This window comes from Schistocerca cancellata, chromosome 7 (assembly GCF_023864275.1).
Source record: "Schistocerca cancellata isolate TAMUIC-IGC-003103 chromosome 7, iqSchCanc2.1, whole genome shotgun sequence".
Taxonomy (NCBI): domain Eukaryota; kingdom Metazoa; phylum Arthropoda; class Insecta; order Orthoptera; family Acrididae; genus Schistocerca; species Schistocerca cancellata.
The window spans coordinates 309,881,497-309,942,444 of NC_064632.1; the positions used below are offsets into that span (position 1 = coordinate 309,881,497).

Consider the following 60,948-nt stretch of genomic DNA (forward strand, 5'->3'; position numbering starts at 1 on the left):
ACTCGGAATTTGACCTCGAGCTCTTGAAGGTACTGGAAGGTTGTCGGAATGCTGCACTGGCATTCTCGCTGAAGGCAGATCTGGGTAAACAATGTGCCTCTTCAACTTTTTGTTTGTGAAACCCTGAAGTTTTGTTAGACAGAAATAACAATCAATAACATGGTCCTTAGGCTCCCTCCACACCATGGGAACAGCAAACAATGCCACATTCTCTTTACCTTTCCACCACTGAATTAGTTTGCAGTAATATGTAGCACAATAGAAATGTGGTGCCCATTCTTTATCTTGGTCTCCTACCTCTACTCCAAAGTATTGTTTGTATGCTTTCTTTATGACTGAAGAAATTTTCTTCCTATTTCTGGCAAAAGTGAACTTCCCACAGATGTAGCAGAAGTTGTCCGGCTTATATCGACATCCACGACGACGTGGCATTTCTGCAAATTTAAAAATACCACTTAGGTAATACATCTGTATTAAATTAATAGTAGGGAACTAGAGGAACGCTGATGTGTAAAAACAAGCAGTCGTTTTACCTTCAGCACCAGGCTCGATCAGTTTACACACAGGAACTAAAAAAGTCAACCGTGCTCGGAAATATGACATACAGTTACTTGTCAGCCAAAACACCTACTCGTTAAGACTGACACGAATTGCGGCTAACACCACTGTTGTAAACTCGATGCACCTGTCCCTAGGAGGCGTGAAGCTTTACTGCCGAGGCAGCAACCGGCTGTCGCCGTTCGAGTTAATGAGATGTTTCAGGTGGTCTTAATGACATAGGTGTGGCGGGGGATAACCTAATGATGTCTGATTCTTCCCACCTGCTGTTGCACAAGATATTATCACGTTCTATCACTACTGGATGCGGCAACATACCCGTATTTCTCTATAACGTCTCTGTGTTTGCCAAGAACTGTGAATATATATATATTACATAAAAAGTATCTTTGACAACGATATTTTGTTTACATATTTGAATTTCCCACGGTAAAATGGTCTAGAAGCACATACTTTAATATCAGAAATAGAACATATGTCGAACACTGTTATTCATCGATCATGTGACAGAATTGTTCCTTTTTTTCTCGATTAATTCAAACTTTGATATCAAAATGGATGATACAGATGATTGCATAGATCAAGCTATCCCTCACCATGGCACTCTACAGAGGCAGCTGACAGACAGGCGTTTGTCCTGAGAGAGTATGACACTTTATTAGAAAAAAGTAGAGCCAACTGCAGAGGACAGAATTACAGAACTAGTGGACTTCACAGCCAGCCAGTGTTTACGACACAAGAAAGTGATTTCAGTGCTACTCAGTGCATTAAAAAACCTGCCACGGAATGTAAAGAACAGGTCGACAGGAAGGCCACATTATGACGATACGAAATAGGTCAGGAGGTCTTGATCAACTAACACAGATCATCAAGAAAAAAAAAAAAGGCTCTGCGTCACAATTATTATGGTAAATAAGTAAATGTCGTGTGACTAGGGCCTCTCATCGGGTAGACTGTTCGCCAGGTGCAAGTCGTTCGATTTGACCCCACTTTGGCGACTTGCACGTCGATGGGGATGAAATGATGACGATTAGGACAACACAACACCCAGTTCCTGAGCGGAGAAAATCTCAGACCTGGGCCCTTAGGATTGACATTCTGTCGCACTGACCACTCAGCTACCGGCAGCGGACAATTATTGTGGTACACTCTACATACAGGGTGTTTCAAAAATGACCGGTATATTTGAAACGGCAATAAAAACTAAACGAGCAGCGATAGAAATACACCGTTTGTTGCAATATGCTTGGGACAACAGTACATTTTCAGGCAGACAAACTTTCGAAATTACAGTAGTTACAATTTTCAACAACAGATGGCGCTGCGGTCTGGGAAACTCTACAGTATGATATTTTCCACATATCCACCATGCGTAGCAATAATATGGCGTAGTCTCTGAATGAAATTACCCGAAACCTTTGACAACGTGTCTGGCGGAATGGCTTCACATGCAGATGAGATGTACTGCTTCAGCTGTTCAATTGTTTCTGGAGTCTGGCGGTACACCTGGTCTTTCAAGTGTCCCCACAGAAAGAAGTCACAGGGGTTCATGTCTGGCGAATAGGGAGGCCAATCCACGCCGCCTCCTGTATGTTTCGGATAGCCCAAAGCAATCACACGATCATCGAAATATTCATTCAAGAAATTAAAGACGTCGGCCATGCGATGTGGCCGGGCACCATCTAGCATAAACCACGAGGTGTTCGCAGTGTGGTCTAAGGCAGTTTGTACCGCCACAGATTCACGAAGAATGTCCAGATAGCGTGATGCAGTAATCGTTTCGGATCTGAAAAATGGGCCAATGATTCCTTTGGAAGAAATGGCGGCCCAGACCAGTACTTTTTGAGGATGCAGGGACGATGGGACTGCAACATGGGGCTTTTCGGTTCCCCATATGCGCCAGTTCTGTTTATTGACGAAGCCGTCCAGGTAAAAATAAGCTTCGTCAGTAAACCAAATGCTGCCCACATGCATATCGCCGTCATCAATCCTGTGCACTATATCGTTAGTGAATGTCTCTCGTGCAGCAATGGTAGCGGCACTGAGGGGTTGCCGCGTTTGAATTTTGTATGGATAGAGGTGTAAACTCTGGCGCATGAGACGATACGTGGACGTTGGCGTCATTTGGACCGCAGCTGCAACACAGCGAACGGAAACCCGAGGCCGCTGTTGGATCACATGCTGCACTAGCTGCGTGTTGCCCTCTGTGGTTGCCGTACGCGGTCGCCCTACCTTTCCAGCGCGTTCATCCGTCACGTTCCCAGTCCATTGACATTTTTCAAACAGATCCTTTATTGTATCGCTTTTCGGTCCTTTGGTTACATTAAACCTCCGTTGAAAACTTCGTCTTGTTGCAACAACACTGTGTTCTAGGCGGTGGAATTCCAACACCAGAAAAATCCTCTGTTCTAAGGAATAAACCATGTTGTCTACAGCACACTTGCACGTTGTGAACAGCACACGCTTACAGCAGAAAGACGACGTACAGAATGGCGCACCCACAGACTGCATTGTCTTCTATATCTTTCATATCACTTGCAGCGCCATCTGTTGTTGAAAATTGTAACTACTGTAATTCCGAAAGTTTGTCCGCCTGAAAATGTACTGTTGTCCCAAGCATATTGCAACAAACGGTGTATTTCTATCGCTGCTCGTTTAGTTTTTATTGCCGTTTCAAATATACCGGTCATTTTTGAAACACCCTGTAGATTACTCAGTCTACTATTTATGTAATAAACTGGGAGCAAGTACGTAAAATGCGTGAAATAAATACTTCAAAGTGTCACCAGTAAGAAAAATCGTGCTTTAGGTCGCAAAAACGAGAAAATAAATACGCAGAAATAGCAGGAAAGAAAGGACGAATTAGCAGGGATATAATCGCTAATGTGTGGCAAATTCGGTGTTTTTTGGGCACTTGCGAAAGGACTAGCGTACTGTCAAGCTGTTTTGCAATTCAATGACTGCAAAAATGTACGTCAGGCTCTGTAATACTATAAAGTGCCGTATCAAACCGAAAACTACCAAAAATCGAGTCCATCTGAACTGTGACACCTATCGCAAAGAAGCAGAATGTAGTATCATTTGCCCTTAAAAGTTACGTAGCTGGTTTATTTCCGGTACTAGGGACGTAGTGACATTCTAAATATACTGGGCGCTAGACGGACAAACACACGACGTCCCGAGAACATGTGACCAGTCGGCAATGCATGTTGACAACACAAAATCTTTTCTGCGCATGTGAATGCTCACTCCAGAGATATTTACTCTATGGTTCGTTAGATTGTTATGTACACTTGTTTCCATTTAAGTAAGTATAATAATGTTGTCTGGAAGAGTTCCATTCTCCTTTTGTTTGTTTAGACAGTATAAATGGTGGAGTACACATTGCAAGGAAGTAAACAGAATAGATGAAGTTGTGATCATGGCAGATCCATGCCAGACAAGAATTCATGACGTAGAGAATCTCACAGATGATGTCCGGTTCTTTGTAGGGTGTTACAGGAGCATGTGGTGAAAGAACGAGTGGAAAGATAAAACACCGGTCTGATAATTATGGGTAAGAGACTAGTTTTCGTTGCGCAGTGGAGTTTTGGTTATATTATTTTGTTTTGTGATGTCTGTAATTGTAGAGAAGGAGAGACTGTATTAGGGAGAGTTATGAGATATTTAATATCCACGCCAAGTCAGCGTTTGGAACTTTGGATGATGAGTATAATGTCGAACGTCGAGAGTACCTGTGGACACTGTTTTGAGAGTGATGATCTTTTTATCGACAGGTCGAAGAAGCACATGGAAATGAAATCGTGAAACAAGTTCCTTTCCTTGCACATTAGTAGATGGAGATCACAGACAAGAGGATAGTCCACTGGAACGAATGAATGAAGCGACCAGCTGCAGAAACGGAACATAAGTGAGTAGCCTTCAGTCTGTACTGGCTTAATAAAGATGTTTGGTGTTTCATTTTGTTGGGCAGATCGTGGAGAGTATCACCATACTAAGGAAAGAAAAACCACAAAGCTTGGATGAAAGTGAAGTACCATGAGAGAGAGCAAGTCCTACTACGTTCAAAAATTAACAGAAATGTATATATCAGAGGTAATGACAAATAAAATAAGAAGAAGAGACGAATTAAAGATGGTAATCAACGAAGATGTGGTTGAATAAAGTTAATTGTGCCCATAACTTGTTGTCATAGGTTCATGCGTTTTGTGAGGTTTTTTGATTGAAATTTAGCGGAAGAGGTGTAATGAACATTATTAAAATTAAATATTGTTTTGTTGCTTGTCTTATTTAATTGTTTGTCATTTTGCATTGATGTATTTAATGCTTCTGAATGTTCAGAATTACGTGGGATTTAAGTGGATCCATTAACTAGAAACATATAAAATTAGCTACATTTGTGGATTATTCCACATTTCTCAATTTTGCACTCAAGGCTAAATTTTCATCTGTATAAATAATTCTCTCAGCTTAAAAATTATGATTATTTTTCCTATATGCTAAACATCGAAAAATTAAGGATTTATGACGTGTTATGTCATATGTGGTACTGTATTATGTAATCTGAGTGTGAAGCGATGTTTCCCATTACACAGAGGACGAATCACCTAAGACTTACACCGCAAATATTGCGCAAATGGAAAGTGCTATTGGTATGTAGTTTTCACGGAACGGGTTGGTAGTCGGGAGCTAATATTTTTTTGTGAAAACATGCACTTTTTAAACATAACAATGCCTATTGACATTAACAGACTAAAAGTGGGGTAAATTAGAATGTCAGTGATGTTTGTTGCAGGGTTCTAATGTGAGTCGTGTACGAGATATCGCATTTCGAAAAGTTTCTGCACAAACACTTATTTGTGCCATTCAGCCTGTGTAGTTGCTTGGTAAAATTTTGTTATGTTTGCTCACAGTGTGCTTGTGCGTTCCTTGAGTGATTGCGACTTGCTAGTCAGTTAATGTGTGGTAGTACAAGCAGTAGGCCTTGATTGGGTGTAGTATTCACCAGTTCATGGTGTATGAAGAGTGTAGAAATGGGGATACGCGGCAATATATCCCAATAGACGTCAACCATCTCGGTAATTATTTATCAACCTCTTCAACCAGTTACGTGAAAGTGGTAGTGAAACAACTAGATAATGCAGCAGAAGGAAACAAGTGACGACAGAACAGGGAAAAATTAATGTTCCTGCTGCTGTTATAGTTGATCCGCACGTTAGCTCCCGCGCAATCACATAAGGAAGTGGCATGCGTCAGACAAGTATCCTATGCATTCTTATCGAAATACGTTCCATCCCTGTCATATCTCTCTCCATCAAGACCTGTATGGAAACAATTGTGAGAATCGTGTTAACTTCTGTGCATAGGTATTAAAACAGGATACTCCGGATTCATCACATACAATATTTAGTTATGAAGCCACATTTACCAATCATGGGCAAGTAAACCACTGAAACATGCTCTAATGGTCTGTTGACAGTCACCATTGGCTTCGTCAGGTGGACTGTCAGTGTCCATGGAGTGTAAACGTGTGGTGTGAAATAGTGAACCATCAGCTCATAGGCCAGTTTTTTATAGACAGAACACTGTATTGCAGCCTCCTAACAGACCATCTTCCACAGATGCTAGAAGATGATCTTCTACAGACTAGGAGGAACGTGTGGTACCAACATGATGCTATCCAGCCCATAGTGCACGAAGTATTACAGCATGTCTTCACAGATTCTTTCCAAATCATTTGACGGGGTACAGAGGACCTGTACCTTCGCTGGCCCTGGGGCCCTGGATTTGACACCTGTGGTGAAAACTGAAAAACACCATCTACAAGGACATACCAACTACACCCAATGATATGTAACGACATATTACTGTAGCCTACTCGGATATCTCCTGTGAATGTTAGCATGTCTGCAGCAGTCGTTTTATACCAGACTGGAAGTGTGTATTGCCGCCGCCTGTGATCATTTTGAACACAACCTATGAGGGCCATTTGTCTCTTTACTGGTCGGAATCCACATAAGTAGTTTATGCACTTGTGTTGTTCTTTAGTGTGTGCTACCACAGGTATTGTACAAGTGTCAGTGTGAGAACTTTTCAAAATACAATATCTTGAAAACGACATGCGGTAGAATCCTGCAACAAACACCACTGACATTCTGATTTACCCAACTTTTAATTTATTAATGTCAATAGGTGTTGTTCCATTTACAAAAGTGTATGACTGGCTAACAATATGACACCCTGATTACCAGTCCATTCTGTGAAAACTGCATATCAATAGCACTTTCCATTTCTGCATTATTTGTGTTGCAAGTTTTAGGTGATTCACACTGTATATTCTTTTGTGATGCAACTAAGGATGAATGAATTAAGAAATGAATATATTTGCTGATTGTTGCTTTTCAGTTGCCTTTCAAATTCAAGAAAATTTGTTTAATACCTATTTTACAGACTATAACACGCTGCAGACTATTAGACACACCTTAATTTTTAAGCAGTCCCTTTTAAAATAACATTTTTACTATTTTTGTTACTAGATGGCAAAGCCAGAGTAAAAAAATCTTAGTTTATAAAATCGAATTAAGTGGCTTATGTGAGGGTATAATACTTCCCAGATTTTTGTTGGAGCTAAAGTTCTTGGAAATAAATCATTTCCTTGATTATGGAAGATATCTCATACCAATTTCCAATATAAATGAACAAGCTTTATTAGCAGAAGATCTGTTCATTTATTTATCCATATAAAATTGTCCATAACTTAAAATTTTAATTGTTGTGTAAGAGTATTTATAAAGGGGCAAATCTTGTTTTGCATGTGTTATTATTTTTGTCTGAGATATTCTACATGTGCTCTGTGCCATCCCAACAATGATAAAGCTGTACTTGGCATCTGGACATGCAAAGTAATTGGAAGCAGTGAAGAATGTTTTGCTCAAACTATGGGGTCAAGGAATATCAATGTCCAGAAGATTGTAATAATAATGTAAATACAGATGTCCTGATACTCTTGTTTTTCTTCTGAAGTTCAGAGTTTGCTAAAAGCAAAACTACCTAGATGATTAATCTTTGATCATATTTTGTAATTAAATGCATAGTAAAAGCCTTCCTAAAAATCAGAGTTGGTGAGTCCTGGTTTTGGTATAAGCTGAGTTTTTCTACAGATATAAGAAGAATTATCAGTGAGTCAACAGCCCATGAACTTCTCAAAGCTGAAGACCAGCAACAAGGTAATTTATAAATTAAGTGAACTCTCTCAATTACCAGTGAGTTGATGAGTAGATGAGTGTTTGTGACACATAAGGCTGAACATTTGTAGCTTCACTGGCTTGAGAGCTATTTACGATAGGGAAATTTGTAAGTGAATTTTTCTTATATCAGTCAATGAGGCATGAGCTGGTTTTGTATTTTGACATTTGTGCAGAAAAAATAAAGTTATTATCTCCGGCTTGCATGAGTGTGGTACCTCCAGATTAGTGTGAATGGGTATTGCTGAAATGCGAACAAAGAAATAAGCTGACTCAGCAAAAACAACTATTCCTATTTCCCTTCTCATTCTCCCTTTTTAATTGATGGTAGGAGATTTAAATTACAAAATTTGTTTGATGATTGCCACACTAATGCTGTCTAAGTGTGACATTATCTGCACAAGTTCTACCCTGAACTGTAAATGCATCCAGCTGGTGCCAGAATATCGTTTCACTCTAATTATCATTAATTAATCATCAAACAAGTGACATATTCTTCCCTTTTTTTTCTCGATTAATTCAAATTTTGATATGAAAATGGATTATACAGATGATTTCACAGATCAATCCATTCCTCTATAAAGTAAATCTGATTAACTTTGAGTATTTATTCTGCATGTGGTACTGAGGTAGAGAATTTGGCTGTCTTGGGGAGCCATCCAGCTGGGTACCACTTCTAGCCAGGGGCTGGGAAGACACTTCAGATAACCACTAAACCTCAGATCTAAAGGCTGTCCCCACACATTCCAGGGTGATGCTCCATAGTGACCAGTCATGTAGGAAGGCAGTCGCCAGGCTAATGTTATTGTGTATTCACTACCAAACGCTACAGCATGCTGGCTTTTTGGGCAAACTGCTGAAATAGCTGGAGCACATTTGTCGTCGAATAGCCCTCAGCACAGAACAGTAAAGAGAAATTTAGGATTGTGCAGGATGTGGAGCTTGTTGGTGATGAGTTGGGTGTTGGTCGTAAAAGAATAGTACGAGGATGATTGTAAAGGTAGATAAGATCTTATTTGGCTCATGAGAGGGCAAAACTCGTGTTTGGGAATGAAATGTCGGCTACACTTGGTACCCAGCAGGTGTGCCATCACTCTGTTACTAGGCTACAGAGTTTGTTGATCTGAGCACAGCAGAAAATATTTATTTATTTGCTATTTTCTGTTAGTCTGTTACCTACATAAAAGAACAGACCAAATGTTGCACATGAATTTGATTGAATATGGGACATAATATTTTAACATAATTTCAAATGTGCTAGTAATAACTAAGTATTATGCTATTAAAGAGGAAAAAATCTACACAGAATATCTACATAAAAAGAAAAATCATAATAATAACTAAAAAATTAAAAATTAAAAACAAATGTCTCCATACAACCATTTGGTCATCTGATGCAGAAATATCTGTTCTTCAGGAATTCATAAGGCGCATCTCTTTATCATGGCATATGGCCTCTTCTTCGTTGTGTCTCAGCAAAGTAGGCTTGCAGTCATAAGCTGATATTTTAGTTGTCAGCGAGTTCAGCTTAGGCCACAGTTCCTCATTCCCTATTATATTATAGACTGTTGTATTTCCAAATGCATTCCGAGTTTAGTCTGTTACATCTTGTCTAATGGCATGTTGCCAGACGATGTAATCCAGGGTGCCAATTGCTTGACATTCACAAGTGTCTGTTGTGCACTGTCGTATTTTCAGTAAGTTACCGTATACAGACCGTGTCCCAACAGGTAATGTTTAGCTCCCGTGGTCGGAAGGAAGTATGTCATTCTTTTTCTTTTTTTATATTAGAAAGGAACTGGAAGATTCTGCTCCCTTCTCTGCCCTGTCCCAGATCCTTGCCATTTTAAATCAATACAAGCTATTATTTCCTTTTTCGATACGGCTCCTGTGGACACTATCTCCTTTGCCTTAACATATTCGAGCTTTATGAGCCTCTCCTTCTTGCTGCTACGTCTAGAAGTAGCAAGCCTAATATCACGAGCAGCGTCTCAGTCAGTGTCGTTCTATATGTGCCTGTCAGTCACAGAAGTATGCTTATCTGTGATCGCCGTAGAGCCTGTGCTGTCCTCCTTACCTTTCTGGTTCTGTGAACCCAAACGCTCATCCCATAACACACTAGGCAATAATACAGCATTATGGCAAGTTCTTACTGCACTTGGTGACAGCTGAAAATATCTTTACATCTGTTGCAGCTATTTTATTTAGGCTTTTAATGCCTCTGTGGCAGACGATTTCCACATGAGCATGAAATATTTGCTTAATTCCAAGGTCCCTATATACGTCTTTTCTTTTCACAGGTTGCTCATTTATTCAGATTGTGGGATTTCTCGTTCTTGATAATGTTCCTTTTAGTAACATATAAACTTTTTTGTATGCTGCTCTCGTGAAATTGTTTTCTACGCAATCGTTGCTTAATCTATCAACAACTAACCTATTGTTTTCCTCTAATTTAGCCTCTGGGTTATCAGATACTATAATTAGCAAATCGTAAGCGTAGGCGACGCCGCCTCTAATGTTTGCTGTACTTTGAAACTGGTTCAGTAATGGCTCTATGCTAACATCTCAGAATTCTCTACCACAAACAAGAGCCCTGTCGGCAGCCTTCGGTAAGGTGTTTCACAATTTTTTCCAGGAAATTCTAATTTCACATGCCTGTTTGTGCAACAACCTCGAGGACTGTTGTAGAGACACCTGGGACAGTCTGTATGTTTCAGTCTTTTGAACAGAGCAGGCCACCATAAATTATCAAACGCCCCAGCCACATCAATCATTATTCCTATAACATACTTGTCGTCTGAGGTGTTCACAATATTCGTTGCGTGATTTGTCGCATCCTCAGTGGATTTTCCTTTCCTGTAACTGTACAGCAGGAGGTACTGCAGATGGCTCATGCCAACTGCTTTCCAGTTGTCACTCAGGCAACATCACAGAAGCTTCCCTGTTCTTTGGCTAGAGCATTCACCAAACAAATCGGCCTGTGAGACAGAAAATTGCAGGAAGGACGATGAATTGACAGTGCAAAAGAGAGGGGCATAAGTGATGAATATAACGCCATTTTCCAGTAAAAAAAAAAAAAAAGACAACCCAGCTGCTGCAGGCAAGTTTTGTTACAAGGTTTTGTACTCAAAGAATAGCTACCAAACTTTTTAATGTAACAAGGGTGTGTTTTGGTGAGATTTCCGTGAAGAACTGGGAACAGAGAGGGTTTTGTAGATACTTGGATTTTAGGCTGGCAGTCTATCGGTTGACAGGCACACTTCAATTTTAGGTATGCCATTGGACGGACATAGACAGGGGCGCTACATTTCGAAGCACTGAGATGAGGGAGAGGGGCAAATTCGGAGACTGTAATCTTCAGAAGGGGCTCACGTCCATCACCTAAAACGCAGGTGTAACTGTCAAGACAGCGTATGCAGCATACTTTGCATCATAGAGGAAATATGGTAAGAGCTTGCTGCCGAAGTGAATGGGAGATGAAAGCAGTTAGGATGTAGGCACGTTTCTGTAACTTAACGGATTCCTGTTTCGGAACTGCACTAAGTAATTGGTGGCACGCTAATAACACAGGCGTTTTGGGGGTTTTACATGCCATATGCTTTACGTGGTGGCAAATCGAAGCAATCATCATGCCCTCACCAGAATCGAGTATTTTTTGGCTCGTTCGATGAATTACGAAATAATAATCTCATCTGTTCCCTTATCCAATCCCTGTGGGCTTTGTCGTACTACAGTTGCATCTCACTGAACCTGTTTGAAGTTTTTATATTTTAATTATCTTTATTTACAATCTTTCAGACTTAATGCTATGTTGTTATCAAATCGTGTTTTTGTCCTTGAGTAGAATTATGATTATAATAAACTTATGGTGATCTGGACAACTGTTTAACTTCAGCAGCTAGATGAAAACCCTATACACTCTTTTTACTAGTGATTTTTGTAGGAACCACACCAAGGACTCATTTGTTAGTGCCATGAATTTTCTAACATTTCCACTGTGTGACCACTTTTCATTTCACATCTGAGCCAGTGAGGACCTATCTACACCTCAATAGGTTTCAGTTAATTGTGGTCAGAGTGGCAGTTACTATCAGGCCATGAGCTCAGTTGGCACTTTACAAAGGGGCCTACAGACTGTTACAAGAGAAGTATTATAGAATAACAATTCAAACCATAAGAACTTTCAGTAGCAGGTGACAAAGGAAATTTTTGTCCGCTTCCGCTTGTTTCTTGTCAGTTTGTCACTACAACTGCAGAATTTTCGCAGTTATGCTCTGTAGTATGCCATAATATGACAGTTTCCTGCATCTTAACAAGCATTTGTCGTCTGAACCTCGGAGTATTACTGACCATTGTTCACTCTTTGTAGTCAGAATTCTCTCAAAAATAAAAGCTCATCTCGGTTTGATGGTGTTGACAACAGAGTACTAAAGACTTGTTACTATGTAATAAGCCCCGTCTTTCTGGAAATACGTAATACATCACTCATGTAGGGCTTTTTTCCAGTGAGACTGAAATATACCACTGATAGATATCTCCATAAGAAAGGTGACAGGAGAGGTGTCAATAACTAATAAACATTTCACTACTGACACCAGTTCTCAAAATTTTTCGGGAGGTAATTCTAGGACAGTATCCCACATGAACAACAATAATATCCTCCGTAAACCACAGTTTGGAATTATGAAGATTTGGTCAACTAAGAAAGTCATTTACTCATTCATTCACCAAATTTTACAAGCATTTTATAACCAAATAATGCCTGTGCATATTTTCTGTGACATATCTAAGGCATTTGACTGTGTGAATCATAATATTCTCGTAGATAAACTGAGATGTTATACAACTGATGGTATAGCCAGTCAACGTATTACATCTTATCAAAGCGAAAGACTATAGAAACTTGCACTTAGCAATTCAACCAATGTAGTCAGGGGAGACTCTTCTGGCTGGGGCAAAATCACTTATGGTGTTCCACAACACTCAGTCTTAGGTTCACTATTGTTTCTCAGTAATGTAAACAATCTTCTGCCTAATATTCAACAAGTAGAATTAGTTCTTTTTGCAGACGACTAACACTGTAATCAATCCAAACATATATACCGCAACACCAAAAATGATAAATAATGGTCTCAAAAGTATTATTGGGTGGTTTTCTGTGAATGACCTTAATCTCCATTTCAAAAACACACAACATAATCATTTCTGCCCATGAAGAGGTACTACACCAATGATAATTGTAATAGATGAGACAGAAATAATAACTAGGGTGCAAACATCAAAATTTTAGATGTCCATATCAATAACTATTTAAACTGGAAAACATTTTGGAGCTCCCAAAACAATTTAATTCAGCCACATTTGCATTAGAATCATCGTAAAGCTTGGGAAGAGACAAATCAGCAAGGTGACATAATTGCATATTTTCAATCTGGTTATCTGCCATGAGGAATGTGGGTGCACCCAGCGACTGTCGTATGATTAGCAAATGCTAGAGCAGAACAATCAGTCGTATGGCTCACAATTTTAGACGAACAGTTGGTAACAGGTAGGTTTTTTAAATTAAAATACAGAACATTGGTACGTTTGAACATTTTATTTCGGTTGTTCCAATGTGATACGTGTACCTTTGTAAACTTATCATTTCTGAGAACGCATGCTGTTACAGCGTGATTACCTGCAAATACCACATTAATACAATAAATGCTCAAAATGATGTCTGTCAATCTCAATGCTTTTGGCAATACGTGTAACGACATTCCTCTCAACAGCGAGTAGTTCACCTTCCGTAATGTTTGCACATGCATTGACAATGCACTGACGCATGTTGTCAGACGTTGTCGGTGGATCACGATAGAAAATATCATTCAACTTTCCTCACAGAAAGAAATCCGGGGACGTCAGATCCGGTGAACGTGCGGGCCATGGTATGGTTCTTCGACGACCAATCCACCTGTCATGAAATATGCTATTCAATATCGCTTCAATCACTTGCGAACTATGTGCCGGACATCCACCGTGTTGGAAGTACATCGCCATTCTGTCATGCAGTGAAACATCTTATAGTAACATCGGTAGAACATTACATAGGAAATAAGCATACATTGCACCATTTAGATTGCCATCGATAAAATGGTGGCCAATTATCCTTCCTCCCATAATGTCGCACAATACATTAACCCACCAAGGTCGCTGATGTTCCACTTGTCACAGACATCGTGGATTTTCCGTTGCCCAATAATGCAAATTATGCCGGTTTACGTTACCGGTGTTGGTGAACGACGCTTCGTCGCTAAATAGAACGCGTGCAAAAAACTTGTCATCGTCCCGTAATTTCTCTTGTGCCCAGTGGCAGAACTGTACACGACGTTCAAAGTCGTCGCCATGCAATTCCTGGTGCATAGAAATATGGTACGGGAGCAGTCGATTTTGATGTAGCATTCTCAACACCGACGTTTTTGAGATTCCCGATTCTCGCGCAATTTTTCTGCTACTGATGTGCAGATTAGCCACGACAGCAGCTAAAACACCTACTTGGGCATCATCATTTGTTACAGGTCGTGGTTGACGTTTCACACGTGGCTGAACACTTCCTGTTTCTTTAAATAACGTAACTATCCGGTGAACGGTCCGGACACTTGGATGATGTCGTCCAGGATACCGAGCAGCATACATAGCATATGCCCGTTGGGCATACATAGCCATACATCAATATGATATCGACCTTTTCCGCAACTGGTAAACGGTCCATTTTAACACGGGTAATGTATCAGGAAACAAATACCGACCGCACTGGCAGAATGTTGCGAGATACTACGTACTTATACGTTTGTGACTAGTACAGCGCCATCTATCACAAAGCGAAAAAAGTGGTCCTACTAAAACATTCATATTTCTTTACGTACTACACGAATATGTGATAAAAAATGGGGGTTCCTATTTTTAAAAAACGCAATTGATATCCGTTTGACCTATGGCAGCGCCATCTAACGGGCCAACCAATAGCGCCATCTGGTTTCCCCCTTCAAGCTGGACGAGTTTCATTCTTTGTAGTTTTTTCGTTTGATGCTTATTTCGTGAGATATTTGGCCCGGTCACTATCAATGGACCACCCTGTATATTTATTTATTTATTTATTTATCTGCATGTGTGTGTGTTTTTTTACCTATATTTATTACAATGAGACATTGTGTTTTTGAAAGAGGAGCTTTTGTTCCTTCACTTCATACATCTGACCACCTATTGGGTATAATGTGATTGTTTCAACCACATATTCATATTTCATTCAGAAAGTCAGTATGTTGACTCTGAAATCGTAACACTCAACTCGCAGCTTCCTGTTGTCTGATCACCTCCTACACCTGGTAAATTTTATACAGTGTGAAGTATACATACATTTAAACTTATAAACAAGGTAGGAACAGAAAATAATAACTGACATACCTGAAATCTAACTAGTGTCACAAGGATTGTAATGTTGAAATGCCTCCTTTAAGTGAAATATTTTCTCTGATTGATGAAAGTAGTGATTTTAAGCTTGCTGCACGACAAATGCAGTGGATGAAAGCTGTTCTAATAATGACCTTTGCTACTTTTAGTATGATTATGTTTTGCCTCCCCATCTGGTAGTGTACCTTTTACAAAATTCAGTTTCAATTGTTCACTTCGCAAGGTTTGCAAAGCTGCAACAACTACTTCAAATTCTGGAAGCATTGTTAATAGCAACCTGCACACTGTGACAGTTTCTTCAGTATTAGCACCACAGGCTTTCAAGTCATGTACTAACTTATCAAATTTCAAAAAAATATTTTTAGAAGTATTGTCATTTTCATTCAGTCTCGTTGTTGACATTTTACACAACACATGTTGATTAGCCACACTTTTCCACTCAAAAATCTGAGCTGAGGAATGCCACAAATCACAAGCAGTTTCCTTCTGAGCATACTCCAAATGACTGAAATTCGTTGGATGATAATTTGTGACTTACACTTCCTGTCCTTTTCGTGAAGTCCCCCCTGAAGCACAAATATGTGCAACGTTCTAACTGTGGTACTATCCATAAAATAAAAGGCTTGTAATGGGAATAGCCCATGCTTACTTCTTTCAATCATAAATAAACTGGTAAAAATTCTGCAGTGGAACACAGTATCACTCTGTGTTAACAGAGTTATTTCTATTCTTTGTTCATGAAGCCATGGATTTTCAGGGGGATGTGGAGAGCAAAGGAAACAAGTTCTGCCTACTAAAGCCCAATGTATAGGATGTAACAGGTATAAGTGCAGATATTTCTACATTGTTGTACTGAACAACATTACATAAGTATTTATGTCATTTGCAGACTAATATTTATACCTATTACAAGTAATATGTTTTTAAGTTGGTCAGTAACTACAAGTACATGTCGCAAGCGAAAGTCATTAATACTTGTTTTCCCCTGGGCAGCAGTTTGGGTGTTGAAGTGTGGACGCATGGATGCAAAATGATAAATCTGTACTGACAGGTGTAGTCCACTTAGTGGTGAAGTTACAATGGTACAGAAAACATCAAGCCACAAATTTTGTCTGGTGTTTGTGGCAAGTCATTAGACACAGAGAAAAAACAACAAACACTAATGTGTATAGATATAAAGATAATACATATAAAAATTTCTCCACCTATACCCATTACCCACATATAGACTCACAAGAGGAGGATGACTGTTTGGGTAGGGCTAACTGCACATTCCTCATGCATTGTGCCACTACTCACAGCTGCATTACACACATATACTGTGTTATTAGGTCGCCAACGTCAGCGATGGCCAGATATAAAAACACTCCTGAGTTGAAGTTCATTACCTTTCACTGGCTTCACCTGATCTGGAATTTGGGACCCCACCTCAGAACTATGTGACCAAACTCTAGAATACATTTGAGTACTCATCAACAGACCCCAACAAAGTATGATAAGCAAAATTAAATTAAACCATGGATCATTCTTAGTGCACCCTTTTAGACTACATATAATCCATTTCTTTGACTGTGATAGTAGGACATTTGGAGAATAAACCACATTTTATGTCAATGTCCTGAATATACTGGCTACAGATATGTGTTCTTAGCATACATCAACAACAGTAAGAACCACAGCCATATTGATTAAGCCTCTCTTATGTGCAGTTAATACAAAAACTTTGTCATTATCTTCAGTTCTGGTGATAAGGTTAATTGTGTTTTCTGTCTCTTAAAGGTTATTGTTGAGACTGCGATAAATGTCAGTAGGAACAGTCGGTTACCAACAGTAAAATATCGCTATTTATTATTGTTCCCTTGAAGATACATATACGAGGGTTGGAACTTAAATAGTAACAACTATTTATTCACAACCGATACAAAAGAGTTACATGTTTGCATCTGTTACTGTCCTTCAATGTAATCACCAGCGTTGTGTAGAACCCATTGTCAGCGATGTGGAAGGCATAGTATACCATAGCAGAGTCTGTTCTGCTGAGGGTGCGAATGGAGCGATCTACTGCCTGTCGAATTTCTGGAACAGTTCTGAAGCGAACGCCACGAAGCCAAAACTGAAACGCCAATCCAATGAATGGCGCCATTATGGGTAGCCGCGAAAGTCAAAAGTGTGTCAGAGCCTTAGTATGGTGAAAGTGTACGACTATGATGGTGTTAGCCTAATGCATTACGTTCCTCTATGACAGTATTACTGTTCGTTTTTGGAGCATCACCAGCGACCAGCTTGGCGAAATAATTGGCGACACTTTCTGCACAAACCACCCATCATTTTGCACGACAATGCGCGGGCGCATACAGCGCAATCTGTGACTGCTCTGTTCGGTCGATGGGACTGGGAAGTACTGTACCATCCATCATACACCCCGGACTTAAGTCCTTGTGACTTTGATTTGATTCCGAGGAACCACTTCGTTGCATTCGCTTCAGAACTATTCCAGAGATTCGACAGGCAGCAGACCGCTCCATTCGCACCATCAACAGAACAGACTCTGCTAACGGTATACTATGTCTTCCACATCGCTGGCAATGGGTTCTACACAACGCTGGTGATTACTTTGAAGGACAGTAACAGATGCAAACATGTAACTCTTTTGTATCAGTTGTGAATAAATAGTTGTTACTATTTAAGTTCCAACCCTCGTATATGTATCTTCAAGGGAACAATAATAAATAGCGATATTTTACTGTTGGTAACCGACTGTTCCTACTGACATTTATCGCAGTCTCAACAATAACCTTTAAGAGACAGAAAACACGATTAACCTTATCACCAGAACTGAAGATAATGGCAAAGTTTTTGTATTAACTGCTCATAGGAGAGGCTTAATCAATACGGCTGTGGTTCTTACTGTTGTTGATGTATGCTACTGACACATGCCTGGCGCCAATATATTCAGGACGTTGACGTAAAATGTGGTTTATTCTCCAAATGTCCTACCATCACAGTCAAAGAAGTGGATTATACGTAGTCTATATGTAGTCACCGTTGAAGACAATAAACTGGCCGTCTGAAGAAAGACAGTGGTTTATGGTTCCATTCTGTGGTATCTGTTAAACAGGATGTACTTATATTCGCCTTCTTAACATGCCATCAATGTGTGTATTAAGTAATATCGGTGATAAATTGCACCCTTATCTGACACGGTGTTTCAAAGTATCATATCTGGAGATCTTGTGCAGGTTAACATTATTTTAGTGTCTGTGTGCATATATTTCAGAACTTTTAAGATGTGTAATTCTTTATTCTTTCGTTACATATCCCATTTCTCATATATTTTTCTCGTTCAGCATATTCTGTTTTTTGGTCTATCCTGTAATTACGAGCTTTATTTGAAGTATTATCAGGACGTGTGAATAATTTAGTGAGTAGAGGCAACCATTTTATCCGAGATTTAACTTCATGACATCAGTGTGCAGAGGCTCCTACCCTACTACAAGTAATACAGATGTGCTTTGGGAACTCAAATGATTATCAATGAAGGGAAGGCGATGTTCTTTCCGAGGAGCACTATCGAGAAAATTTAGGGAGCTGGCATTTGAAGTTGACTGTAGAACGATTCTACTCCTGCCAACGAGTATTTCGTGTAAGAACCATGAAGATAAGATTAGAAAGATTAGGGCCCTTACAGAAGCATACAGAAAGTGGAACAGAAAAGAATATTACTAGTAGTCGTACAAGGTAGCCTCCGTGACGCACGATACGGTGGCTTAGGGAGTATGTACACAGATTTCTCTAGTATGCTCCATAGATTATAATCGACTTTTAATGCTCTGGCAACATTAAAATGTAACTGTTGATGGATTGATAATTCTATAATAGACTTCAAGAACGAAATATACGTGAACTGCTGTTTTACATTTGTGATGTATCTACTACCACAGAAAATTGTTTGTAGCCGACACCTAATAAAATTTTAAAAAATTGAGAAATTTCTTTGCTCTTCTCTCAGACTAATGTTTAATGCGTGGAAACAAATGAAAACGACTGGAATTCCTTGTTAATTATATCTCAGCAAAAGATTTTTAACTCGGCACCATTTGCACTGGTAAGAGATCTGTAATTGTATATCCTGTCGTAGCGTATCTGATTTCTCACACATATTTCTATTTCAGCAAATTTTGTTTTTAGATCTCCTATGTAATTCCAAGATTTTACTTGAAGCGTTATCAGGATGTATGAATAATTCGGTAAGTAGAGGCAATTATTTTATGCGAGATTTCACGTAACGACATCAGCATGCAGACGATCAGCCCTTTCCGCGTAGCGTAATAATTACACATGGCATTATAATTTAAGTGTAAATATTTCATTGCAAACTTAGGATCCTATAGGTTTAGCTGCTCTGGTATCATTATCGTTTAAGAGTGTGATGATGAACTTCTCGTGCTGTTACGTATCAGCGACTATCTTATTCTCCAGTCAGTGAGTATAATAAAGCACATTAAAAGCTTCGCGGAGAGACAGATTCTGGTCTGGTCTTCACCTTCTTTGTTGACATATTACGATAAAAGCTAGATATTAGTTTTATAGTCATTTTAAATCCTTGGTTCACGCCTTTTTAATTGATTTCAACAATATGCCTGACGCACTATTCTCATTTCATGTTTGTAAGATGTCAGCCGTACTTCCAGAACTCAAAGATGTGAATTGGAATCAATTGTAGACACAAGATTTCCAAAGACTCTCTCCGCGATTTGATCCTTTTGTTTAGATTCGCAATAACACAGTTCAAGCGTATTTAAGGTTGTTTACAAATATGTTTTCAGATGAAGAGAATTCAAACATCTTTAAAGCTGTTTACAAATGTATTTTCAGCTGTTGTCAAGCGTTGAGTATATTTGAAATGGCGGCAGACGAACAGCTGATCTCACAGCCAATCAGAAATCAGTACTCAGTCTGTCAGCAGTAGCAGACGATCTAGGCAATTAATGAGTCATATTTTTTTCTGTTAAATGACACAAAATATATTTGTAACATACGAAATATATAAAACGCTCATATTATCAAACGCGGATAAAAACTGTGTGCTGGCAGTACTATATGGTGAATTATTTAAGACGCACTGTAGATTTTGAAGGTCACCATTGTTTGGATGTTGACAGTTTTCGCTAGAATGTTGGACTGGTCGAACTGCGGAAGGTGAACCGTTAAGTTCTGTAGGGATGCGAAAGCTATTAAATGGATGCAGTAGCTATGGTTGAACCAAAATGCAGTGTAAGCTTTGTCTGTCAAAGATGCCTGCAACCTGTAAAATTGGATTCTTCCTTCAACAGTTTAGGAGAACATACACTGGCTGAATTATCCTGTAAGTAAAAATTGTATCAGAGCAATATAAGAAAAGTGAAAACTTGGTGATCTGTGAAATTGGTGGTTTTTCGAGTTGAGAGATAAGGCCACATAAATAGTAATCTGTCAGTCGTGTAATTTAATTTGTTCTAAAAGTAGCCAAATATATTGTTAGAACCTTAGAAATAAATCAGAATCATAAAAAATAATGTTCTAAAGGTGTTAACTTGTTGAGGTGCAAATGGATTTGTATCAGTCTCTTCGACAAATGGCTTGTTTGTGCAGGTGTAATTTGGATTCGTAACTTCTTTCAAGACCATCGTAAAGAACATACGATAGTATCTATATTTCTTACGGCAGCTAACGTCAGTGTTTTCTCCGTAAACCTACTCTTGGTAAAAACTGTTGTTTAACGTCAGTGTTCATTAGAGCTAAAGGTACAAACACTGTAGAAACTTGAGTACTGTAGAAAGATCTTCATTTCACAGTATTTAAGTGACAGTGGAATGTAATAATGATCAGTGAAATGTATTACCTAATCAATTGTTATTGATTTTAGGTTTTATTGATTTTTCAAGACCACAGATTTTGTATTGGTGCAAGATACAGTATTTTTCAGATGTCATTGCAACAGTGTGATTCCGAAGAACCAAAAAAATATTTCTGTTTTTAGAAAAATATGAAGCAAGGATGTGCACATGAAAGTTGTTTACAAGTGAGACAGATTAGTGCAGTGGAATAGAGCCGTTAATTAATTCCTTGTTAGTACCAGTGACTGTTCATCTTTTTAAACTTCACTAGATGCATTCATTATGTTGCAAAATTAGCATGAGGTTTGGGACATTGAGTAGTCAGTGTTATAGATTTCCTGTGAGTAACAAGAAGTTGCAGCTCATTATGCAATTTGTCAGCAATCATAAGCAATGCACTATTCATTTGATAAATGCTGTGTTCTTTAGTAAGTGGGTAGGTAATAACACTGATCATATTTAATTTTTCTTTGAGTCCTTAACTGTTCAGCAAACATGATGTTACGCAAGCCATCGTACCATACTACTGTTTGATGTACATTCCATTGAAATAGTTCGTAGTATTTATTACATTACATTTTTTTACCTGTATCCTTACCATGTTTTTGATCTGGGAACAGTATTCAAAGAATTCTCTCTCTGTAGGGACAAAAATTAATTTGCTCCCTGTCATGCAATCCAGTCATAGAAGTATGCATGTGAATGAGCTAGGATGGAAAGAAGCAACCCACAGGTTTTCCACAGACCCTGTGTTAAAATACTGTGCTTTAGTTTATCATAGCACAACTTAACTATAAAAGAAGGGATTATTTGGAAGGACACTCCCTGGTGTGACTTTAAGGGATTATCAGTCTCATAATGAAAGGAAATGGGGGGTGGGGGGTAAAAATTATAGAGAGAGACCAAGGCTTCATTTCAGTAAGCAGGTTCAAGTGAATGTGGGTTACAGTGCTTATGCAGAGACAAAAGAGGCTTATACAAGATAAAATAGCATGGGGAGCTGCATCAAACCAGTCTCCGGGCTCAAGAACTCAACAAAACACAATCTAACATCATGATTCTGTTTCAGAAGTTTTTCAAGAGCCTGACATCTGGCCATTGTTTGTATTAAGATTTGATATTGCCATTCTTCACATATCAAACTTCCCACAGCAAGTAGGGAAGACAATGAGAACAAAAGCTTTTACTGTTTTATACAAGTATAACTAGACACATAAGTGTTTATAATGATTTGTGAAGCCATTTGTTTCTACAGATTGCATCAAGCCTTATAGGCTATGTTAGAAATGTGATGTTCCTTACACTTTTCCTTTGTTTTAGTAACATTGTTTATGTGTAAATACCATAGCACTGTTAAACTATGTAAATTGGTGGCTTTCACTGAGATTTTAGGTAGCATTTTGAAAAGTCTTTAGAGATCTTTCAAGAGACATAGATATTTGTTGATAATTTTTTAGTCCTTCACTGTGATGCTTTACCTCGTTCTAGCAGCAACTAGTCATTTCGTTAGTAACTTCTTTTATTGCGTAAGATATTTAAAAATTAATGCTATCATGCATAGCTATAACACTAATGGATGCCATCATTGTGTCTAGGATGTGAAGTTGTTGAATACATGCTCTTATGAGCCCATACCCAATAATTGTGTATAATTATTCCTTATATCTCATTGTTCATAAAATATATATTGCAATCTTTTCTGTGTTGAGTGTGTAGTGTCTTAAGCTATACTGTTGCTGCATTCCCCTAGTTCACTTAAATTATCCTCAGGATGGCAAGCATTTGTTCCTAGGCAAGTTGAGTGGTCCAAACCTTTTATGCTGTGCTGCATCAGAGCAGTGTGATGAAGCAATTCTGTTTGTATTTTGTAAATATTCATATTGTTAACATAACTATAATGAATTCAATTTGACAAGTATTGTTCAGAATATCTTTGGGACAAATATTGTAGTGTAACTGCACATTGCTTGTGTAAGCAATCACAAGACAGCACTACCTGTAGCTTAAAACCTTTTAACTATTTTAACATGTTTGAGTGTTGTCATATTCATTGATATTTCCAAACACAGCAAAATGCAGAGAAAAAAAATTAAATTTATGTAGATCAGTCAATGTCTTGGATTTGTATTAACTGGTTGTCATCATCATAACTCTCTCTCTCTCTCTCTCTCTCTCTCTCTCTCTCTCTCTCTCTCTCTCTCACTCACACACACACACACACACACACACACACACACACACACACACACACACACAGCATAGTCTGCTAAGAGCCTGTGCAACAATCCACATTTTTCATCCTTATTTGTAGTGTGAACATTATATAAGCAAGTGGGTAGTTGTACCAGTAATTGTCATCAGGCTATGAAAAGATGGCTTGTATTTGAAATATGAAGTATTAGTGAACCATGAACCATGGACCTTGCTGTTGGTGGGGAAGTTTGCGTGCCTCAACGATACAGTTAGCCGTACCGTAGGCCAGATAAACGTGTGGTTCCTGAAGAGGGGCAGCAGCCTTTTCAGTAGTTGCAGGTGCAACAGTCTGGACAATTGACTGATCTTGCCTTGTAACACTAACCAAAACAGCCTTGCTGTTGTGGTACTGCGGATGGCTGAAAGCAAGGGGAAACTACAGCCGTAATTTTTCCTGAGGGCATGCAGCTTTACTATATGATTAAACGATGATGGCATCCTCTTGGGTAAAATATTCCGGAGGTAAAATAGTCCCCCATTCGGATCTCCGGGCGGGGACTACTCAAGAGGATGTCATTATCAAGAGAAAGAAAACTGGCATTCTACAGATGGGAGCATGGAATGCCCGATTCCTTAATTGGGCAGGTAGGTTAGAAAATTTAAAAAGGGAAATGGATAGGTTAAAGTTATAGTGGGAAGTGGCAGGAGTAACAAGACTTTTGGTCAGGTGAATACAGGGTTATAAATACAAAATCAAATAGAGGTAATGCAGGAGTAGGTTTAATAATGAATAAAAAAAATAGGAGTGCGAGTAAGCTACTACAAACAGCATGAACGCATTATTGTGGCCAAGATAGACACGAAGCTCACGCCTACTACAGTAGTACAAGTTTATATGCCAACCAGCTCTGCAGATGATGAAGAAATTGATGAAATGTATGATGAGATAAAAGAAATTATTCAAGTAGTGAAGGGAGACGAAAATTTAATAGTCATGGGTGACTGGAATTCAACAGTAGGAAAAGGAAGAGAAGGAGACATAGTTGGTGAATATGGATTAGGGCTAAGAAATGAAAGAGGAAGCTGCCTGATAGAATTTTGCGCAGAGCATAACTTAATCATAGCTAACACTTGGTTCAAGAATCATGAAAGAAGGTTGTATACATGGAAGAAGCCTGCAGATACTAGAAGATTTCAGATAGATTACATGATGGTAAGACAGAAATTTAGGAACCAGGTTTTAAGTTGTAAGACATTTCCAGGGGCAGATGTGGACTCTGACCACAATCTATTGGTTATGAACTGTAGATTAAAACTGAAGAAACTGCAAAAAGGTGGGAATTTAAGGAGATGGGACCTGGATAAACTGACTAAACCAGAGGTTGTACAGAGTTTCACAGAGAGCATAAGGGAATAATTGTCACGAATGGGGGAAAGACATACAGTAGAAGAAGCATGGGTAGCTCTGAGGGATGAAGTAGTGAAGGCAGCAGAGGATGAAGTAGGTAAAAAGACGAGCGCTAGTAGAAATCCTTGGGTAACAGAAGAGATACTGAATTTAATTGATGAAAGGAGAAAATACAAAAATGCAGTAAATGAAGCAGGCAAAAATGAATACAAACGTCTCAAAAATGAGATCGACAGGAAGTGCAAAATGGCTAAGCAGGCATGGCTAGAGGACAAATGTAAGGATGTAGAGGCTTATCTCACTAGGAGTAAGATAGATACTGCCTACATGAAAATTAAAGAGACCTTTGGAGAAAAGAGAACCACTTGCATGAATATCAAGAGCTCAGATGGAAACCCAGTTCTAAGCAAAGAAGGAAAAGCAGGAAGGTAGAAGCAGTATATACAGGGTCTATACAGAGGCCATGTTCTTGAGGACAATGTTATGGAAATGGAAGAGGAGGTAGATGAAAATGAAATGGGAGATATGATACTGCGTGAAGAGAATGAGATTTTCACTCTGCAGCGGAGTGTGCGCTGATATGAAACTTCCTGGCAGATTAAAACTGTGTGTTTGGAAGTTTGGAAGGTAGGAGACGAGGTACTGGCAGAAGTAAAGCTGTGAGTACCGGGCGTGAGTCGTGCTTCGGTAGCTCAGTTGGTAGAGCACTTGCCCGCGAAAGGCAAAGGTCCCGAGTTCGAGTCTCGGTCGGGCACACAGTTTTAATCTGCCAGGAAGTTTCACTGCGTGAAGAGTTTGACAGAGCACTGAAAGACCTGAGTCGAAACAAGGCCCTGGGAGTAGGAAACATTCCATTAGAACTACTGACAGCCTTGGGAGAGCCAGTCCTGACAAAACTCTACCATCTGGTGAGCAAGATGTATGAGACAGGCGAAATTCCCTCAGACTTCAAGAAGAATATAATAATTCCAATCCCAAAGAAAGCAGGTGTTGACAGATGTGAAAATTACCGAACTATCAGTTTAATAAGTCACAGCTGCAAAATACTAACGCGAATTCTTTACAGGCGAATGGAAAAACTGGTAGAAGCCGACCTAGGGGAAGAGCAGTTTGGATTCCGTGGAAGTGTTGGAACACGTGAGGCAATACTGACCCTATGACTTATCTTAGTAAAGGCTTATCTTAAGGAAAGGCAAACCTACGTTTCTAGCATTTGTAGACTTAGAGAAAGCTTTTGACAGTGTTGACTGGAATACTCTCTTTCATATTCGGAAGTTGGCAGGGGTAAAATACAGGGAGCGAAAGGCTATTTACAATTTGTACAGAAACCAGATGACAGTCTTAAGAGTCGAGGGACATGAAAGGGAAGCAATGGTTGGGAAGGGAGTGAGACAGGGTTGGAGCCTCTCCCCGATGTTAATCAATCTGTATATTGAGCAAGCAGTAAAGGAAACAAAAGAAAAGTTTGGAGTAGGCATTAAAATCCTTGGAGAAGAAATAAAAACTTTGAGGTTCGCCGATGACATTGTAATTCTGTCAGAGACAGCAAAGGACTTGGAAGAGCAGTTGAACGGAATGGACAGTGTCTTGAAAGGAGGATATAAGATGAACATCAACCAAAGTAAAACGAGGATAATGGAATGTAGTCGAATTAAGTCGGGTGATGCTGAGGGAATTAGATTAGGAAATGAGACACTTAAAGTAGTAAAGGAGTATTGCTATTTGGGGAGCAAAATAACTGATGATGGTGGAAGTAGAGAGGATATAAAATGTAGACTGGCAATGGCAAGGAAAGCGTTTCTGAAGAAGAGAAATTTGTTAACATGAAGTATAGATTTAAGTGTCAGGAAGCCGTTTCTGAAAGTATTTGTATGGAGAGTAGCAATGTATGGAAGTGAAACACGGACGATAAATAGTTTAGACAAGAAGAGGATAGACGCTTTCGAAATGTGGTGCTACAGAAGAATGCTGAAGACTATATGGGTAGATCAGATAACTAATGAGGAGGTTTTGAATAGAATTGGGGAGGAGTTTATGGCACAACTTGACTAGAAGAAGGGATCAGTTGGTAGGACATGTTCTGAGGCATCAAGGGATCACCAATTTAGTACTGGAGGGCAGCGTGGAGGGTAAAAATCATAGAGGGAGACCAAGAGATGAATACAGTAAGCAGATTCTGAAGGATGTAGGTTGCAGTAGGTACTGGGAGATGATGAAGCTTGCACAGGATAGAGTAGCATGGAGAGCTGCATCAAACCAGACAACAACGACAACAGTGATAAAGACAAGAACTTTGATTGTCTTGTTGCTTGGAAGTATCTGCTCCTTGATCCATAGAAGGGTATGTGCGTGTCTAAATAATGATGCAGATTGCTTTGTTTCTACATCTCTGAAACTATCCTGCAACAGTAACATAAAACATCACATGTATCTTAATTGTGTCACTATTTTATGTTGTCCATCTATCCTCTTTTTTAGCTCATTTATGAAGTGTGCAGAAATGAAAAGGATCATTTTTCTGAAGTGGCATTGTATCATAGCCAACTTGTTTAACAATAGTGAATTTGCAGTTGGGTAGACTGAACAACTTTACAGTGCTTTACAGGGAATGGATGCAGGTTGATCTCTCCAAATTAGTACCTATTACCCAATTCCCTTTCTTAGGAGGTGAATGTGCTTCAGAAATCTCTTGCGAGACGGGATGTGGTACACAATGCAGCAAGTCCCATGTTTTACTATGTGCTGTTGTGTCAGAATTATTTAGTGGAAAGCCAAAGGCATTGATGGCTTGCCGTGTCCCAGCCAGACACATGTTGTCACTAACGATATCACAGTATTGGTTATGGATGATATGATTTGTGAATCATCTGAACACTACACGTGTAAAAGTGAAGAGATGGACGAGTATTATTCACAGAATCAGATGATGGTGACTGGTTTCCAGACCGATATGTTGTGGTATGTGGAGCAAGGAGCACTTAATAGTATTAAGGCATGTTATGAGACTAGGTGACTTACGGCATGTTATGAGACTAGGTGACTGGACACCACTTTCATCCTGAAACCGAGTGAGACAGTGCAGTGAAAATATCTAGAAGCACATTTGAGAGGAGAAAGGTCTGATTCCCCATCTAGCTATCCATGATTACGTTACATTTGTTTCCCTAAATTTCTTAAAAAATTTCTGGGATTATTCCTCTGAAAAGAAATCAAAGAAAAACAAGACAGCAAATTTCCTTTCCCATCCAGGACATTTGTATTGTGTGCTCCATCATCGACTGGTTTTTAAACATTAGTCTTCCATCTCAAACAGTGGAAACTTTTAGTGGGAATATCAACAATATTAGGATAAGGCAAGATTGCTACTTACCGGAGAGATAACCCTTTGAGTTGCAGACAGGCACAACGAAAAACTGCTACACATCCTTCAAAAGTTCTTTTACCCAGAGATGATCTGTTTCTGGTGTCTTCCACGTGGCTTCCATTGTATGTCACCAAACTTCCCAAGTACCTCAAATATTTTACGGGTTCCAGAGTCTTTCATTCCAATGATATTTTGAGAGAAACTTAATGTTTACTGATTCTCATCACTTTATTCTTTTCTATATTTTTCCACATTCAATACTCTTTTGCACATTTATGACCCTCTTCTTCATAAATTGTAGTTATTCCTTGGATTCAGCCAACACTGCTTAATCATAGTGTACTTAATGTCTTTGTGATCTTACTATGTTTATTTTTCCTTTTTATAACAGTTTGTCCGTTGCTTAATAATTTAAAGGTTTTGTTGACATAAAACACTCTTGTCCAGCAGGTTTTCCAATACTTCTCTTGTTTGTTCCCTCATTGTCAATCCTACCACCACTTTGTCTTGTATGGAATTCCTTTGTCTGTCCTTCTAGGTGACACAAACATCTTTTAAGGTATTCAGGGTGTTACTCCAATCCACACATCTTCATAATCAACGTAACTTAGTACATATTCCTGTTAACCTCTAACATTCTGTGTCATGTCATCTTCAAAAATCCAATAGTGGTGCATGTTCCCTCTCTTTTCCTCAGTACAAACTGATTCTCCCACACATTTTCTTCAGTTATCTTTCTAGTCTTCTGTGAACAGGCTGCACATGGCTTTTATAATGTGGCATCTGAAATTAATTATCATGTAATCTTTGCATTCTGTGGCACTGTATTTCTTTGGTAAAGGGACTGGAATAGTTTTAATTACACCGTCAGAAGAAATTCTGTTGTTGCATATCCTATTGATGGAGTTGGTTGATCTGGTATTGCTGTATTTTGCAAGGCCTTTACAGCTTCAGCTGTATTTTTATGATAGCCTGTTACTTTCATAGTTTTGACATCATTAATAGCCTTCTCCTTCTCATCTCCTGGTCCACATTCCATATCATCAAATATTTTTAGAACAGTGTACCAGTATTTTTGAATTAGCTTGCTTATGATCTGCTTCATTTGTTTGTAAGCCCAGAATTTAAAAGAACCTAACAATAATAAATAACCCCCTCTGAACAACAAGAGTAGTAGCAAAAGACACATCTGTTTTGAAAAACAGACAAAGTGTGGCATTTGGCACTCACTATACATGTATGAGCTTATCAACTTCATTTTGTGAGGACACGTGATGCATATAGTTGGATTTTGTTGTTGTTATAATAATTAAGACTTAATTGTATGGTAGTGTCAGACTAGTTCCTTTCCACTCATTAAAGCTTGTGGTACAGTCTCCTTTGTGCACAGCTTATGCAGATGGTGAAATGATCATGATTTTCACAATTGAAAGCTTTGTATCAATGGTCACTCTGGTTACAAATCCAAAGCTGCAGTGTTGAGCATATGGCTGTTCTAAAGCTTTTTCTGACTGAATATGAAATAATTCTTCTTCAACTGATGGATTATTGACATTTTTATATTGTAACTAGTTCTGCGATGAGAAATATAATTCTCAAAACAGTAGTAACCAGAAGAGAACCACAGAGGATCATGTGGTCATCAAGAATCTACTCAGTTAATAATGGGCTCAAAAGAATGACCTCAGTCATTACTATTTCATTGTGATCGTTTATAATGATAGCTGCATATTACAAGTATTGCGTTGTGGGACATGCATTTGTAATGTGTCCACTCATTTTGAAACTGTTTAAGCCATAATAATAAGTCACCAGCCAAGATGCCAAGTAAGACTTAGTTCACATTCATCTGCAATCAGCCAAGGACAGAAAAACTTTCATTAAATTGTACAAATTCATGCATTTTTTTCTGTTACTCTTGTAAAACTTTGGGCAATTCAAAGCCAACCTTCACAGAGCAAGATAGGCTGGACTCGCATTCAGAAGGGTGAGGATCAATACCCCACCAGGCTGTCCAGATGTAGAATTTCCATGGATTCCCCAAACTGTTTGAGGCAAAAGGGGAGGATAGTTACAGCCAATTTCCTTCCCCATCCATCCCGAACCCAAGCTCGTACTCCATCTGTAATGATGGATATTAAACTGATTTTCTTATAGTCCATCCTTTGGATTAATGATTGCTTTACTTGATCAGTATGCATAACTGGTTAAATGTGGTGGTGTTATTATTCACACTGCCCTTACCAAGCACAAACAAAAAGAGTCACATTAAGTGTATAGCAGGCCCTATTGGGAAACTAGCTCATTTTTTAAAGTTCTTGCGTACAGACTGAACATGTGACCTGTCTTGAAAAAATGTTTGGTCAATGCTTAGGTTATATTAACTAGAAGTACTAAATACACACAAAAGAAGGAAGTGCTTATGGTTACTGTGGTTGCTGGTCAGTGTCTTATTGTCAAGGCAGGCTGCTCTGTATAACTTGGTAGTTTATTTAGGGTAGATATTAAGGTAGATTTAAAACACTAGCTGTAATTGTAGGTGGCTCCACAATATTTGCCCTCTTTCAACTAATCACATTGTGTTCATGAGAAAAAATAACAATGAAATAACATTCATTGTGTCACATGCCAGGACAGATAAATAACCACTCTGATGCCTTTTCAACTGCAAATACAATGATGTAAGTGCTACATTGCATGGTAGTTTTGAAAGTTGATTAAAAGGTTATATATAGTAAGTATATGTTTACACACAGATGTACATATAAAATACACATGTAATAACTCACTGATTGTTGCAGTACCAATCCAGCCAGCACCAGAAGTAGATTTGGAAACCCATGCAGCAAGTCTAGATCGGTACGTACCAGCGGTCAGACTCACTGAGTCGGGCAATGGTGCTAACGGGTTTATGCTTATTGATGACGAAGGTGAAAAGGAGAGCCTGAGTCACAAGATGAGGGTGAGTTAACATTCTCTCTCTCTCTCTCTCTCTCTCTCTCTCTCTCTCTCTCTCTCTCTCTCTCTCTCTCTCTCTCTCTCTCTCTCTCCCCCCCCCCCCCTTTCTCTCACTGCGTGTTGCTCTTTTTTTTTTTTTAATTGCCTATCAAGCAACAGATGTAGTCATTGCAGCAGTGTGCAGCCTTTTTGGCTCAGAAGTGATGGTGGCAGGCATTCTACTCTTTTTTTCTGTATTGGAGCTTGTTACCCCATTCTACAGTCACATAGAATTATAGCTCTCACATTTTTGCTGAAAGAGCAAAGTTCACATTTACTTTCTAGTGTACCTGGTCTCGTAACAAATTAAGAACATTCTAGAGTATTTCTGCCTCCTATGTAGCATACACAAATTTCAACTATCCAAAGCTACATTCACAATATAACAAAATAGTAGGCACTGGTGACATGAATATAATTATAAAATTAGGCCAGTCCTTTCTTGATTGCGAAGTATGATTTTAACAAGTTCATTATAGTTATTGTTGTATTTTACATTTCATTTACAGGTAACAGCCGGTCTCTTTGACCTGCTGTCAAGTAATTCAGAAATTGATCACCCTCTATGTGAAGAGTGCACTGATGCATTGCTGGATCTTCTTGACCAGCAGTTGAGGCTCACAGCTGAAGAATGGAATGATTATAGCAGCTTTTTAAAGAGGTATTTTTTGTTTAGTTTTGTAATTCACTTGAACTTATTACAGGAGTGATCCCCTTCAAATAGCTTAAGCTTCATCTTTGGTACTAGTTACATTTCTTTGTAGCAAATAGTCCACATCTTAGAATTAGGTAACATTAATGAAAAATGCTAGTGTTTTGAAACTTTCTGCATTGGTTGCCTGACATTTCACAACAGTAGGAGACTAAAAGGGGTCAAATATGGAAAAATTGGAAAACTGACGAAGAGGGTAAGTCACTGTCTTGATCAGAAGATCAAGACATAAATCAGACTGCTATTCAAAAACAAAAGTAAAAATTCAAACCCAAGTAGGAAACCACACCACAGTTATTCAAGAGTAGTTCCAGACCAACATGAAATTTTATGTGAGAACAAAATAATTTATCTTCAGAGAATAATGATAAAGTACCAGAGCTTTGAAAGTGACTGCTTCACAGAATGCCTGTAAGAACAAAATAAGTGTAATTTCCTTGCTTGGTCCAATAATAAGCTGTTCTAACCCAAGAACACTGTAACAAAGACAAAGTACAGACAACACACAAGTGACCAGTGGAGCTTTGCGCTCTGGCTTGTATAGTCATTAGTTGTAGCAGCTGCTGTCGTACTAGCAGGTTTGGTGGGCTCTAGTGGCCGAATCAAGTACAGACTTCACATATGAAGTAGGATGCATCACACACGCAAATTTGGTAGTTACAACACACTTGTAATGAGATGGTTGAAAGTAGTATGACATTGGAATGGGGTTTCAAGTTTATTGTATGTATAATGGAAAAACTTCTGTAAAAGAACCCTATAAAAATCTCATTCTCAAAATGAACCAATAGTACAAAATGAACTGAACAAGTGGTGAAGCAAAACTCTCATAACTATGTTAGGTTCAGTATGTGTCACCTCTCGTTTGCATTATATTAGCTCAAGCATTGGGTTCTGCCAAATAAACATGAAAAAATTTACTGCTGCATGCAGCAGGTGTATTGGTTATTATCAGTAGGTGCCATAGTGAGAAAACAGATGTACCCTATGACGCAGATTGTCTCTTCCTTCTGTTCAAGTGATTTTGCAAGAGCCACACATTGTAGAGACTCTATTAATCGAAACTGAGACAGTGGAAAATGTCTTCAGTGAGATTTATCTTGCAGTCTTGATTGCTACACCAGGGAACCCTTTTAACGTATTTTCATTTGTGGAGAACTTTGACTTTTTGCTACTGTCAGCCCTGGTGACAAAGTAAATATGAACTCAGAATTACAAAAAGAAGTCAGGTCAGCCATCAATAATGCAAAAATTCTAATCAAACCGTTTCAGAAGAAAATGCTCATTAACATGAACCCTCAGCCCCCAATACTTCGGTCTCAATTTAAAATCCACAACCCTAACCATGCGATACGTCCAATATCTAATAGTATGAATAACACTTACCATGATTTGGCCAAATTTCTACATGAAATTCTGAAAAAATCGTTTGTTTTCAGGAGCAATTATTCCATCGACAATAGCCATGCCTTAGTCCAAAAAATAAAAGATTTAGAATGCAGTTCAGACACCAAGTTGTTTTCATTAGACATAAAAATCTTTGTATTAATGTCCCTGTACAGGAAACGCTTTCAGTGATAGAAAAAAAAATTACATCATTTCAAAAAGTATCTTCCAGATGAACAAATCACTGACTTCATGAATGTCGTCCCAGTCATAGTCAAGTACAAGTATTTTGAATTTAATGAAAAATTGTACAAGCAATCTGACGGTCTCACAATGGGAAATCCCATAGCTGGTATCCGTACCGATATGTTCATCAACTATCTAGAAGAAAAGCTTTTTAACTGTTTTTCAGCTACATCACTAGACATTCTCTCCTGTTTCAGATGTGTTGATGATATTTTAATCATCTACAAGGGACCTGCTGATGGCATTGACCGTATTTTTATTCTCTTCGATGATCTTCATGAGAAAATATCTTTCACTATCGAGCTTGAAAACGAGGCCTGCCAATTAAACTTTCTTGACTTGACACTAATAAAAGATAAAATCTCATTCAATATTTTTCGTAAAGAAACATATACTGATTAGATTGTACCTGCGTCCTCCATTCATCCACAGTCTCATAAAAACTCCTCCTTTCATTCTGCTACTTCCATTCCACTTTCGAAAGAAAAGTTCAACGATGAAATCAATTTACTCAAAATGATAGCAGTTAATAACTAGTATAAAGCTAGCATAGTAGATACATCCTTAAAAAGAAAACTGCTAAAAGAGTTACTGTGCTCGGCACCTCTATCATTTAAATCCAAGCCAAAAAATATTTCTCTGTTCCTTTTGTAGGGCCCATCTCCTATCAGATCCTACACCTTCTTCGTAATAAATACAACTGCAACATTTCATTTTCTACCAATAATAATTTGAAAAAAATCTTCATTCATAATTTAAAATCGATGCAGTCCCCTTTAGAAGGTTCTGGTGTCTATAAGATTGTCTGTGATACCTGCTCTTCTTACTACATCGGACAAACAGGACGTCCCTTTACAACCAGATATAAAGAACACCTTTTAAGAAAAAATGGCACTAGCCCCCAAAATTCATCTTTTGCTGACCATCTTCTAATAACAGGTCACGCACCTAAATCTATTTGCGATATCAACATTTTGCACACCGAGAAGAAAGGATTTAAATTAAACATTCTGGAAGAATTAGAGATTTTTAAATCACTTTTTCGAAATGATTGTCTCATTGTCAGTGAACAGCTGCAGTTGTGTAAAATAAATTTCTTCAACAGCATAAAGCCATTACTTGAAATTTAATTTCAGGTCTCCTTGTGCAGTTCACCAAAATGTTTTTTTCCATGTAAGTTAACTCATAATTTTTCATTTATTAAATGGTTTATTGGCTGTGTATCACTTTCTACAACCTGTGTTTTTGAGCCCTTACTGTATTTTCTGTAATGATGTTTTTATGCTTCAAACTGTGCTGCTAAGCTTTGATGCAGACAAAATGTTACTTTATCTGTCACTATTAAACAAAATATTACTTTTTACGTTATGTACTGAACAATATTCATTATAATTTCGCCTGTCTACACTTGAATGTTAAGTAGTCAAGTTGTACCTGCGGCTACTAGATGGCACTCTTGATGCAATGTCATGGTCATCTGCCCACACTTGTTAACGCGGGTGCCTCAGTCTGTTGCAACCTGTGGCTGTATAGGTATGAGCAGCCCATAGTGGCTCGCTTTTATGCATTCCTCTTCATATATTTTGGGACTAAAGCCCTTCTGGCCCGTTAATTATTTTATATGTGACATGTAAGTACTGCTTCTGTCTTTTATTGTTAGTCAGTAATTACACTTTTTGTATAAAAAATGTCTTTTCCTAGTAATTTGTAACTATGTTACAGGCCATTTCAATTGTTTTAATTCTGATGAAGGCACTCTTAGAAGTGTTGAAACCTGGTCAAGAAGACTAAAAATAATTGTGACAGAGGGCTCATTTGTTTCAATTTTACTCCTGGTGATGTTTCCTCATTGCTTTGAGAGTCCAATAGCAATATTCCTATTAGCATCCAATTACCATGCTAATCTCTGTGTCCTGTGGTCAGAGCTACATGGTTGGGTCAGTGGTTTCTGAACCCAGAAAAGATGATGGTCCTTGATGGAATGGCTGCTCACGAATTTGAACTGCTGAGTAATTTACTGAATTGTGACCAATCAGTTGTTAAATCTGCAACAGCCATTGGTAATTACTGTCACTAACACATTTTAGCTCTATAAATTGACACTGATGGTGGCAGCTTCCCTTGACTGAGGAACATATGATACATCCTTGACAATGTAGTACACAAGAAGCCAAGTGGCCTGCTTGGACTTCATACATTGAGTTTACCATGTGTTGGGCATTTGTGATTAAATGAGCTGATATTGCATGTCTTGCCTATCCTGTACTCCACTGTGACTCACATTCCCAGTAGAAGGTCCAGTGACATCCTAGACAGTTTTGACAGCCTGAATTATTCCATTCTCCGTGCTGCCAATGTTCTCCATTCAACATAGTACTTATTTCTAATTCAGTACCTCATGAGTGTAAATGGATAAATATGGCACAGTCTGTGAGGAAAATGACCCACTGTCCCCCCCTCCCTCCCCGCACGTCGGGGAGCTAGAATAGGCCCAAGGTATTCCTGCCTGTCGTAAGAGGCAACTAAAAGGATTCACACCTTTTGGCCTTTATGTGATGGTCCCCTGTAGGGTTTGACCTCCATCCTTCTAAATTTTCCTGAAAAGCTAGCCAATTGGGGAAGGGTGCCTTACATGGTGCATTGTGTCCATCATGCTTTGAGGTCTTTAGCCCACTTTCTCATCGAGGCATTGCAGTCCCGTTCATCCTCCATCTCTTGGGGGAGGACACCTTCCTGGGTGCGTTTTCCTCCACCCACTATGCAGTGTCATTTTCTGCGCCGACGATGACCATGGAATTCTTTGCACCTCATATCCAGCATGGTAGCCAGTCCGTTGTGTGGTGGGGCACCATGTACCCTGTTGCTTGTCGCCCCCTGACTACACAGGTATCACTCTTCTGATACCTGCACCGTTAACTCCCCACGTATGCCAAGGAGTTGCCCATCACCGTCTAGCATCAGCACTCCCAGCAATGGCCATCCTGCTAGGTGGCCTTTGCTGCGGCTGGGTGGTGCCTGTGGGGAGGGCCCCTGGTTGGAATGGGTGGCATCAGGGCGGATGACATGCCATGAAGCATAGTACGTCATCCCTTGCTGGTGGTCCACCGCCAGCAGTCTCTAAGTGGGCAAAGTCTAACTTCAATGCTAAGAAAGATAACCCCCAAATTGTTCCCCTCCTTGGCCACACCATGGGAGGAACGCCAGGCTAGGAATGGCAGTGAAGCTTATTCGCCCCTGTTCCTCATAAGTACGAAAGTTGATGGGGAAGCTTTCATGTCCATGAAGCATTAGTTTTTTTGTGGACCATTTGGGGATGTTGAGAGCTTGTCGAAAATGCGCTCTAGATCAGTCTTGATAAAAACAGCATCCTCTGCCCAGTCACGGGCATTACTCGCTTGTGACAAGTTCGGGGATGTTTCTGTTACCATCATGCCCCGTAAGATCTTAAATATGGTCCAGGGTATTATATTCTACAGGGACCTTCTTTTGCAGTCTCACGATGAGCTGCATGTGAATTTAGAGTGGCAAGGTGTTAATTTCGCCCAGCACGTCCATCGGAGTTTGAGGGATAATCAGCTTGCCACCAGTGGCTTCATCTTGGCCTTCGAGGGTGACACATTGTCCAAGAAGGTCAGGGTGATGGTCTACCGCTGTCAAGCCATATATACCTCCCCCGATGCGGTGCTTTAAGTGCTGGAAGTTCGGCTATATGTCTTCCTGCTGTTTCTCCAGTGTCACATGTAGAGATTGTGGACATCCATCACATCCCAATACTCCTTGTGCCCTGCCTCCCATCTGTGTCAGCTACAGAGAGCATCATTCACCTTGCTCACCAGACTGCAGGATTTTACATAAAGAGCAGAAAATCATGGAATATAAGACCCTGGACCGACCGACCTACACTGAGGCTAAGAGGAAATTTGAGCACCTACATTCTGTGGTTATGACCTCCTCTTACATCACCCCTATGAGAACAGCTGTCGCCCCATCATTTCCTCACATTCCTGTCACCTCTCAGAACCAGAAGACTACGCCTGCCCCTTGATAGTGGAGGTCACTTCCCTCCCTGTTGCTCCTACACCACCTACTTCAGGAGCAACACACACCCCTTCTCCCCCCCCAACCATTGGGGATATCAGTCCCTACTTCTGAGATGGAGAAGCAAAAGTCTTCTTCAGCTCATCTCACTAGGAAGGGGTCCCTTGGTTCACTCCCTTCCCTGGTTTCTGCTAGTGGGAAAGATGACACCTGCCAGTGGCTGAAGAGCCCAAAAGCAGCTAGTCGTTGAGATTCACGCTCGTCATCAGTCTTGGAGACTGAATCATTGAAGTCCTCGCAGCCAGGGATTATGTAGAACATAATTGACATTAAGTGTTAAGTTTCATTATTTCTGTTTTCCAAGGGCTGTAAAGTTCCCACTTCGATAGTTCAAGATTTTTTGATGATGTTTCCTTGGTGTATTGTGTAAGTGATTTCAAGTCATTCCCTCAACTGCTTCTTACATTTAAGTGTGTTTTTCATCTAGACTTACATATTGTACTTGAGACTGTTGTTACATGGCAGTAAAAATTAAAGCATCATGTTTATTTTCAGGTTGGAGGCTGAAGATGAAGAACAGAACTTAGATGAATTGGAAAAAGAACTAGAAGCAGTGAGTCTTTCCTATTTGATTGATGTGTTCCTTTCTTTTTATTCAAATATGTTACTTAGCATGTGTTTTTGAAAGGTGTATCTGTGTTGTTTATATATGGAAACACTGTATTTGAAATTTCGTAATCTTCCTCTGTGTGTGTGTGTGTGTGTGTGTGTGTGTGTGTGTGTGTGTGTGAGAGAGAGAGAGAGAGAGAGAGAGAGAGAGATCCCACTTCTCTATCATCCATGAACATATTCATTCCTCAATGTGGTTACAGGAGAGTGAGTTGTGGTCCTGTGCATTTGTTTCTTAATGCCCATGTATGTGTAGGTTAGTACATTTTAGTAGTTCAGAGTGGTCATTTTATCATGGTATTGACCAAAAAGGGGAAAGGAGGGTGGTGTGTTGTACATGTGTATGTTGTCTGTCTGTAGTTGTGTACTGTGGGTTCTGTGTCTTCATTCTAACATTTTATACATTAAGATCAAAATATCCAAAAGAGAATCGTTTTGCAGCTGAAAGCAGAAGAGGGGCAGTTGATGGAGAGTCTTGAAGATCTTCAAGAGCAAGAACGCAAAGTACGAGCAGCTTTGGCTGAACAAGAGCGTGAGACAGAGAGGCTTGATCGTGAAGAAGAGCGTTATTGGAGGGAATACATAAGGCATCGTAGAGAACACTTTCTTATGGAGGACGAGTATCACAGGTAAACTATTGCCCTACACAATAAAGTAGCTTCTAGAATATTTTTAATTTAGCATATGTGTTTTGAACATACTGAAATTGTGTTGCCAGTCATAGAAGTTGGATTATTTTTAAACAGGTGAAGACTACTGCCCTCTTAAGGAGATGAAATATCTTGAAAAAGGTCATACGATATTTATTTATTTTTAAATTATTTTTTTAGTTGGAATTACAATAAAATATTGTACTCTCTGTCTCTAAACTGCTTTTGAGCCAATAAGTTGTTGCCTCCTTTTAATACAGTCAATTTTGTAGATGTTGGACGTGCCGTACTTAGTGTTTTGGATTTCAGCCAACTCTCAGTCCCTAGTATTATGTGGAATGACTGTTTTCTATGAGAGATGTGAGCTCTGGGACTTGACTTCAAATACTGCAGGAGCTAATAATTTAAAATTCTCAGTCTGTATTTGATATTTGGTCTGTAGAATAATTGTTTCATCTGATGCTAGTATTTCTTTCAGGGGTGGGGGAAGGGGGGCGGGACCACGTTGGTATTCCACACATACTTCCCCATTTCCAGTGCATAATCCACACCTAATCTTAGCAGGGTAACTTCATAAGCCTTCAATGAAACAAAGACCGAGGAATATACAGCTGGTCTTATCACAGAATTGACCTGAGGTATAGACTATCCACTTGCCTCCAGGCCAGAGGGCCATGATCAGTCATAAACTTGCATTATCTCTGATTAATTATCAACTGGAAATTTCTATTCATGGGTTACAAAAACAGATTTGACACACTGTGGTTCTGGTTCCAAATTGGTTTGTATCACTTTAGTATGAGTAAAAAAGAATTTGTTTTCAGAACAAAAGCGTTTATAGGTTGCCTATAAGTTGTCCTGTTTTTGCAGCCAGTATGTAGTAACAACACATGTCAGTGCTTGTTACCATATAAACTCTTGCTTTGTCTTGTATCTTATTGTTATACATCTCACCAATATAACTAATATCAATCACCCAGTACTTATATCAGCCAAAATTTGCACACTGTCTGTTATTCACTTTCATGTCGTGCAATGCATAGACTTGCTACATACACTTCCTGCACAGTTGTGTTCACTACCAGAGGGTTACAGACGTATTTCAGACTTCTAGTGCTCCAAACTCATTTTACTATGCACATTCCAGCATCAATACTTTACAGACAGAAGACATTCATTATCTCATTTGTTGATGAATCAACTGTAGTTATACCTCACATCAAGTGTTAGAGTAATAACTTTACTTTGTGTATAGTTGTATCTGTTTATATAAGCCTCTTCAAGTGACTTCAGATTCATAGACTCATATATGGCTGACATTAAGAATCAATTCAAGGTGAACTGTTTCAGAATCATAACATGACACGGAAATTCTGTCGCCTTTTACTTTCCATTGCTGTCTAAGATCCAGGGCAGAGTTTTGTACTCTGATGAAAAAGTATTCAACAAGGTGCCCATAGGCATAGTGCAGGTACCAAGAAATCCTTCACTTTCCAGAGTCCAGTAAAAGTAGATTCAAATTATGTAGTGGTTCTGAAACTGCACACCTCAATTAGTTTTGTAAAATATAATTTACATTGTAAAATAGGGCACCATGCTTTCAGTATCATTGTGGTCAGCCACTCAAGATTTAAAATATTTTCTGTAAACAGTGCTGCACAGCTACATTTTACAAGGGTGATTCAAATGAAAACTTTATTTATTATGATATAAATAATGTAATAAAGGAAAATTACAGAGATATAATCATTATTCCACTACATTTGAACTCTGTGGATACTTTGTGGTTTGAAAATGTAGCCACTCATCCATCATGATTTTCTCCTCTTTATTGCTTTTAAAATGCTTGCCACCCTGCGGTTCTGGAGCTGTCCAAACACATGAAAGTTACTTAGGGTGATGTCTGGTGTGTAAGTGGGTGTTACAGACATATCCTTTATTGTTGTTATGGTTGAATAAGTTGTTTGTTGGAGACGAGCACTGTCAAGTTGCAACTAAACACCTGCAGTCACAAGTCCTTGTTTACTCTTGACTGCAGAACAGAAGTGATTTTATAGCTGATTTGAGTATGACTTGCTGGTCACTGTTAATCCCATTTCCATGTAATGCTCCAAAATTACTCCTTTTGTATGACAAAAGTGGGCATGACTTTTCCTGCCCGTGATTGAGTGCATAATTATTTTAGCTTTGATGAAGAGTAGTACTCTCTCATGCAAGGTCTTTTCATTTTAGGTTGATGATATAGTGCTCAGGTTTTATCTCCTGGAAAAACTGTCCAGAAATATGTTACCTTTGATGAAAATGAAAAAGTTCCTCATAGGCATCACAGTGATGACCTTTCAATTCGGCTATCAACTGATGACACATGTCTTGTAGACACTAAATTGAATCACAGCATACCGTAGACAGTATTGTGTGCTGAACCATCACAAATATCGTATATAATGGCTATTTCATTTACAATAATAGGCCTGTTTTCCTTCAAAAGCTCTTACACTGCATCATTGTTTTCATTCATCACTACACAGTATGCATGACCTAAGCATAGTGCATCTTCCACAGAGATTACATTTCCTTAACACCACTCGTACACTTGCTTCAGGGACTTACACAAATCACTGTACTGTAATGCATATTACAGGTCACTACACCAGCAAGGTGCTAGTAGACAATGTGGTGGCCATCTATGCACTGACACGGCTTCCTTTTCTCTGAGCCGACAATAGGCTGCCAGCTGTTGGTCACTTGTTGAAACACAAAGATAACTCTTGCCAGAGCTGTGAAATAGATTGTAAATATTTTAGGAATTTTATTGCACTTCCAAAGTTTTCATCTGAATCACATTTTTATTTAAAGACTGACATTATAAAGCCATCAAAAGAGACTGTAATGTGTATTTATGAGCAGCCATATTCGATCAAGCAACCAACTTCAGGTCACCTACATATTAACAAAAAATGTGTAAGAAATAGCATATGTCGAAATAATTATGGTGAACAGTTTTATACAGCAGATACCCAGTGCCTTTACATTAGCTTGAAGAGAGGTTCCTTGCTGTCAAATAGATAATTATTAGCAGTTGCACATCTAAGTGAAATAACTAAAATTAAAATATACATGAAGACACTAAGAAATATAGCATACATATTTTTGCATGTTACAGATGCACAAAAATCTAACATGAGCAACTGTCAGTTATACAAGCATCCATTATCTTATACAATCTGTTGCATCTCCTTAATTTTTAAATATCATCTCATAGCCTGCAGTTTGCTTTTCTGTTTGGTGGGGGTTTAATTTCTCTAATTTTATTAGTTTTTCTTTTATACAAAAAAGTCACCTCCATTTTAAATCACACTTTTTTTTGTTGTCCTTTGGCTTTAAAGATGACAGAGAGGAGATGGAGGGGATGAGGGGGTCAGAGTGATAATTTAGAATTAAGGAAAACACACAATTTGGGTGAAAAATTATATATTCAGTAGTGTCACCCCTTTGCATAGCCAAAATCTTCCTAATAGAAAGTGCAGGGCTCATTGATAGATTCTGTCACAGACGTAAAATTAACCTCAGAATCCAGAATGTACTTTTCACCCTGCAGTAGGGTGCACTAAAGTGAAACAGTCCTCCACATGTCTCCACAATTTCGTTTCTTCCAGAAGTGCTAGTTGTGCACATTCTCCAGAAGAACTTCTGTGAAACTTGGAAGTTAGGAGATGTATTGCCAAAAGTAAAGCTGTGAGAATGGTTCATGAGATGTGCTTGGGTCCCACAGAACATGTCAGATCCAAGTCAGGTTCCACAAGGATCGGTCACTCCTTAATGTACATAAATTGTCTTCGAATAGTCTTAAGGGGTAGTTCATAAACTATGATGTCTGTTGATGACTTTCTAATCAAAGGCCCCGACTGCCTTACTGGACATATCTCAGACAAGCACACCGGACAAAATATTGGTTTCCTCTCATAAAATAGCACACTGTTCACTTCAGAGCAGTATAGATCATGAGAGAGAGAGAGAGAGAGAGAGAGAGAGAGAGAGAGAGAGGATCTATCATGCTAGACATGGCGATGACCACACTATGAATGAAGTTGCGCAACTTTTTTGGTGTATCAGCATGGACTGTCCAATGTGTGTACAAGGAACAGTGTACCATTGCAGCCATATAACACAACATAAGAACAGTGGCTGTAAAAAATATCCTAACCGAGAGGACCACAGATGAGTGCCACAAAATGAGGCCGTTATCAAAGCTAGAGGTGCTATTACACAGTTTTAGCATGATTTATCCTAAGGATGCCTAATTTTTTGTTTGGCAGCTTAGGGAAACAGGAGGTGAGTAGTTCATTTTCCAGTTAATAGCTTAAGTCTTAACAGATGGTAATTGTTGTTGCCTGTGAATGCAGGTGTGTCACAACCAGTTTCTGAGTGAGTGAACACAGAGAAGTTAATTGCGTGCAAGGCATATTTGGAGTTGGGCTAGTGGATTGGTAACTCACTGGTTAAGTTCCACAGTATAGATTTGGACCCCAGCCAGTCCTAGAATTTTTATTTGTGATTTACCTTTAGCAGTGTTTGTTACTGTGAAAAATTCGATGTATCACTGTGGTTTGAAGGCCATGTTAAACTGCTGGGCTACCAGTAACTGGCTTGATAAACCGGTTCAGAGTTTGGTGGCAAGGGAATAACACCTCCAATAGGACCATATCTAGTAATGCACTGTGGTCTTCAAATCAACATTTGGATTGATGGTAGCTTTATTAATTTGCAAATGGTAATTGCTTACAGTGGCATGTCTTCAATTGGCCAAACAACACAGAAGCTGGACTGTAGCTTACTGGAAGCAAATGAGATGTGATTTTGCATCTTTTAAAGTGATGCAGTGTCTGAAGACCACCAGGGTGAGGCATTTAACCCACAGTGTGTGGAGGGTGCAGTTCAGGCCAGTAAGATGGTTCTGTGATTTTTGGGGGTGTTTTTTGTACTCTGAAGCTTATTTCAACGTTCTTGGTGACCAGGTATTGTCCTTTCTTCTACATCTTCACGATGAGTATGCTGTGGACACTCCCTTCCACAAAAGCGATGTTCGTATATTGCACACATACAATCGTGATTGTTTAACACACAGGCACCCTATTAAACCTTGACTGACCCACTAAATCTTCTGATCATAATCCAGTAGAAAATGTGTGGAACTGTTTGGAACATATAACATCCTCACAATTTGGTGTTTTTATATGCTCTAATTATCAGTGAGTGGTTTCAGCAGCATGTGGTATACCTGAACAAATTTGTGAACTCTTCTCAAATTGAGACCATTATCAAAGCTATAGGTGGCATTACACAGTTTTAGCATGGCTTCTCTTAGGGATGACTAAATTTTTTGTCTCTTGTGCTTAGGTGAACAGGTGTGCGAATAGTTAACTTCACAGTTAAAAGCTATAGTCTTAAACTCACAGAGACTAATATGATGTGATTTCAAAAGTGATTTCAAAAAAGTTAAAATGACCTTTTAGCATCAGCAGTTAGCATTAGTGGTCATACAGTAAATTAAAGACCGTCCAAACTTTCTCTGGATACATTTGTATAAAAAGTTGAGATTGAGTTAAAATATTGATATACTAATCTAGAAACTGAGTTTGGCTTCTCTCTTTGTATTTGCCCATAAACAAGAGTGTAAGCTTATCCTGAATATTCTCACTCCTTATTGTCTCATGAAATTATTTTCTAAGGTAGTGCAACTAAACTAAATAGTATTTATTCAGCAGAAGCCTATCCCCAATGTTATTCAGTCTTTTGGAAGCAGAGTTAAAGTTCAGATAGAAGAAACAAAAACTTTGTGGTTTGCCGACAACATTGTCTTTTGTCACACAGTAAAGAACTTGGAAGTGCAGTTGAATGGAATGGACAGTGTCTTGAAAGGAGGATGTTAGATATGAACATTAACAAAAGGGTAAGGGATGTAGTTACAAGGGTGAGTCAAATGAAAACCGTAAATATTTTTTAAAATATTATTTATTGTGCAGTAGTCATACAAAGCTGTATCACTTGTCAACATAATCTCCCCCACGCTAAATGCAAGTCTTTCAGCGCTTACAAAGTGCATAAATTCCTTTAGAAAAAAATTCTTTTGGTAGTCCACACAACCACTCATGCACCGCATGGCATACCTCTTCATCAGAACGGAACGTCTTTCTTCCCGTTGTGTCTTTGAGTGGTCCAGATATATGGAAATCACTTGGGGCAAGGTCTGGTGAGTATGGTGGATGAGGAAGACACTCAAAATGCAGGTCTGTGATTGTTGCAACTGTTGTATGGGCAGTGTGGGGCCTTGCATTGTCATGTTACAAAAGGACACCTGCTGTCAGCAATCCACACTGCTTTGATTTGATTACAGGCCGCAGATGATTTTTTAGGAGATCTGTGTATGATGCACTGGTGACAGTGGTCCCTCTAGGCATGTAATGCTCCAAAATGACGCCTTTTCATCCCAAAAGAGAGTCGACATAACCTTCCCTGCTGATGGTTCTGTTCGAAACTTCTTTGGTTTTGGTGATGAGGAATGGCGCCATTCCTTGCTCACTCTCTTCATTTCCGGTTGGTGGAAGTGAACCCAAGTTTCGTCCCCAGTAACAATTCTTGCAAGGAAACCATCGCCTTCTCGTACAAAGTGCCGAAGAAGTTCTTCACAAGCATCAACACGTTGTTCTCTCATTTCAGGAGTCAGCTGCCGTGGCACCCATCTTGCAGACACTTTGTGAAACTGGAGCACATCATGCACAATGTGGTGTGCTGACTCATGACTAATTTGTAAACATGCTGCAATTTCATTCAGTGTCACTCGGTGGTTTTTTCCTTCACCATGGCTTCAACTGCTGCAGTGTTCTGTGGAGTCACAACTCGTGCCCGACCTGCATGAGGAGCATCTTCCACTGAAGTCACACCATTTGCATACTTCCTACTCCATTCGTAGACTTGCTACTGTGACAAGCATGCATCACCGTACTGAACCTTCATTCCTCGATGAATTTCAATAGGTTTCACACCTTCACTATGCAAAAACCGAACAACAGAACGCTGTTCTTCCCTGGTGCAAGTCGCAAGTGCGGTGACCATCTTTATACTGATACTGCGATGGTATGTGTGCATCTGCACTATGCTGCCACCTACAGGCCATTCTGCACGCTGTTTGTAGCACGCTTACCAACTTACAGGATAATGGCGCGAAATTTTGATTTGTTATTATAAATTTAGGTTTTCATTTGACTCACCCTCATATTAAATCAAGTGATGCTGAAAAAAATAGCTTAGGAAATATGACACTGAGTGTAGTAGATACGGTGTGTTATTTAGTTAGTAAAATAACTTATGATGACCAAAGTAGAGAGGATATAAACTGCAGAATGTCAGTGACAAGGAAAGTGTTTTTGAATAAGAGAAATTTGTTAACATTAATTTTAACTGTTAGGAAGTGTTTCCTGAAGGCATTTTTCTGGAGTGTAGCCTTGTACAGAAGTGAAATGTGGGCAATAAACAGTTCAGACAAGAAGAGTATATAAGCTTTTGAAATGTGGTCCTACAGAATAATGCTGAAGATTGGATGGATAGATTGCCTAAACAATGAGGAGGTATTGAATATAACTCGCAAAAACAATTTTATGGCGTAACTTGATTAAAATAAAGGATCAGTTGATAGGAAATAGTTTGTGACATCAAGGAATTGTCAGTTTACCACTGGAAGGCAGCGTGGGTGATGAAAATTGCAGAGGGAGACCAAGAGACAAGTACAGTCAGCATGACCAGTTAGATGGCTGTGGGGTGCAGTATTCATAGATGATTAGTCTTGAACTCCATAGAGTAGCATGGAGGCTGGAGATAACAACAACAACAAGCAGAATATTGAGTATTGTGTAAAGTAGATTACTGGGCATCTTACAGAAGCTTAGCTCATTTTCCAAAATGTTTGATCTGTAATCTCTCTCTCTCTCTCTCTCTCTCTCTCTCTCTCTCTCTCTCTCTCTCTCTCTCTCTCCCCATGAGATATTTGAACAATGTATACATCTACAGTCCATACTCTGCAAACCACTGTGAAGTGCATGGCATAGGGTACATCCCATTGTACCAGTTATTGGGGTTTCTTCCCATTCCATTCACATATGGAGTGTGCGAAGAATGATTGTCTGAATGCCTCTGTGTGTGCTGTAATTATTCTGATATTGTCATCACATCCTTATGTGAGCAATACATGGGGAGTTGTAATATATTCCTAGAGTCACCATTTAAAGCCAGTTCTTGAAACTTTGTCAGTAGAACTTCTTGGAATAGTTTACGCTTGTCTTCAGGACTCTGCCAGTTCAGTTTCTTAAGCATCACCGTAACACTCTCCCATGGGTTGAAAAAACCTGTGACCATTCATGCTGCTCTTCTCTCTATATGTTCAATATTCCCTGTTAAGTGCTATTTGATATGGGTCCCACACACATAAACAATGTTCTAGAATGGGTCATGCAAGTGATTTGTCAGCAGTCACCTTTGTAGACTGATTGTACTTACTCAGTATTCCACCAATAAACTAAAGTCTATCACCTACTTTACCCACCCAGATATGTGTAAGAGTTGACTGATTTCAGCTGTGACTCATTGATATTATAGTCATAGTATTGCTGGGAGAAACTCAGGGTTCATAAAAATAATGTTCATATAGATTTTTGCCTTCTTGTCTAGGGTTTACAGTGGAGCTATACACTGCTGTGCAAAGGTATTAATCAAGCTGCCATCTAAAATAAGGCAACAAACAGAGAATTTTATCCATTTCAAAGGAAGATAAAAAACATCCTTCATAATTCACTCTTTGTACTATTTGAATATCTACATTGAAAGATTGAGTGGTTCTGTTTGCTACTTAACAAGCAGTAGTGTTCTTTGTAAAACTGTATTACAAGTAGAAATGTACAGTAAACATGACTCATTATTTAAATTTGTAGATAATTATTTTCCTTGAACAGTGCCATTGTAATAACTAACTATTAACCTCCTAATAGGAGATAAAAAGCAGTTTTTTAGTGTAACTGGTGGTAGCATCTTTATTTCTAAATTACTTGATTAAATCAATCATAAGCATGAATAGCATTAAACAGTATAGTAATAGTTTATTGCCATTACAGTATACAGACTAAATTGCTATGATTTGCCTGTCTTTTGTCAGTGTACATCTTGACACATTGCAGATCACTGAAAATTTTCCTGGATGGGATCTATGGAACACAATGTGTGATTGAATGATGTAATGATATGTGTTATACAATAATTACTGATGTACATGTTAACTAGAATTTAAACTAATAAATGAGTTTTGGAAATGTTTGTAATTCCTAAAGTTTTCTTCTCATGTGCATGTAGCCTAGAATGTCAGCGAACATATGTACAAGCACAGTTGGACAAACTGAAGAAAACAAATGTTTTCAATGCCACATTCCATATATGGCATTCAGGGCATTTTGGTACAATAAATAATTTCCGGCTGGGGCGACTGCCAAGTGTCCCTGTTGACTGGAGTGAAATCAATGCTGCATGGGGACAAACTGCTCTTCTGCTAGCAGCTCTGGCACGCAAAATGAATCTCTCATTCAAGGAGTACAGGCTTGTACCTTATGGGAATCATTCTTATATTGAGGTATGTTTGTAACTCTTTAACTAATCAATAGGTACATGAAAATGTAGCATCTATATTTGGTCGAATTAGAATCCATTTGTTTTCAAATTAGCATATGTTTATGTCCAAGTTAACATCTGTTTTTGACTATATTAGCCTTCCATCCCACCTGAAGTAATTGTTTCTGTTAAAGAGCAGCAGCATTTTCTCGCTAGTGAACACAGAGCTTTGTGATTTAAAATGTTTCTCAATATTATATTTATTTCCCAACACATTTCAACAGCTACAAGATCTGCAGAACAGTACTTTTGTTCAATAATGTATCAATGGTAAAGGTTGTTGAGCTCTGTGGCTGTGGATTAAAATACTTGAATAAAATAGCAGCCAGCCACTATTCACTTAACTTTATTTATGCCAAAACTCGTTACAGGTTTTCATCCATCTTCAGTTGGCATAATACATTTTATCTTCATTAAGACATGAACAGATGGTGAATGCTGCAGAGCATCTGTGAAGCTAAAAGTGTGTGTGCTCTTCATATAAATGCAAAAAAAGGAGCTAGAAGCTACAGCTGCAGGATTCAGAGTACAGTTGACAAAAACATTGTATGTATTACACTTATTGAAGATGGCTGAAAACTCAAAACACTTTCATGACACAAATAAATCTGTGTAAAATGTAGCTAGTTGCCATCCTTCTTCAAGTAAGCATTTTCAAAACTAGCATAGTACCTTTGGAAATCTTTTACTCACCCTTCAATTGATGTGACATCAGAGAGAAAGTTCTAATGCACTGATAAGCCATTGCATTCATACTCATGATCTGTAGAAGAGAATGTGAACCTTCCAAGTGATGGGAATAGTGCATCTTTGAGTAAATATAACCACGAAAATTCATGTGCTTGCAGTGGAAAACAAACCCGATGCTCTTGGAAAAGTGACAGATGATACTATCTACATGGAAACCACAAACCAATGTAAATGGCCTGTCATACAGTACAAAAAATACTGGCATAAAAAAGAAACAGTGTATTGAATATGATTTCTTATTATTTGATGATTAATGCCAAACAGTGTCACGATTCCAGATTGTGAACTTGTTGTGCACCCAGGTATAAAAACACATCAGTTAAATAAACATTTCAGGAACATTTTGCATGCAAACCAAACCTCAAAAACCTTAAAAAGTAGCGAAAGCTACAAATGTGTTTTTATAAACATCAGGACGAATTCAATTTGAAGTTGCAGCAAAAGGGAGCTGCTCAACAAAACAATGAATATGATTTGATGAACAAACAATATTTATCCATAAGTGACAAATACATAGAGAAAATAAACTACAGCATCCATGATCATTGCAATGAATTAGGAACAATATTTTTAGACTGAAACAGGTTTATTAGTGTGAACTGTATAGCACAGGATGGCTTTCATCTACATAGGATAAGTTCCATAAGTTTTAGCAAAATTGTTATTGACAGAGCAAACTTATATGGACTCGAGGGCACTAACAGATCAGGGGGCTGACCTGATAAATAGAAACTCTGTAAAAAGAGAAACATCATTCAGGTAGAGATGTGTTCAAAAATAAGTAACTGTAAGACATCATTCTTAATGTACTAGAACATAAATGGCTTGACTGCTGCATATCCGTGGGATAAAAGTACAATAATGGATGAGGTGCACACTGTCCTTCAGAAGGAAGAAACATCAGTCATTTGTCTAAATGAGCACTCTTTCATGGAAGAGTCTGTCAGTTTTACATAAATTAAAAAACTATAAGGTAGATAAAAGCTTTTGTAAGAAAAACAGGACTCGTGGAGGCACCTGTACACTGGTTGACAACTCGTTAGAATATAAAGAAAGGCAGTTTTAATTTACTGAACAAAGAACTTGTATTTGAAGGTTGTGGTGTAGAGGTTGAACAACAGAATATTATTACTATCTCCATATATAGGTAAAAAATAAAAAATATATAAAAAAAACTACTCGTCAAGTGGCGGCAGAAAACACACACACACAAAAGTATTACAATTTGCAAGCTTTTGGAGCCAGTGGATCCTGCTTCTGACAGAATGATTGAAGGAGAAGGAAGAGGGGCGAAGGAAAAGGAGTGGTAAGGTTTAGGAAAAGGGATAGAGTTTGGAAAATTTGCCCAGAACCCTGGGTCAGAGAAGACTTACTGGACAGGATGAAAAGGAAAGACTGGTTGGTGGGGACTGCACTGGATGAGATTTGAAAATCAGGAAAATATCTAAAATAGAAATAAAAGACAAAATAATTCTAAATCCTGTTCTGATGTCAGAAAATTTTAATAAATTCTTTATAACTATAGCAAAGTCTGATGTTGAAAGGTAGTGTACATTTATTTGGCTCAAGTCAAAACAATACTGAGAGTCTAGTAAAATAAAAATGAATGATAATTTATATTTACAGGTAAGTCACATATGTAAAAACAAAGAAAAAGAATTGAACCTTGTGGCACCCCTTGTGAAAATTAAACAGCAAAAGATGTAGAAAAACTATGTTAAACCTACAAAATAAAAAAATTGTGGGATGGGATTAAATCGAAATCATCAAAGCAGCTTGAAATATAATAGCATGCCCACTGTCCAAAGTAATGAATCAATTTGAAGAAGTCTGCTTTCCAGGCTTTCTCAAATGTACAGAAGTGAAACCACCATTTAAAAAAGGCTCCAAAGAGGTATGAGAAATTACTGTCAAATTTCCATTCTTCTTGTGTTTTCGAAAATATTAGAAATTTTGCAACTGAATTGCAATGATCATTTCATTCACAAATTTAATGTTATCTCAAAAAGTCAGTTTGGATTCCAAAATGACACTGAATTTGTGAATAAAGCTTCACAAAAAGTTGTGGGAAACTTGTTACTTACCAAAAATGTCTGACTGTGTGGACCATTCCTTATTATATAAAATGAAAGATACGGAATTATGGGTAGTAGCTTGCAACGGTGCAAGTCCTGTCTGACAGAGAGAAAGCAAAGTGGAAGTGGAGAAGTGTTTCATATGTGATACCCCAAGGTTCAATCTTTTTCGACATAAATGTAAATTATGATTCAATTTTATTTGCTGATGACAGATCAGTACCAATAGAAAATAAACATGCAGAAGAAATATCTGAAAATCTCATAAACACTTTAAAAAACCTAGATGTCTTGCTCTACCTAAATGGTCTAAAACTAAATATTTCAAAAATCCAGCTGATGCAATTGGAGACAACAGTCTAAAATAAGTGAAATTTAGATTATGCATAGAAGTCAGGATCTAAATAAAGCAGAACATGTTAAATAGTTAGGAATGCAATTGGACAGAGATCTATCATTGTCCTTACACACAGACTATAATTACACCTAGGCATAATTAAACAGCTTGGCATTTGATATTTCATTCTTACCCAAAGTAACTGGCCCCGACAAAACAAGAATACAATAATTACTTTGAGACAGTTGTGAGATACAGTGTCGTCTTATGGGGAAATTCTAGCAACATGACAAGAATATCAACTTTGCTGAAAAAAATTATCAGAAACATGTTCAGTGCAGAACCAAGGGAATCTTGTCAGCCATACTGTTTTTTTGTTATGCTCACATGAAATAATTTTCTTCACAAACAATAATCTTCAACTGTTTCTTCTGAATAACTTCTACCTGGGGTATCAAACTAGAAACAAAGAAAGTTTTATTCTTCACCACACAGACTCGGTCTTTCCACACAGAAACCCATAATGTATGGGAATGAAAAATATACAAAAAGCTAAAATCCCTAAATTTGGGGAATTTTGAAACTGAGGCAATGAAAAGAAAATATGTAACAATTTAACAATATTTTGAAAAGGAAAGTTGCCACTCACCATATAGTGGAGATGCTGAGTCACAGTTAGGCACAACAAAAAGACTGTCACAAATAAAGCTTTCAGCCATTAAGGCCTTCATCAACAATAGATGACACACACGCACGCGAGCGCAACTCTCACACACAACTCTCACACCCGAATTTGTGTTTTAGTGGCTTCATAATTAAAAAATTCCGCGACTGAGTAATATCTCTTCTATATTAGACTGCTACATATCAAACAATGGAAAATCCAGCATGGAATGTAACAATATTATGAAAAGTAACGTTGCCACTAACCATAAAGTAGAGATGCTGTGTCACAGATAGGCACAACAAAACGACTGTCACAAATAAAGCTTCTGGCCATTAAGGCCTCTACCAACAACACACACACACACACACACACACACACACACACACACACACACGTAAATGCGACTCTTCTATTGTTGATGGAGTCCTTAATGACCGAAACCTTTATTTGTGACAATCTCCACTTTATGGTGAGTGGCAACTTAACTTTTCATAATATTGTTACATTCCAGCCTGGATTTTCCATTGTTTGATATGTAGCATTCTGGTGCAGAAGAGATATTACTCTGTTGAGGAATTTTTAAATTATGATGTCACTACTTGTGCAGGATAAAAACAAATTGAGGTTTTATAATACATGTATAATCTGTTATAGTTACAATTTGATGTGTCTCCTGTTCACTAAGTAAATGATTGAACGTCAGCATTATGAGACAATAAAATTCTGATTTTGGCCCACCTGTACTGTTTATTTTGTAAACATGTAACTGAAAATTGATTTCTTTATTGATATTTATGTGCAAGAAATAAAGCAGTTTGAAACTATCAGTGTCAAATATTTCAACTGGATTCAGTTTGTTACAACATATGATTTGTTACGTTATGTAATTCACTCTGTGAATGAGAATTTGCATGTATAGCAAATGAGAAGTGTTTGGGTCTCCACTAATCAAATATGTGTTGGAGTAATTGCAGTTCTTTGATTTCTGTTCAAAATTATGTTTTTCAGAGAATTGCAATAGTGCTTTCATAACATGTACGTTGAATGTTCCTGTCTATGGATAGTTGCTGGCACGATTGTGGATGGTTGCTGGCATAATTGAAATATACAGATGTACAATTTACATTTGTAAAAAATTAAAAATAATAAACCACTTTGCTAGCTAATCTATTCACAATTAAATTTAGGATGATTTTTATATATAATGTGTTTGTGTGTGACAGAATGCATAGTTAAAAATAGATTGACTTTTAATAAAAAGTTCTGCATTTTGAGATCATTTTTATGATCTTCTGGTGAAATTCTTAGGCTGTGTTTGTGCTATCTCCATAAATGTGATGTCATGGAGGGGTCTTCTTCCCAACAGCATTGATTGTTGGCTACCTTTATTAGCTTTCTTTATGAGGCTGTTCCAGAATATAAACGCCAAGGCTGCATAATATTCTGGTCCTTTAGAAATAGAACAAATTAAGTTTTTCTAATATGTGTTTGGCAATTGTTGATTCCTCTCGAAGGCCAATATATTTGCCATGTGCCATTGCTGCAGAAGAGCACCTCGCCACCATACTTACTGGTGTGATATTGTTGAAGATGATAGACCTGCAGTTAAAAGTAATCTCTCTAGTGTCCTTAAATCATTCTCACAGTTTTCCAACTGTGTTCGTCCATCTTTGTCAGTCATGACTGTCACAATAAAGGATCCCAAGTGTAAATTAGCTAATCAAGTTCTGATCTGTAAGGTACTGGAATAAGTGGGACAGTGTTCTCTGTCTCGTGCAAAAAGCCGTACAGACCTTCAGTCCAGGACTGAATTACACACATTTTCACAGAACATAGACCAATCATTTTATTTGTGATGTACAGACAATACAGGTTGTAATCAGTTCAGTGGATGCAATTCACAAATATCATCTTGAATGGTGTTAACATGTCTAAGACTCACGTGATGCAGTTAAAAACCAAACAGTCAAAATGTGGGCAGATTAAGATTATATACAACAACTAAGATAGAAGAAGTTGACTCAGTCAAATTCTTAGGTTTAAATGTAGATGCAAATTTGAGCTGGCAGGCACACATTAAATACCTGGGAAAGAAACTGAGCAGCTTTGCATTTACAATGCAAATATTATCAACTACAACTGACATGGACACACGAAAAGTAGCATATACAAGGTACTTTGAATCCATTATTAGGTATGGTATTGTTTTTTGGGGTAACTCAGCAAACATAGTGTGGATACTAAAAATACAGTAAAAAATCAGTGCACTGCAAATCACAAAGAACCATGTCGACCATTATTTAGAAAACCTAAAACATTAACCCTGCCATCCTTATACATAATTAAGATTATTATATTTTTGTACACCAGACATTAATTATTTGAGGGAAACAATTTCGTCCATTCACATGATACGAGAAGCAAAGAAAATTTTATGCTCCCCACCCACTGCCTCAGACTGTATGCCCAGGGACCTCAATACATCGGAATAAAAATTTGTAATAAATTAAAAGGGAACAAGTTGGTGCAGATGAATTTAGGTTCACTTAAAAGAAAGCTATATGAGGTACTGGCACTGGAGTGTTATTACTCAGTGGATGAATTCATGCAGGACAAACCAGAAATTTGAACTGGATACAATGTGTTACACAATCCAAGAAATATCCTTAATAGAGTTGTTATTTATTTTAGTGCTGAAACTTCCTGGCAGATTAAAACTGTGTGCCGGGCTGAGACTCGAACTCGGAACCATTGCCTTTCGCGGGCAGAAGTAAAGCTGTGAGGACGGGGCGTGAGTCGTGCTTGGGTAGCTCAGTTGGTAGAGCACTTGCCCGCGAAAGGCAATGGTCCCGAGTTCGAGTCTCGGCCCAGCACACAGTTTTAATCTGTCAGGAAGTTTCATATCAGTGCACACTCCGCTGCAGAGTGAAAATCTCATATTGTAGTGCTATTATTTATTAATTTAAGAATCATTGTAACTGTATTATGAATTTTTGATGTGTCTCCTGTACGCAAACCAAATGAATTGCAGATGTACGTCATGAGATGAATAAAACACAATTCAACAATTCCTTTTTAATCTGATAAAAAAGTTATGTTTATCTCAAATTTGATTGACTATGTTTTGCTCAGTGGTATGAATTGATATGTGTGTATAATAGTTTTAATGATTTCAGGTATTGAAGGACAATAGAGAACTGCCTCTGTATGGCTCTGGTGGTTTCCGCTTCTTATGGGACACAAAATTTGACTCTGCAATGGTTGCATTCCTTGATTGTCTACAACAGTTCAAGGAACAAGTAGAGAAGGGAGATTCAGGTTTCTGCTTACCTTATCGTATGGAGAAGGGAAGAATAGAAGATTCTGCCACTGGAAATTCCTACAATATAAAGTAAGTAGGAAACTCACTGTAATTATTTAAAGTCCACTTATAATGAGAAAGCAGAGTTAGTCCTCAATACATTAGAGAGTCAAAGAAACTGGTTGCCCTGGTCTATATTCTGTAGGGCAAAAGCATGCAGAAGTAGCACTGCATGACGCAGCATGGACTCAACTAATGTCTCAAGTTGTGCTGGAGGGAACTGACACCATGAATCATTTAGGGCTATCCATAAATCTGTAAGAGTACAAGGGGGTGAAGATTTCTGAACAGCAAGTTGCAAGGCATCCCAGATATGGTGAGTTTGGTGGCCAGCAGAAGTGTTTAAACTTAGAAGAGTGTTCCTGGAGCCAATCTATAGCAATTTAGGATGTGTGGGGTGTCACATTGTCCTTCTGTAATTGCCCAAGTCCATCGGAATGCCTAATGGATATGAATGGATGCAGGTGATGTGCAAGATGCTTATGTACGTGTCACCTGTTAGAGCCGTATTGAGATGTATCAGGGGTTCCATATCACTCCAACTGCACATACCCCACACCATTACATAGCCTCTACCAGCTTGAACAGTCCTCTCCTGACATGCAGGGTCCATGGATTAAAGAGGTTGCCTCCATACCCATACACGTCCATCCGCTCGATACAATTTGAAACAAGACATGTTCGACCAGGCAACATATTTCCAGCCATCAGCAGTTCAATGTCGCTGTTGACAGGGCCAGGGAAGGCTTAAAGCTTTGTGTTGTGCAGCCATCAAGGGTACACGAGTGAGCCTTCAGCTCCAAAAGCCCATATTGATAATGTTTCGTTGAATGGTTCGCACGCTGACACTTGTTGGTGAACCAGCATTGAAATCTGCTAAAGGGTTGCACTTCTGTCTCGTTGAATGGTTATTTTCACTCATTGTTGGTGTTGTTCTTGCAGTATCTTTTTACGGCTGCAGTGATGTCGGAGAGTTGATGTTTTACCAGATTCCTATTATTTACAGAACACTAGTGAAATGGTCGTACATTAAAATCCCCACTTCATCATTACCTTGGAGATCGCTCGAGCACCGACTATAACATCATGTTCACACTCACTTAAATCTTGATAACCTGCCAGTGTAGCAGCAGTAATCGATCTAACAACTGCACCACACTTGTTGTCTTATATAGGCACTGCTGACCACAATGCCATGTTCTGCCTGTTTACATTTTTCCGTATTTGAATAAGCATGCATCTATCAGTTTCTTTGTCACTTAAGTGTGTGTGCTTTGTTTTTAGGGGGGGGGGGGGTTGTGTAACGGTGTCTCTAAATAATGACAATATTATGAAAAGGATAGATTGCTGCTCACCGCGTAGAGGAGTTGATGAGTCGCAGACAGGCACTACAAAACATTACAGTTAAGCTTTTAACCAAAAGGCCTTCTTCAGTGCACACACACACACACACACACACACACACACACACACACAAAAGCAGAACTCGCACACACGTGGCCTGTCCCTGGCTACTGAAGCCAGACTGCAAACTGCGTCTGTCCCTGATAAATGGGAGAGCAGTGTGGTATGGGTTGTGGGGATAAGGAAAACGGCTGGTGCAGTGAGGGGAGGGATAGCAGAGTAGGGGTGGAGGAAGCTGCTTATGGAAGCATGCAGGAACATGTTGGAGGCAGTGTAGGGCTGCTAAGTACAGTTGGGAGGTTTGAGGAGGAGGGAAGAGAAGTGAAAAAGGAGAACAACAGAACAGGGTAAAATGACTTGTGGAATAGAAGACTGTATAGTGCTGGTGTGGGAGCAGGGAAGAGGGTAAGTGGGTAAAGGACAGGAACTAGCAAAGATAAAAGCCAGGGGTTTACGGAAACATAGGGAGAGTTTCCACCTGTGCATAGGAAGAGTTCCCACACATGCAGTTCGGAAAGGCTGGTGTTGGTAGGAGGTACGCAGATGGTGCAGACTGTGTAGCAGTCACTGAAGTGAAGCACGTTGTATTGTGCATCATATTCACCAACTGAGTGGTCTCTCTCTTGGCCACAGTTTTTCAGTGGCAATTCATGCAGACAGACAGACAGCTTTTACAGGTAACCCTGCCTTTGATGGGACAGGAGATACCTGTGACGTACATAAGTAGGTGGTGGTGGGAGGATGTATGGGCCAGGTCTTGTATCTAGGTCTATTTAAGGGACATGAGCCATGAGGCAACAGGTTGGGAGCAGGGATGGAGTGGGATCTCTCCTTTTGCTGGCCAGTACACTGGAAACACTTTCTCGTGGTTAACCCTACCAATCATACTCAACCCAAAACCAATACTGAACCATGCCAGCCTCAGTCTATTCATCCATCCAACTGCGATCCACTTCTACTGTCCCCAAATTGTCCCTCTGTTAAGATTACAGAATTTTGTAACCTCAAACTTTGCCTCATCATAATTCTCCAGATCCCTCAACACTGAAATTAACCTTACATCCACAGAAGGAGTCACAATCCGCCACCTAAAAACTAATCCTGACCTTATAATCCTACCTGTTGACAAAAGCTCCATCACTGTTGCTTTGAACCACGGAGATTGCCTGACAGATTCATCCACCAACAAACCTTGCCACAGTTTGTTTTACTTTCCCTTGGATAAAAGTAGTGATTATGATGTAGTTCTTGATGCTATATGAACCCCTATGTTCCATAACAGTATTGCCGTTCACATGTATGAGGGCTGCTCATAAAGTAACCTCTAACTGGCTGTTTACAGACAAAATAATAGATTTTACACACAATCTGTACTTACATGTTCACATTAATTCTCCACATAGTTGCCACCCAGTTCAAAATTATAACATGACACCAGTGTCTTTATCCCTTCATCATAGAATGGTGCTGCCAGTCGTTGAAAACATCCTTGAGCTCATCAATAGTCATGAAATTATGAGTAGTCAGCCAGGCCTTCATTTTGGGAAAGAGATGAAAGTTGCATGGTGCCAAGTCCAGATTCTTGGCAGGTCTTTGAAAAATTTGCCAGCCAAAATGTCTAAATTTTTCATTCATTTGATTCACAGTATAGGTCGTACATTGTCATGAAGGAGAAATATTCGTTTGGTAATCATCCCACACCAATTGTTTTGGGTTCACCTTAGTAGGTTTGCAATTCTGATAAAAATGTATGTTGTTACAGCATTCTCATGCATTATTACCATTTTCTCTAACATGTTTTTGTAATATCATATCAGTTTTAAAATCATTTTAACTGTATCTACTGTTCTTTAATATGATTAATTTTGTATTTAATATTTCAGGATTCAGTTCAACTCTGAAGAGCAGTGGACAAAGTCTCTTAAGTTCCTCTTGACCAATCTGAAGTGGGGCCTTGCATGGGTTAGCTCACAGTTTACAAAAGATGAAGCAGAAGCCTCCCAACGTTAATCATTGTATTGCGGCGTGCATGTGAGCTAGTCATGATGTGTGTGTGTCCGCATGTAAACGCTGAAGCCTTTTGGCTTTTTTTAACTTACCTATACACCATATAGGAAGTGACTGATATGGATCTTTGGACCCATCTCCTTGTATAAATTCAATGGGCACCTGTGTTGTTACAACTTGGCTTATGTCTTTCATAATGAATGTATCTTTTTCTCGAAGTGTATAATATGTATTCATAAAACAGAGATGTCACAAGGATGCCATGATTTTTAACAGAAAATGTCATTGGAGTGTGTTAAAATTTATTTCAGTGTGTTCTTTTTGCGATGAGTGTATTTTGACACGTTTTGTACTCCTCCCTTTTTAAATATAAGAGTGAAGCGAAAAATATTGTTTGATCTCAGTCAGTTTGCTTTTTTGTTGAGTGACCAACGTGTATAATATAGTATTGGTTCTTCATTCATGTTTAGGCTAAGAATAAGGTAAACAGAATAGAACTGGAAATGGTGGAATGCTGTGTGAGAATAGCTAGTTATTTATGTTTTGTTCCTGTGATGATAATATGCAGATATACTGCTATAGGAAGTGTGTACATCTGTTGCAGAAAGCTATAAAGAAAATGGGACCAAGAAGTTCAAAGATCCATCAGTGAGTGAAATACAGCTTTCACCAAGTATAGAAATTTGATGTAACGGTGGTTTGCGGATCGCTTGAAGGAAGATGTTACCACACTCATTGAAAATAACATATGAGACTGCTCATGAAACACAACCTGGATTAGATGACCCACTTTCTCATCATCCCCCTCCACACGCACACTTTTCCCCAACCCTGCCCTTCTATGCAAATAAAAAGTATGCACACCCAGTGTTGATTATAAGCTAAAGCTCTATCTTTTCTTTTGGCAAACATTTTTTCCATATATGTAAATTGTGAAATTGTGTCAAGACAGTCCAGGAATCGTTTTAGTCAAATGTTTCATAGATAGTTATGTTTATATCATCATCATTACAGTAAGGTTAAAGAAATCACTCATCGTATAGTCGAGGTATTAAGGAGTATATAGGATAAAAAATATAAATAAAAATAACACAACCCACACACACACACACACACACACACACACACACACACACACACACACACACACACAGAAGAGGGAAGGAGGAGGGAGGGGGGGGGGAGAGAGAGAGAGAGAGAGAGAGAGAGAGAGAGAGTGTGTGTGTGTGTGTGTGTGTGTGTGTGTGTGTGTGTATTTATAACACAGTGCCTCAGTTGCATGGTGAGTGATTACCTTGACTCTTCCATTGTCTCTATTCCAATTAGGGCTTTTCAGTATCTAATTTTTACTGCTCTCATCCAGTATACTCCTTCACTAATTGATTACTTTCCTTGTTCAATATACTAAATCTTGAGATTCATTTCAGAGCCTTTAACTTACAATTGTTTCTATTCCACATTCCCCCTACCCTTCTGGAGCACTTGTTCTGGTTACTGTCTATTCCTTCATTTTTATCTAATTTGTGGCACACATTGAAAAATTCATATTAAAATAATTTAATTTCGGGTAAAACTGGTGGTCAACTTTCAGGGCAGTTGGGTGTGTTAGATATGGCACTGACCGGAAATGAAGGATATTATGTTCTACAATTGATCAGCTGCTTCTGTCAGAAACAACAGCTGATTCAGAATATACTCTTTTGTGTACAGTCTTCATCTCATATATACATAATAATTGCACTGAAACATAAATAACTTAAACAAGACAGTCAGTGAATATTTAACCACAGTCTTCTCTTCTTCCCACATCCTCCCTTCTTTTTTTTTTTTTTTGTATCTTTTCCCAAAT

At 38.7% G+C, this 60,948-nt stretch overlaps 1 protein-coding gene and 1 non-coding gene across 2 annotated transcripts; both read left to right on the forward strand.

Moving 5' to 3' along the window:
- Nucleotides 1–20,238: 20,238 nt before the first annotated feature.
- Nucleotides 20,239–60,240, forward strand: LOC126092108 (beclin-1-like protein). The gene is made up of 8 exons (XM_049907539.1): nucleotides 20,239–20,616; nucleotides 30,894–31,054; nucleotides 31,599–31,750; nucleotides 38,027–38,084; nucleotides 38,582–38,769; nucleotides 48,187–48,460; nucleotides 55,504–55,718; nucleotides 58,976–60,240. The coding sequence occupies exons 1-8, from the start codon at nucleotides 20,490–20,492 to the stop codon at nucleotides 59,100–59,102; spliced, it is 1,302 nt and encodes a 433-aa protein (XP_049763496.1). The 5' UTR covers nucleotides 20,239–20,489; the 3' UTR covers nucleotides 59,103–60,240.
- Nucleotides 55,127–55,201, forward strand: Trnas-cga (transfer RNA serine (anticodon CGA)). The gene has a single exon. It is a non-coding gene; the product is annotated as a tRNA-Ser (tRNA).
- Nucleotides 60,241–60,948: the final 708 nt, after the last annotated feature.

Bases quoted from the DNA above. Each gene is read 5' to 3' on its own strand.
- LOC126092108 (XM_049907539.1), top strand. From the start codon at position 20,490: ATGGATGCAGTAGCTATGGTTGAACCAAAATGCAGTGTAAGCTTTGTC. The intron at 20,617-30,893 runs GTAAGTAAAAAT...TGATTGTTGCAG, and splicing joins TACACTGGCTGAATTATCCT to TACCAATCCAGCCAGCACCA. The intron at 38,085-38,581 runs GTGAGTCTTTCC...ATCGTTTTGCAG, and splicing joins TGGAAAAAGAACTAGAAGCA to CTGAAAGCAGAAGAGGGGCA.